Below are 72,089 nucleotides of genomic sequence, written 5' to 3'. Positions count from 1 at the left end.
AAGTATTATGTTACAGTAAGGACCCAAATAAAGGAGTCTACAATTCTATGTGGAGGAGTTAGGAAAGGCTTCATAGAGGAGATGAGCAAGTTGTGAGAGCTGAATAAGATATGTTCTACAGCGTCAAAATGAACAGTGAGTGTGAGTAGGTTAGAAATGGAAAATGATGTATAGAGATTTAATTTTTTATTATGAGGTATAACACATACAGAAAAGCACACAGGAAGTAAATGTACAGCTCAATGTATTTTCACAAAGTCACAAACGTAAAAATACCACACAGGTCAAGAAATAGTACCCGGATGCTCCTCCATGCCCTCTCCCTGTTACTACTTCCTCCTTCTCCAAAGGCTACCATCACCTTCACTTTTTTTTAAATAAAGATTTGATTTACTTATTTGACAGAGAGAGCACAAGCAAGGGGAGTGTCATGCAGAGGGAGAAGGAGAAGCAGGTTCCCCGCTGAGCAGAGAACCCAATGCAGGGCTCCATCCCAGGACCCTGGGATCACGACCTGAGCTGAAGGCAGATGCTTAATCCACTGAGCCACCCAGGCACCCCCATCACCTTCTCTTTTAACAGCAGATTCCTTTTGCCTGTTTTTGAACTTCATGTAAACAGAACCATACAATAGGTGCTCTTTTTGTGTCTAATTCTTTTGTTCCACATTGTAAATGTGAGATTGATCCATGTAGTTATGTGCCTATGACATGCTATAGTATACTATTATCTGAAGATAACACATTTGTAATTTTTCCATTCTGCTGTTAATGAAGATTTAGACTGTGTTCAATTGGGGATGTTACAAATAATGTGGCTCTGAATATTCTTGGTGCACATATGCAAATATATCTGTTGGTATATACCTACAGGTAAAGTTGCTGTATAACAGGGCATGTATATGTTCACCCTAAATAGATAATGCCAAGCTCTTCTCTAAAATAGTGGCACCAAAATACCCTTTCACAAGCAGTGTGTAGGAGTTCCTTTAGCTCCACATCCTTCACCAACACTTGGTTTTGTCAGTCTTTTGGTTTTACCTATTTGGAAGTGTACATAGTAGTATCTCATCATTTTAATTTACACTTTCCTAATTACAGATGAAGTAGAGCACCTTTTCATATGCTCATGGACGATGTGGAGATCTTGTGAAGCCCCTGTTCAAGCCTCTTGATCAATTTCTAAAGTCTTCTTTCTAAATTCTGAGTTTTGCCACTCATCTCCTTTAACATATTAAGGACGGTTATTTTTTAAAAGATTTTATTTTTAAGTAATCTCTATACCCAGAGTGGGGCTTGAACTCACAACCCCTAGATCAAGAGTCTCATGAGCCAGCCAGGTGCCCCAAGGATAGTTATTTTAAAGTCTGTGCTTGGTAATTCCATTTTTGAGTATTTGTGAGGCTGTTTCTATTGTCTGTTGCTTTTCTTGGTTTATGTTCATAATATTTTGTTTTCTCTTATACGTGGTTATTTTTCAACGAATGGTAAACACCATATGAACAATTACAAAAGAAAATTTGAGACCTAGAAGTTGTCCTACCAAGAGAGCCTTCTTGCAAGTGGCTAGAGTCTCTAGCCACCTGGTATTATTTTAATCCAATTTCAGGGACTGAGATTATTGGAACCTGTGCTTCAAATCTGGCAAAGGTCAGTCTATTTCTAGTTTTCTGTTATTCGTAGGATGTAGCCTTTTGAAATGCCTGTTTTGGTAAGAGTTTTGGGTGGAGTTGCCACGCCCTCTTCTGCTTGGTGAGCCCTGGACTGCAACTTTTGTACCCCCTTGTCCCTTGAAGTTATTAAAGCACTGCTTGGCTTCTCAGTCATTCAGCAGTATTTTCTGGAATCAACAGAAGTCTTATAGGAAAAATTGCCCCCAAATGCCAGACTTACCTCTCTGAGTTTCTGCCTTTTCTTGGCCCTTTAGATCTTGACTTCCAAAATTCTTCATTGCTTTGAAGCAAGAATATCACACACACACACACACACACACACACACACACAGACACACACACGTACACATACACACTTTCCATAATTTTCCTCAATGGAAGGATTGTTCTAGTTCCTCATTGCTAGAGTAGAAATCCTGCTTAAAACTTTTTTAAAAAAATATTATCTCAAATAGTCCCCCACAATAATCAGATGATTTTCTCAGCGTCACACAGCTAAAAAGTAGGAGAAACAACAATAGTAACCCAGTCTTTCTGATTCCAGGGTGTAAATAACAAAACAAAGGGCAATGTGGCAGCCTGCATGGTACACAATTAGAACTGACTAGTTAATTTTATTAGTTTCATTCCATCCCTAAACATTTGGTGCTAATTCAAGTATCATAGGAAAAGATGAACATTTCTAAATGAGTTATATATTTGAGAAAGAAATCCATCAAGATAAGGGTGGCTAATATATATATAAATCTCGGAAGAAATAAGTCAAGGTAACAATTCTACACAGTAAAGAATGCATTTGTCCCCCCTTTCTGTTCTCATTACCATTACCTTAGTTGAGACTGTAATTGTCACTTACCTGGATCTCTCCCTGTAAGTTCTATTCTGCAGCAAAAGATAAGGATGATCCGTCTCTTTAAAGCACTAATGGGATCAACACCCTGCTTAAGAACCTTCAAACAGGCTCTAGTATTTCCTTTGACCCCCACATCTCCTCCAACTAACCCCCATTTCTCTGCTCCCTTTCACAGTTAAGTGCCTCAAAACAGTTGTCTCTACACTGGCTATCTTTATTTCCTTACTTCCCATTCTCTCTCTCTTTTTTTAAAATTTTTTTTATTATCTTATGTTAGTCACCATACACTACATCCCTGGTTTCTGATGTAAAGTTCGATGATTCATTAGTTGCGTATAACACCCAGTGCACCATGCAATACGTGCCCTCCTTACTACCCATCACCAGTCTATCCCATTCCCCCACCCCCCTCCCCTCTGAAGCCCTCAGTTTGTTTCTCAGAGTCCATAGTCTCTCATGTTTCATTCCCCCTTCTGTTTACCCCCCCTTTCTTTATACCCATTTCGTTCTAGTTTCTGCTCTTGAACATTAAAAAAAAAATCCTACTTATTTTTTAGGCCACCAGTGATCTCCATGTTGCCAAATTCAATGGTCCATTTTCCTACCTCATCTTGGTCTCAGCAACATTCCACATGGTCGTCCACTGTCTGTATGTAGAAACACTATACTAGAGTCCTCTTCTGACTTCTCTTCCTCTCCCCAACATCTAAACGTTTGTTTCTCAAGCCTTGGTTGTAAGAAACAGCTCTCTATATTCTTTCCCTATATGATTCCATCTAGTCCTAGCTTGAAATACTACTTAAATATTATTTCCCAAATTCCTGTCATCAACCAGACCATTTCTGAACTTTAGCTTCATTTATCTAACATTTTATTTGATATTTCCTCTTAGATACCTCAAATTCAACATGTCAAAAGCAAAACTTTTTTTTAAATAGACATTTGACAATTTTTTAAAGATTTTATTTATTTATTTGACAGAGAGAGCGTACAAGCAGGGGGAGCAACAGAGGGAGAGGAAGAAGTAGACTTCCCGCCAAGCAGGAAGCCCGATGCAGGGCTCGATCCCAGGACCCTGGGATCATGACTTGAGCTGAGCAGACTCTTAACCAACTGAGCCACACAGGCACCCCAAAAGCAAAACTTTTGATTGTTACACTACTCGATTCCTCTCCAGTTTTCATCTCAGAAAATGTCATCTTTCCCTTTCTACCACTATCATTCTAGCCCAAACTACCATCATTTCTCACCTAGACTATACCAGTTGCTTTCTGGCAGGTATCCCTGCTTTTATCTTTACGTTTCTATAATACAGTCTGCACAGAACAACCAGAATAAACCTTTAAAAGCCTAAATAACAACATAGAACTGCCCTTCTTAAATCCCTCCTCCTTCTACACACACAAAGTGTTTACATGTAGTATGAGGAATAGAATTGTAAGACATCCCTAGCAAAAGTATTTGTGCATATTTGTCTTCCTGAAAGATGGCTAACTTATAAAACTTCAAAGACTCCATTGTGCCTTGCATATTACTAAATATATACTAAGTCAGGGGTCTGCAAACATTTTCTGTAAAGGGCTATTTGTTGGGCTTTATAGCCAATATAGTCTTATCAAAACTACTCATCTCTGCCACTAGTATAAAAGCAGCCATGAACAAGAAATAAATGTATGTGATTAAGTTCCAATAAAACTTTATTTACAAAAGCAGGTGACAGACTCAATTTGGCCTGTGGGGCATAGTTTGCTGAGCCTTGTACTGTGTCCTAAATCTCATCCTGACACCATCAAAGAGAAATGGATACTGTGGTAGTCATGAAAGCACACCACTCAAATCTCCCTTTCAGAGAGAATCTGCCTCAAGCACTGCAATTATCTGACAGGCTCCAGTTGCAGGATCCTTTAGAGCCTGCCGTTTTTGAATTGAGGCCATGCGCGTCCCCGGCAGCTTTCAGCCTATGACTGAGCACGTTATGGCCAGCACAGGATAATCTTTGTGGAGCTCCTCATTCAGCTGGCCAAGATTTTTTCAAAGCTGCACTGCAATCTGAGTCTCTTCCTCCCCTCTGTTCTTTCACAGATGTTAGACCTGCATCCTAGTTTAGATAAGTGATGTGACAGCAGTGTGCACCTCAGTAGTAGCAATGGCGGTGGTGAGAAGTGGTCAGATTTGCCTGGACAAATTTTGCAGGTAGAGCCAACAGAGTTCGCAGATAGATTGAGTTGTAAGTTGTGAGCTAAAGAAAGGTCTCAGGGATGATGTCATAGATGATTCTGTCTAGTATATCTTTGTTTTCTAGTTCATCTATTTCTGTTATTTTATTATTACTTGCCTACTATGCTCTTTAGTGTTATTCTGTAGCTCTGTCTCTGAATTCTTTTTTGTCTTTTTCTCTTTTTTACTGAAGTAAAATTAACATACATTAGTTTCAGGTGTACAGTATAATGATTCAACAATTCTATACATTACTCAGTGTTCATCAAGATAAATGTACTCTCTATCCCCTTTATCTATTTCACCCATTCCCCTGCCCACCTCCCTGGAACCTCTTGCACAATGAAGGAAACCATCAACAAAATAAAAAGGCAACTAATGAATGGTAGAAGATATTTGCAAATGATATCTCCAATGAGGGGTTAATCCCCAAAATATATAAAGAATTTATACAACTTAACACCAAAAAATAATCTAATTAAAAATGGGCAGAGAACCTGAATAGATGTTTTTCCAAAGACATAATAGATGACCTAAAGACCCATGAAAGTTGCTCAACATCACTAATCATCAGGGAAATGCAAATCAAAACCACAATGAAATAATCACCCAAACACCTGTCAGAATGGCTAAAATCAAAAACAAGAAATAACAGGTGTTGACAAAGATGTTGAGAAAAAGAAACTCTGATGCACTGTTGGTAGGAATGCAAATGGTGCAGCCACTGTGGAAAATAGTATGGCAGTTCCTCAAAAAATTAAAAATTGAATTACCATATGACCCAGTAATTCCACTACTGGGTATTTACCCAAAGGAAACAAATACACTAATTCCAGAAGACATATGCAGCCCTATGTTTATTGCAGCATTATATAAAATAACCAAGATATTGAAGCAACCCAAGCATCCATTGATAGAGGAATGGATAAATAAGAATTGGTATATATATATAATGGAATATTACTCCACCATAAAAAAGGAATGAGATCTTGCCATTTGCAAGAACACGGATGGACCTAGAGGGTATAATGCTTAAGTCAGAGAAAGAGAAATACCATATGATTTCACTCATGTGGAATTTAAGAAACAAAACAATGAAAAAAGAAATAAAAAGATTCTGTCTGTGAATTTTTGTACACTTAATGAATTAAGTTTTAAGTGTTTCTTCTTTTTTAATATAACCATTTAAAGCTATAAATTTCCCATGAGTAATAATTACCTTCATACCATGAGTCTTGATACATAGCATTAACATGGGGAATGATAGAGGGAGAATTTAAATTTTTTTGAAGATTTTATTTATTTATTTGACAGAATGAGAGAGAGAGCACAAGCAGGGGTAGGGGCAGAGGGAGAGGGAGAAGCAGACTCCCTGCTGAGCAGGGAGCCCGATGTGGGGCTTGATCCCAAGACCCTAGGATCATGACCTGAGCCGAAGGCAGATGCTTAACCAACTGAGCCACCCAGGCACCCCCAAGAATTTGAAACTGTTCACTGAAAAACATATTTCTTTCAAAAATTTAGGAAAAGTTAGGTGTCAAACTCCTTTGTTACAAACAATGATGTTTTAAATTTTATAATAATGTATTTACTCAATCCAAATTATTTTGGTAGGTTTTTAACTGGTCATACTCCCTGTAGAAATAAATCTTTTTCAATAACTGTCTTATTTAGATATACTCATAGTACACTGATGACAAGGCAATTTTCTGAATGTACATGAGATAAATGGAGTTAATACCACTAAGCAAACATGACATTTTTGTTGTACTGTGATCATAGATGAGTCATCAAGAAAAATGATTAATGACAAATCAATGTTACTAGGCTCTCTGAGTGACTATTATTCCCCCACAAGGCAGTTAGAAGCTCTAAATTTATAAGCTAATATTTTTATTCTGGCTATCAGCAGACACAAGCATCTGAGCATTCAGAAAATTTGTGTGAAATTACCTAAAACAATAACTACCTTATATTTTGGCATTTTTTTTTTACCACTCAGGGTATTGTACAAATATATAAAATGAAATCAATTACAGGTGAATTTTGGTTAATATAATACCAAGAGAATTAGTCATGAATCATCTTCATCAGCTTGTACATGGCTTTGCTTAATTTTACAATGACTAGAACTTGTAACCTTAATAAGTAGCATTATCACAATCTAAATCATTTTGAAAGGAACAAGGATTTACAAAGAAACAAACGGTATTTGTGCTTTCGATAAATACTCTCTTAAAACAGGAGAAAATGAAGAATACTGGTGCTTAGATTTTTAAAATAACTCTGTTTGAATGAAATCTCCATTAATCTCAGATTAACAAAGCTATTATTAATATGAGATTAACAAAGTTCTTCACACATGTGCAAGAAAACATGGAGTTGTAAAAATGAAGATGAGAACCAGTGGGGAAAACAAATAAACCTCCCTAATTGTAAGGCAGAATAGCATACAAGCAAAATGAAGGTACAATAAACATTTTAGTAGTGCTTAGAAAAAGCAATACACCCTACTTGGGAGGAATTATGGTTGACTTAAAATGCACTAGAACTAGGACTTCAGAAATCCCTGAATGTGACCTATACTAGTCCATAATGAAGTTTTAACCAGTCTATAGCAAAATGACAAAAATGATAATGTAGAAAAGGTTTTCATAAAGCTTCTTTAGATATTTCCTTCCTACTTTCTTGGCATTAAAAATAGCTTTCCTTTGGGGCACCTGGGTGGTTCAGTCAGTCAGACGGCCGGCTCTTGATCTCAGCTCATGTCTTGATCTCCGGGTCGTGAGTTCAAGCCCTGCGTTAGGCTCCATCCTGGGCCTGGAGCCTACATTAAAAAAAATAATGGCTTTCCATTAAAAATAATAATAGCTTTCCTTTAATGAAATGCATCTTGTTCTCTTTTTTAAAAAAGATTTTATTTATTTGTTTATTTATTTTATTTATTTAGGTGGGAGAGAGAGAAAGCATGAATCGGGGAGGGGCAGAGGGAGAGGGAGAAGCAGGCTCCCTGCTGAGCAGGGAACCCACATGGGGCTCCATCCCAGGACCCTGAGATCATGACCTGAGCCAAAGGCAGATGTTTAACTGACTGAGCCACCCAGGCACCCCTTGGTCTCCTCTTTTGTGAGACTTTGAAAATCAATGCAAAAGAATGCAAGTGATGTAAGGGCAGAGACTGTGCCTGCTTATTTACCACTTATCCTTTAGTGCTTAACACAGAGCATAGCATATAGTAGGCATCCAGCAAATATTGTTGAATAAATGAATGAGGGAGGAGTGTCTGAGGATGAGAAGGATGCAACAGGAAGTCATATCATTGCACATTAAGTAACTAATGTATTGGTTATCTATTGCTGCTTAACAAATTACCCCAAAATTTATCAGCTGAAAACAACACATTTATTATCTCCCCATTTCTGTGGGCAGTAATCTGGGCATGACTTAGCTGGATGCTTGAGCTCAGCCTTGGATCTGTCACAAGGCTGCAGTCATCTCAAGCCTCCACTGGGAAGGAACCCCTTCCCAGCTCACTCACAGTTGTTGACAGAATTCAGTTCCCCATGGGCTGTTATACAAAGGCCTCAATCCCTCTGTTCCTTGCCTGTGGGCCTCTTCACAGAGCATGTCACAGCCTGGCACCTTGCTTCATCAGAGTGAGCAACCGAGAGGACAATAGTTCGAGACAGAAGTCACAGTCTTTTGTAATGTAATCACAGAAGTGACATCCCATCACTTTGCTCTATTCAATCAGAAACAAGTCTCTAGGTCCATCCTGCACCCAAGGGAAAGGAATTAAAGAAGTGAATCACCACAACCTTTGGGGGCCACATCAGAAGATGACTACCACAAATGCTGAGTAGACTGGTTGGTTTGAGTGTAAGGCAAATGGAGAAATGCATGGAAGATTAAGCTGAAAAGTAGACTGGGGTCAGGCAGACTGTGGGGGCTCTTGAAACATCCTAAGTTGTCTGCATTTTGTTCTGACACTCGCTACTCAAAATGTAGTTCATGGATCAGCAGTGTTCATATCACCTGGGGACCTGCTAGAAATACAAAAACTCGAGCCTCCACACCAGACCAGTTGAATCAGAATCTGCATTTTAACAAGATCCTATGTACATTAAAGTTTAAAAAGTGCTGCTCTGGTTGCTGAGGAGACAACAGCTTTGGTGAAAAGATTGGACATGAAAAGAAAAGGAGGAGGAATGAATCAAAGATGAAAAACAAGGAGAGACTGAGAAACTGTCACAGACCAGAGGAGGCTAAGGAGACATGATGATGAAATACAATGAGGAATCTTGGACTGGATTCTGGAATAGAAAAAGGGCATTAGTGGTAAAATTAGTGAAATCTGAATAAAGAATAAGTTAGGAAATCTGAATAAATCTGCAGTTAATAGTAATGTGCTAATATTAATTTCTTAGGTTTGACAAATGTACCATAGTTATGAAAGACATAACATTAGAGGACTAAGTAACAAGTACACAGGAACTCTCTATACTATCTTTACAATTTTTCTATAAACCCAACATTATTCCAAAATTCATTGTTTATTACAAAACAATAGATGCCCTGGCCTCACCTCTGAGATTGATTTGGCTGGGTGAGTAAGGAAGGTAGTAATGGTTAAGGGCCATTATTTTCTAGAAGTTCCCCCAGATAATTCTGATGTTCAGCCAGAGTACAGAATCATTACTCTATACTAGTGATTCTCAAACTTAAGTGTGCATCAGAATCCTCTGGGGGAGCTTGTTAAAACACAGATTGCCAGGCTTCACCCCCAGAGTTTCTGATACCATAGGTCTAGGGTGGGGCCTTGGAATTTGCACCTCTTACAAGTTCTCAGGTGATGCTGATTTTGCTGGTGTGGGGTCCACACTTTAACCCACTGCTCTATACCAAAATCCTAAGGTGTTTTTCCTGAAACACTGTGAAAAAATAGCATGATATGAAACAGTATAGATATAGTGGGGAAAGCACTAGTCTACAGCTCTAGAGATTTGGATTCTAGTCCTTAATGTGTCATCATTCAGCTATAGGACCTGAATGAATCACTTCACTTCTCTTGGCCTCAAGCGTCTCACTTGCAAAATAAAGAGACCGGTTTAATGACCATTCTGTCAAAAAGTCTATACCTCTTTCAAGTTTTCAGATTACCACCTAATTCTGTTATCTAAGATTTGATGAACAAGTCTGTGAAATCTAACCCAATATTTCTAAAACATCAGTGGAAGATTTTTCTCTAGAAAGCAAATTATGATTATGAGAAAATTACTATTTTAATCAACAAGCCAGAGCTAAAACATCCAAATTAATAACATCCCCATTCCATGTTATCACCATACACCTAATCCAATGATGCTGTCATTGCCCAAAATATTTCTAGAACTCTTTTCTTTAATATACATCAAAGCCCTAGTTTTTAGGCCACATGAGAAAAACCAGTCCTTACTTTTAAAATCATACCTCATTGACCAAATGTAGCAATTTCCAGGTCTTTCACACACAATAAAACACCAGATAGTGTCCCAAATGACTCTTGGTTATTTCCAAAAACCAAAATTGCCTTAAAAGGACAGAATCTTAGCCATTAAAGGAAAGAAAACTCATTTGAGAACTTGATAAAAGATATGGAGCCCTCCTCAGAAAAATGCATTGGCATGTAAAAAAGAATTGCCAACAATTTTTTTTAAAGATTTTATTTATTTGCCAGAGAGAGAGACAGCCAGTGAGAAAGGGAACACAAGCAGGGGGAGTGGGAGAGGAAGAAGCAGGCTCCAGTGGATCAGGGAGCCCGATGCGGGGCTCAATCCCAGGACCCCAGGATCATGACCCCAGCCAAAGGCAGACGCTTAATGACAGAGCCACCCAGGCGCCCCAGAATTTCCAACAATTTTAATCCTGACGCCAAATGAGAAACTCCTGATCTAGGGAGATAAAGATTTACCAGTATCAAGGAAACCCAAATGTTCAGAAAAGACTTGGAAGGAAGCATTTGGAGGCAATTACTATGAAGGAAACAAATACACAATAGGAAAAGCACTGGACTTTTCCAGTGTGAATAAGGCACATCAAGATTTGAATTCTGATTTGGCCATGTCACTAACCAGTTTTGGACAAAGAAGTCACTTTCTATTTGGTGTAAATTTCCTCATTTGCAAAAAAAACAAGGGGATAAGAGAAAAAGGGATTGAGCTACATCAATGGTTTTCCATGTGTTCATTGGACCAGCAGCATTAGCATCACCTAGGAACTCATTAAAAATGCAAATTCTCAGGCCCACTTGAGACTTACTGAATCAGAAACTCTGGGAATGGGGCCTGGCAATCTGTGTTTTAACAAGCCTTCCAGGGGATTCAGATGAGCACTCAAGTTTAAGAACCACCAAGCTAAATGATCTCCAAAGTCCCTTCAAGCTCTGAAATTCTACAATTTGGAAAGTCTAAACTTCAGTAAATTAAAATGGAAAACCAAAACCAATAGCCTCAGTCACAGCGATTAAAAAAGATCTCCTGAAATTAATATCTAAGGGGTTAAATAAGAATCTCTATTTTTCCTTATGTCCCCCAGAGCATCCTTGCAAAACTCTTAATAAATAAATACTGGGAGGGGGGGAGATGGAGGAAGAGTAGGGGACCTTGTTTCATCTGGTCCCTTGAATTTGGCTAGATATCTATCAAATCATTCTGAACACCTGTGATTTCAACGAGAGATGTAAGAAAAGAATTGCTGGAATTCTACAAATAGAAAAAAAGAAAAAGAAAGAAAAGAAAATCGATGACTACTTTTTGCAAGGTAGGAGGTGCAGAGAAGTGAATCTAAGGAGATATATCGGAAGATAAACGGGGGGGGGGAGTCTGCCTAAGCTAGCTACTGGAAAATGATATAGCCCCAGAGGGCAAAATCAGAACTTTTACAAGTCTGCTCCAGTGAGAATGTCCCTTCCTGAAAGGTGCTCTGGTGGCAAAGCAGGGCAGAATCTTAGGTGGGACAGTGTGGTCTCAGGATCCCCAGGGTCACAGAAAGAATGGGGGTGCCTGAGATGGCAGAGTTCCCAAGCATTGGAGAGGAGGAACCGACTATAGTCAGTGAGCTGGGAGTGGGCTCTCATCTTGGTTTGCCATAAACCAGGAATCCTGGCACAATGGGTGTCTGTTCTCCATGCTGGGGCCCCACAAAGGGCAGAAACATGGCAACCCTCTTCCCTTCCCCAGGAGGGTCCCCGCAGTTGCACACCACAGAAGTCTTTGGAGTTTGGCTCACACACAAGTGAAGATTGCTTTTCCCTGAGGGTTTACTGAAGAGAGGGGGCCTGTGATCTTTCAGCTCTGGGGCTGGAGATGGGGGTGCCACCATTTTTATTTTCATCCTCTGATGTGGTGCAGAAAGCCTTCAGGGAACAAAAGCCACATAGAGCAATCCCAAGCAGCTTACACTGAGTCCGTCCCCCTGGCAAAGGGCAGTGTAACTCTGCCCAAGCAAAGACCCCTGACAATCAGGGCAACAGGCCCCTCCCCCAGAAGACCAGCAGGAACACAAGGGGAATACCAAGTTTACCAAGCACACAGAACTGCAAAACTCCAGTGCTAGGGGAAAATAGTATATAAAATTCAAACTTCTTTCTCATGATTCTTTTATCTTTTGGTTGAAAATCTTCCTCTTCTTTTTTTTCTTTTTTTCCTTTTCAACTAGTTTCTTATTTTATCAACTCTTTAAGTCTTTTTTTAATTTTCATTTTTACTTTTACATTTTATAGATATATTCTTCATTTTTGTCTTCCTTTCACTGTATTCAATTGTATTTTTGTATATATATAAGTTTTTCTTTCTTTACAATTGTGGGATCAAGTGTCTTCTAACAAACAGACCAAAATACACCCAGGACCAAGTGAATCACCCTGTTCTACCAGTTTGATTATATTCTTTTTTCCATTTTTTTTCTGTAGATGGCAGGTTTTTTTTTTTTTTTAATTTTCTTTTATTATGTTCAACTAGCCAACATATAATACATCATTAGTTTTTGATGTAGTGTTCAACGATTCATTAGTTGTGTATAATACCCACTGCCCATCACCACGTGTGCCCTCCTTCATACCTGGCTACCACATCTTCCCATCCCCTTCCCTTCTGTAACACTCAGTTTGGTTCCTAGAGCCCAGGGTGTCTCATGGTTTGTCTCCCCCTCTGATTTCTTCTCCTTCAGTTTTCCCTCCCTTCCCCTGTGGTCCTCCACTCTATTCCTTATGTTCCACATATAAGTGAAACCATATGATAATTATCTTTCTCTGATTGACTTATTTCACTTAGCATTATCTCCTCTAGTGCCGTCCATGTTGCAGCAAATGTTGGGTAATCGTTCTTTCTGATGGCATGATATATTCAGCGTAGTAAATGAGAAAAACATGCAGCGAAGAATATTTTTTTCCAGCTAGGATGTTATTCAAAATGGAAGGAGAGATAAAGAGATTCCAGGACAAACAGAAACTTAAGGAATTTGTGATCACTAAACCAGCCCTGCAAGAAATATTAAAGGGGACCCTAGAAGCGAAGAGAGACCCCAAAAGTAACATAGTCCAGAAAGGAACAGAGACAATATACAGAAACAGTGACTCTACAGGTAATACAATGGCACTAAATTCATATGTTTCAATAGTTACTCTGAATGTAAATGGGCTTAAATGATCCAATCAAAAGACACAGGGTATCAGACTGGATAAAAAAGCAAGACCCATCCATATGCTGTCTACAAGAGACTCATTTTAGACCCAAAGACACCTCCAAAGTGAAAGTGAGAGATGGAGAACCATGTGTCATGTTAATGGACATCAAAAAAAAAGCTGGGGTAGCAATCCTTATATCATTAGATTTTAAACCAAGGACTGTAGTAAGAGATGAAGAGGGACATTATATAATACTTAAAGGGCTTATCCAACAAGAAGATCTAACAATTGTAAATATTTATGCTCCTAACTTGGGAGCAGCCAGTTATATGAACCAATTAATAACAAAATTTAAGAGACACATTGATAATAATACAATAATAGGAGGGGACTTTAACACCCCACCCACAGCAATGGACAGACCATCTAAGCAGAAGATCAACAAGGGAACAAGGGCTTTGAATGACACACTGGACCAGATGGACTTCATAGATATATACAGAGCATTCCATCCTAAAGCAACAGAATACACATTCTTCTTGAGTGCATATGGAATGCATTCCAGAATAGATCACTTACTGGGTCACAAATCAGGTCTCAACCAGTACCAAAAGACTGGGATTATTTCCTGCATATTTTCAGACCACAATGCTTTGAAACTGGAACTCAATCATAAGAGGAAATTTGGAAGGAATTCAAATACTTGGAGGCTAAACAGCATCCTACTAAAGAATGAATGGGTCAACCATGAAATTAAAGAAGAATTTTAAAAAATTCACGGAAACAAATGAAAATGAAAACACAACTGTTCAAAACGTTTGGGACGCAGCAAAGGTGGTCCTAAGAGGGAAGTACACAGCAATACAAGCTTTTCTCAAGAAACTAGAAAAGTCTCAAATACACAAGCAAACCTTACACTTAAAGGAGCTGGAGAAAGAACAGCAAATAGAGCCTAAACCAAACAGAAGACGAGAACTAATAAAGATTAGAGCAGAAATCAATGAAATGGAAACCAAAGAACACTAGAACACAGATCAATGAAACTAGAAGCTGGTTCTCTGAAAGAATTAATAAGATCGATAAACCCCTAGCCGGGCTTATCAAAAAGAAACGAGAAAGGACCCAAATTAATAAAATCATGAATGAAAAGGGAGAGATTATGACTGACACCAAGGAAATACAATTTTAAGAACATATTATGAGCAACTATATGCCAACAAATTAAGCGACCTGGAAGGAATGGATGCATTCCTTGAAACTTACAAACTACCAAAACTGAAACAGGGAGAAATAGAAAACCTGAACAGACCCATAACCAGCAAGGAAATTGAAGCAGTAGTCAAAAACCTTCCAACAAACAAGAGTCCGGGGCCGGATGGCTTCCCAGGAGAATCCTACCAAACATTTAAAGAAGAACTAATATCTATTCTTCTGAAGCTGTTTCAGAAAATAGAAATGGAAGGAACACTTCCAAACTCATTCCATGAGGCCAGCATTACCTTGATCCCAAAACCAGACAAAGATCCCACCAAAAAGGAGAATTACAGACCAATATCCCTGATGAACATGGATGCCAAAATTCTCACCAAGATACTAGCCAATAGGACACAACAGTACATTGAAAGGATTATTCACCACGACCAGGTGAGATTTATTCCTGGGCTGTAAGGGTGGTTCAACATCCACAAATCAATCAATGTGATACATCACATTAACAAAAGAAAGGACAAGAACCATATGATTCTCTTGATTGATGCAGAGAAAGCATTTGACAAAGTACAGCATCCTTTCTTGATTAAAACTCTTCACAGTGTAGGGATAGAGGGAACATACCTCAATATCATAAAAGCCACATACGAAAAGCCCACAGGGAATATCATTCTTAATGGGGAAAAACTGAGAGCTTTCCCCCTAAGATCAGGAACATGACAGGGATGTCCACTCTCATCACTGTTGTTCAACATAGTACTAGGTCCTAGCCTCAGCAATCAGACAACAAAAAGAAATAAAAGGCATTCAAATTGGCAAAGAAGTCAAACTCTCACTCTTCACAGATGACATGATACTCTGTCATGTCATCTTTGGGAAAACCCAAAAGACTCCACCCTAAAATCACTAGAACTCACACAGGAATTCAGCCACATGGCAGGTTATAATCAATGTACAGAAATCGGCTGCACTTCTATACATTAACAATGAGATAGAAGAAAGAGAAATTAAGGAACTGATCCCATTTACAACTGCACAAAAAAACCCCAGAAATACCTAGATATAAACGTAACCAAAGAGGTAAAGGATCTGTACTCTAAAAACTACAGAACACTCATGAAGGAAATTGAGGAAGACACAAAGAAATGGAAAACATGGAAAAATCCCATGTTCATGGATTGGAAAATTAAATATTGCTAAAGCATCTACACTACCCAGAGCAATCTACACATTCAATGAAATCCCTATCAAAATACCATCGATATTTTTCACAGAGCTGGAACAAATAATCCTAAACTTTGTAGGGAACCAGAAAAGACCCCAAATAGCCAGAGGAATGTTAAAAAAGACAACCAAAGCTGGGAGCATCACAATGCCAAACTTCAAGCTATATTACAAAGCTATAATCATCAAGACAGTATGGTACTGGCACAAAAACAGACACATAAATCAATGGAACAGAATAGAGAACCCAGAAATGGACCCTCAACTCTATGGTCAACTGATCTTCAACAAAGCAGGAAAGACTACCCAATGGAAAAAAGACAGTCTCTTCAACAAATGGTGTTGGGAAAATTGAACAGCCACATGTAGAAGAATGAAACTGGACCATTGTCTTATACCATACACAAAGATAAATTCAATATGGATGAAAGTCCTAAATGTGAGACAGGAATCCATCAAAATTCTAGAGAACAGAGGCAGCAACCTCTTTAATCTTGGCTGCAGCAACTTCTTGCTAGACACATCTCCAAAGGCAAGGGAAACAAAAGCAGAAATGAACTACTGGGACTTCAGCAAGATAAAAGGCTTCTGCACAGCAAAGAACAATCAACAAACTAAAAGACAACCTACAGAATGGGAGAAGATATTTGCAAATGATATATCAGATAAAGGGCTAGTATCCAAGGTCTATAAAGAACTTATCAAACTCAACACCCAAAAAACAAAAAATCTAGTCAAGAAATGGGCAGAAGACATGCATAGACATTTCTCCAAAGATGTACAAATGGCCAACAGACACATGAAAAATGCTCGACACCACTTGTCATCAGGAAAATACAAATCAAAACTACAGTAAGATACCACCTCACACCAGTCAGAGTGACAACAATTAACAACTCAGGAAACAACAGATGTTGGCAAAGATGTGGAGAAAGAGAAACCCTCTTACACTGTTGGTGGGAATGAAAACTGGTACAGCCACTCTGGAAAACAGGATGGAGTTTCCTCAAAAAGTTAAAAATAGAGCTTCCCTACAATCGAACAACTGCACTACCAGGTATTTACCCCAGATACAAATGTAGTGATACAAAGGGGCACATGTACCCCAATGTTTATAGCAACAATGTCCACAATAGCCAAACTATCAAAGAACCAAGACGTCCATCAACAGATGAATGGATAAAGATGTGGTATGGGTTTCTGGGTGTCTCAGTCAGTTAAGCATCTGCCTTCAGATCAGGTCATGATCCCAGGTCCTGGGATCGAGTCCCACATCAGGCTCCCTGCTTCTCCCTCTGCCCCCACTCCCCAGCTTGTGCTCTTTTAAAAATAAAATAAAATAAAAAGATGTGGTGTGTGTGTATATGTGTGTGTGTGTGTGTGTATATATATATATATATATATATATATATATATATGATGGAATATTACTCGGACATTAGAAAGAATGAATATTTACTATTTACATCGACATAGATGTTACTGGAGGGTATTATGCTGAGCGAAGTAAGTCAATCAGATAAAGACAATTATATGGTTTCACTCATAAGTGGAATATAAGAAACAGTGCAGAGGATCATAGGGGAAGGGAAGGAAAACTGAATGGGAAGAAATCAGAGAGGGAGACAAACCACAAGAGACTCTTGGGAAACAAACTGAGGGTTGCTAGATGGGAGGTGGGTGGAGGGATGGAGTAATTGGGTGATGGGCATCAAGAAGGGTACGTGATATGATGAGCACTGGGTTATATATGCAACTAATGAATTACTGAACTCTACATCTGAAACTAATAATGTACTATATGTTGGCTAATTGAATTTAAATAAAAAATAAGATTAAATTAAAAAAATAAAAAAATAGTGGGTATTTAGATCTTTACCATGTGTGCCAATTTTGGCTAACAAAGAGCATTCTTGAACTCAAAGGTAGGTGAGGCAGAAAATCAGTGTTCAACTCATCTTTAACAGTTATTTTCCCTTCCTTCCTCCTACCCAAATAATTCCACGGCTTAACAAAATAGTAAGGAAAACAGCTGGATTTTGTTTTTATCTAAAAGCAATAGATATCTCACTTTCAATAAAAATGTGCTCAAGATATACTATCAGGACTTACCCAAGCAATAATAAAAATTATTCTTATACCTTAGTACTAATAAAATGCAGAATGATTTTGAAATTAAAAAGACTAATGGTTATGGTTTTGATTTCAAGCAAGTAAACCAGGTATTTGATATTAAGGAATTATTTTTATTTGTGGAGGTATATGGCCATATTTACATATAAAATAGGAGTGTTCTTATTTTAAAAATCTGATACTGAAACATTTAAAAATGAAATATCACCTAGGGTTAGCCTGAGTAACATTGGGAGTTCAGGTAAGGTGTCTGGGGGTGGAGGTTAAAGAAACAAGACTGGCCACGAGAGAAGAGTGGAAGTAGATATGGATATGAGGGGATTCATTTTACTGTGTTACTTGACAATCTTTATAAGACAAACCTGAAAATATATAAATTCAGTTATCTGTTGTTTTTAAAAGAAAAAAGCATATAATGAAATCCTGGCAACTGTATGAACTGAAATGTTAAAAATGTTATTTACCCATTACAAAGGGAAATAACATTGCACCAAATCTAGTATCTATCAACCTATTACTAGGAAACACAGATAATGTAATATAAAAAATACCACTTAACCATGAGATTCAAACTTACTGGGAGAGGGCAGAGGATTGTCAGTCCCAGGTAACAGTGCCCCTATTAAGGCTCTCACATCACAAGAATAAAGAAACACTCCAAGCAGTTTTGAAAAGATTTCTTTTAAGAAATCTTATTCACAGTCAAGTGAAATACTCAGTATTTGAGAAATTTCTCCATTAAACCACCAAGTCCCAACTTTGATAGTGGCTTTAATAAAGTAGAAAAATGAAACCCAGCTTGCTCCCCCCTCTCACATCAATCACCTACAACAGTTAACTGTGGGCAGCAGTTTTGAATCACTGATTACTGTTCACTGGTAAGATGACAACAGTGGTCACTACATAAACCATCAAATCTCTAGACTGTACTGTCCAGAACGTCCTGTGATGGTGGAAGTGTTTTGTATCCCGGAGTTTCCAATATAGTAGCCTTTTGCCATATGCAGCTACTGGAAACTTGATGTATTGCTAATGGGACCAAGGAACTAAATTTTAAATTTTATTTAGTTCAATAGCCACATGTGGCTAGTGGCTACCACAGCAGATAGTACAATTTTAAAGTACCTAACAGAGGGGCGCCTGGGTGGCTCAGTCGAGTGTCTGCCTTCAGCTCAGGGCATGATCCCAGGGTCCTGGGATCAAGCCCCACATCGGGCTCCCTGCTCCACTGGGAGCTTGCTTCTTCCTCTCCCACTCCTCCTGCTTGTGTTCCCTCTCTCGCTGGCTGTCTCTCTGTCAAATAAATAAATAAAATCTTAAAAAAAAAAATAAAGTACCTAAGAGAAGAAAAACACATACACACGTTTCACTTAATAGCTAACTCACATTTATTAAAAATTGAAGATCACAGAAAAGCATGAATAAGATTTGCTTTATTAAACAAGCTCAATTAACTTACCTTCCACTATCAATGAAAGTATTTAATATCACAAAAGGAATTTTGAAAATGAGGTTGATTTCAACCTCTGAAATTAAAAGAAAAGCAGCCAAGACATTTTCAGAAGAGCAACCACAGACCTCCCTCTAGTGGCAAGAGATAAAGTTTCTGTTGAAAGTTGAATTGCTTTTGAAACTATATAAAACTGCTCACAGACATTTCTTTTATATAACCTAAAAAGACTCTAGATTAATATATAAGGAAAACAGACATAATTTTTTGTAAACAAAAGTTAGACCTGATTTTCACTTACTATGAATGCTAATCTCTAAGAATCTGATCTCTCCAGAAAAAATGATTTGCCAATGACATTTGGGAAATCGCGGCTTTCAACAAAACAAAAGTTTACAGAGCCTTACCCAAACTGTGAGCAAAACAGAGGAGACCTAATTCTTCTCTGTTGATAAACATTCTGGGATGGAACATGTAAAGGAGTGAATTCTGAAGTATAAAGTAGTAAGCAGCAGTGGGGTTTGTAAAAACTCACCATACATCAAAAGAAACAATTAAAAATATTATAAGAGATTTTAATATGCAAAACAACACTGTTCAGTCTGATAGTCAGCTTCAAAAGACAGCTCTGCCACATTGCCAGTTTTAATTACAACCATACATACACATTTAGATGTAACTACAGAACTACTACTTTCAAGTACAAGAAGGAACTCAAAATAGAAACGACTTGTGTTACAGCTATTGTCTTTTCCTTACAGCTTTCAGGAAAAACAGCTTTTTATACACTGTAGTAAGTACAGAATGTACAGAAGACAGTTATATATACAAAAGTGCATTAATATAGCAATACATTTAGCAGAAATACAGGAAAAAATCCTGTTTAACAATCTGATACGTTACAGTATTTAAGACTACTTGAAGATTCTCCAAACCAGTCAGTCAACTTCCTACTTGCTTTGGTTATGATACTGATGCTACATAACTAACGTTTGAAAAAAAGTGAAATTTTTAACCAACCATGAAATGAAATGTTTTACATATACTTGTGTTTATCTTTAATAGCTTTTGACAAAAGTCCTATCAAACTTCCAACACAAAGATTTAGAGTGGATGAGAATTATACCTAAAGCAGAATACTCAAGGAGGAAATTAAATTGATCCCCTACAGGAACAGATATAGTCTTATCCATTCCTAAAAGCCTCAGCTAGATAACCTAACCCCAAAGTCAAAACTTAAATCCAATTGGTTAGCTACTATCGAAGAGCAAGCAGCTCCAGAAAACAAGCCATGGCTTCAGGCCACTGTTCCTTAGAACAAGTCAGAGTAGGTAATGTTAACTTGTCATTTATACATATTAATTCTACAACTACATTTATATAGTCAAAATGCATATGTATAATTAGAGCAATTCTCCTCTTTTCTACCCCTATCCCTCACCACAAAAAGAACACAGATTTCCACAGATGACCACAAAGATGTAATAAACTTGACAATAAAGAAAAAATACTATATTGAAATCAGAGAAGACTAAACCAGTTTTTCAGAGTTCAGTAGGAATGTCAAATTAAAAATTAACTTACCATCATGTGATCTAGATTAAAACATGAATAACTTTAATTTAAAATAAAATTGTGAGGGGGGCTTAAAATAAATAATTTCAATATTAGAAAAATATGAAAATAAAATTTTAGTGAGTCAACTCAGATCTGCAGCTATAGCATGCAACTTCTGCACTCTATTGATAGCCAGTAAATTAGAAGAATTTTCAGAGTTCCTTCTAAGCCTTTGGAATAAGTAAATTATTTTCCAAAGAAATGAGAATTAAGCTAGAATTCTAAGGAGCTCTGTTCCAGATACAGAGATGGCCTACGTCTAAATATCTCTCAGACGTTTCTCACCCACTTAGCATAATTTCATCGTAAAGATAGAATTTATCTTACTTTGTCAGACTTAAAATGAATCCAAAGTTACCACAATACATGTGTATACAAATACTTATTTTCTAACTAATAGTCCTTTTAAGGATTAGAGTTACCTCTAAGTTTAGACATGTTGAATGTCAGTGTGCTCAACATCAATACCATATTTGAATACAACTGGGAATTTTCCTATCAACTGTCTCAAAATATAAACTGACTTTAAGTAACCCCCTCCCAATTCTAAGCAAGTATTTCTTGAAGACAGAAGAGCTAAAAGGTAATTTGTTAAAGGGGAGGGGAGTGTTCTACCTATTACACAAATGAATGCAAAGAATCCCTAAAATTATAGCAAGAGAATCTCTGTTCTTGAAGTACTTTTGTCTTGAAAATTATCTTTCCAGATACTAAGAATTACCTGGCTTTAAAAAAGCATTCTGGCTTATGACCTTTTTCAGGGGAAAAATGAGAGAATACATTAAGCTCTACATTCAATAATTTTCAGTGTTCTTCAATGACCTAGCTGGGCCAAAAATAAAGTTATGTAATGAAATTTAAGATCTGAAAGGTCATTGTCTTGTTATATACTATTACCACTGATTGGTTCAATTTAATGTTTTTGCTTACTGATATCCAGCAGCATGGGGATTTTATAAAACAAATTACAATATTATTTTTGAGTTTGAAAAAGCCTGATATTGAGAAAAAGTACAGAGTTCACCTTTAAGGCACATGAGGCTATAAAGTAAGCCATGAACAAAAATCTCTGCTAGAGAATCTGGAAACAAAATTTCTATATTTGTTATGTACTAACATTTTTGGCTTAAATATGAAGATATTTGATAAATTTCACAATTTTTAAAGCTCATCAGAATCTGGATACCTTTATACAGTAGTCTCTAGGAATTTTTCCTTTAAGAGGGAATTAGCACTTTTAGGAGCTAAATAAAATCAGATGTCCACCCAATCCATAGTCATTAAATTACAAGTCAGTTTTTGGGATTAATTCAGCAATATCTATCTACAGTTAACCCAAAGGGCTAAGGAAATGGACAAAACTGCCCCAGGCTAAGAAAAAATGAGACAAGTCTCTCTCATGTTAAAAGTGTTATTTTATTCTATGTTCTTGTTAGAGGAGAATGAATTAGCCCTTTATAGTCCACTAAACATTATACTACATTGCCTTACTTTAATTCATTGTAAAACTGTAGAAAAAAACATGCCATTTTGTTTAACTCCAAGTTCATACCTGTGGTGAGGACTGACAGACTTCTACAAGAGCTCTTTTTTCCAGTTTTATTGAGATACAATTAAACATACATACAAGATCTCTAATAAAATGTTTTTCGAAAAATCTGAGGGAACGTAATCATGCCTGAAGTTAATGAAGCTTATGCTTAAAGGGGGGGGAGAAACTTATTTGCTCCAGTGTCAATTCTCTACAGATGACAACTGACACTGGAGCAAATAAGTCTCGCATTTTTATTAATTGGTTAGTTTAGATTTATATTTAAAAAGAAAAAATATTGAGTTGGATTTGTCTTAAACTCAGAGATATACCAGACTGAATAAATTATTACTTATTCCAAGAAAGAAAGAATTTCAACTTGAATTATCTACATGAGATATTAAAGCAGAAAAAACACAGTACAGCACATTAACAAAAACAAGAGAACTTTTTGTCTTTTACTGCTGGGTTTTTTTTTTTATGGGGGGAGAGATGGAGAAAGACTGAAATCTCCCTCTTCCACATCACAAGCAAACCCAAGTTGTTTTAATTTTTTTTCTTTTAATCAGAGGAATTACTTTCCATCTCCTCTAAAACAACTTTATGGGCAATCTCTAATTTATAGTAAAGACAGTGCATCCAGATTTACACAAAATTTCACGGCATACTTTACTATAAACACTCAAATCTTTATAAACTTTTAAAATTGGCTTTGTGGTGCTTTGGTAAACTTGTTTAATAGTGACTTAAGTTAAATCTAAGGTAATAAGACTATGTGACCGTTGGGAGAATGGAAAAATTGGGTCTTGGTATGTCATGACCCTATTAGGATTTCCTTTTACTGGTCATTGTCAATTGTTTCCAAGTATTTAACAGATAAATGCTGCTCTATGGTCTCCAAAAGTGGCCTGTTTCCCTGGAAGAGTAGGTAAAGAGAACAGACAAGTCATTCTCTGAGATTTTGCTTCTGCTAAGAGCAGGCAGAAAATTCGGCTATATTTGCTCTTCTCTCCTTTTACTCCTCCTATACTTGGAAGGGAAAACACAATGAGGTTGACCCTTTCCATCTTCCTCAAAGTATTCTGGGGTCTAACCCCAAGCTCTCTTTGGGTCTTCTAAGGCTGGTTAGGAGCATCAAAGAAAGGGTAAGAGGAAAGTCAGAGGGAGTACTCCAACTGCTAACTATATACACATACTTTCATTTTAGTAAAATTTTTAAGTATGAATTTAGTAGTCTTCAAAATCTACCATACCACAGACCTCAGCAAAGCTGCAATACATCAATTTTTATCTTCAGTTTCAATTCTTTAACCTTCAAGGAACTAAAGTAAAATCAAGTTTTCAAAACACATGATTGTAAGCAAAGGTTAAGCCTTTGTATCAACTGAGAATTAAGAATTTAAGTCCATCTCTTTCTTAATGAGTCACTTGATATGATAAAGTTAAAAAAAGTAAAAATCCTATCAACCTCTGACTCTAGAGTTTAAAAAAATATTGATTACAACTCCTTCTACAGAATCATAATTACCTCCCAAGTTATCCACAATAAAAACAAAATCATGAAAGTCAGAAAGCAGCTTGATTGTCAGTAGTATCAGTTTCCATCTTCTTTAACCCATGTGAATGTTTAAAGATGTGGGGTAGAAGAAGAGGAATCACACTACTTCTAATGTTCATAACAAACTCTCCATGAAAACATTTAAAGAAACTCCATGATTTCACATCTAAAATTAGATTTCTATTAATAGCCAACAAGCTACGTTTTTTTCCTATATCTCACTGCTCTGTGTATTTCTAGTGATTTATAGAGAAGTTTAGGAGAACTGTAAGGGTTTTCTTTAGTTAACTTTGAACATTAACCTGTTCACATGCCAGAAGCTGTTATACCAAACATTTAAAAATTAGAGCTGTGCTGGGAAAAAAATGACCTACAAAAAGAACTTAAGATACAGTTTCTGCCTTTGAGACAGTTTCACAGCCTAAAATTTCAAAAAGCAGTGGAAAAGCAGAATTAGTTGTTTTGCTTAATTGCTTTCTCCATTTGAATATTAATCAATATAGCATCAAGTCTAAAGTTCAGCTACTAGTACCATTATTTCCTCAGTAGTCATCACTTACAAAAGATTCTGAATTTACATAAAGTGAAAAACAAACCTAACAGGAAAGACATTAGGGCCTGTTATCACTCCTTTAAGTTAATAACAAATGAAAACAAAACTAAACTTAATGAAGGCACTATTGTAAACAGCAATCCACAACCCACCCCCACAACCTCAAAAAAAAGATTTTCACTAGGAATTGAGAATGATACTATGGCCCTTTAGAAAAAGCAAACTAAGGAACTGTAACATTAAAAAGGAAACTGAATTATGATCACTATGTATGTACCTATACTGACATAATAAACTACTTGTCAGCAGTACCTTGAAATCCTCTAAACTGTAAAAGTACTAGTTCCTGAAAAAGCCCACTTAAACCACCCTAAAGTCTAAACAGTCAAAACATTTACTAAATCAGTGGTTCTTAAAACGCGAGCTGTGTGCAGCAGAATAACCTGGTGCTTGTTAAAACACAATGCTGGGCCCCTCCCCCAGGGTTTCTGATTCACTGCATCTGGAACGGGGCCTGGTAGTATGCATTTCTAACAACTTCTCAGGTGATGCTGAAGCTGCTGGTCCGGGGACCACCTGCTGAGAACCACTGGGCTAAATTATTAATGATACATCAGCACAGCCCTAACCAAAAGTTTGGTCAAGATGCATGTAAACAAATAAAAGGATAGAATACTTAAAAGCTTAGAAAGAATGCTGATAAATTCACCCTTATTACATCAAAACATCTACATCTGCTTCGTGGTCTTCCTCAGTCACTTTCAAGGATAGCACTTCTTCATTAAGGAAGAGCCCACTGAGCCTCTCCTTCCGAGCCTGCCTTTGCTCTTTCAGCTGCCTCTTGCGTAAAGCCTTTTGTTGTAACTTCCGCTGCTTGGATCGCTTCTGTCAAAATAAAAATTTCTAAATCAGTAAGGTTCAGTTCTGGCATATCCACCCCAGAATATTTAATGGATCAAGTTCTGTATTTTCAGAGTTTTTGGAGATGTTCAAATTCCTCTGCAGTATGATCCTGGTTCCAGTAAGTGAGCCACTGGCTTAGACTTGAAAATGATTCTTCAAGATTCTATTTTTATGGTATTTGACCAGTGACTCTTAGGAAGAACTGAAACCTGATCATTTTGACTAATCAATATCCATTGATTATGGATAATCAATCATTTCAAAGCTTTTTTTTTTTAACCAAATTAAGGTACATTGGTGTCATTGCGGAGTGAACACATAATAAACAATACTGAATACCAATGTAGAGAACATTGCCAAAATCTCTAATGCTTATGCTTTTAAGGTGTCTTTCATCCAAAAGCACTAGCAATTTTACAATGGCTGGGAAAGAATCATGTCTTTTCCATATTAGGCAAATACCATCTTACAAGCCCACTAGAAACCCAGTGGGTACTCCATGAACTGATGCAAAAAAGGAATGACCACATATCCAGAGGAATCCCCTGGCAACCAAGGAAGCTGGCTATGTTTCTGCTACTTTGGTAAGAGCCAGGGAAGGAATCACTGTGTATCTTCTAGTCACCCACTGGGTTCCCAAAGAGTTATAGAGATACCCTTTTCATCCTTAAGTTGGCTCCAGACTGTCACCACCGCAAGGAACCGAACTTACCTAAGCATCACAAAACCATTCTAAAAACACTTCCACCTCCCTATTTTTTTATGTGCCCAAAAGTATTACAAAGAATTCTTCAACTGTGAATAGACAGAAATTAGAGAAGGTGTTATTATATTTTTAAAAGATCTAAGAACAAACATTCAAGATCAAAACATTAAGAAAACATTTAATACACACACAAACACACAGAAAAGACATGCAGAATACTCTCAGGAGCTAATAGACAGCAACATCAGCAACATAGTGAGATCCGCTCAGCTGCAGTCAATACTGCAATCTTGAGACTCACTCACTATTTCCATCAATTTATCTTACTTAAAACAGACACAAAAATCAGATAAAATTGAATGTGATATGGCTGTGGGTCAAAACGGTATTTCAAAGCACTCAGCCTAAATGGCTTTACTCAACAGCAGAATGTCCTGCTTGTTCAATTAAAGCCAAAACCCACAGGCATCTAGAGAGCAAGATAATTTTAACTCTTCAAGAAATTTATATGAAGGAGTACTAATGTTAATATTGAAAGGTAAGTTTTGTATTGATTAGACATTTTACTTTTGAATCCCGAATCCGCTCTGCTGCACTTGCAGACAAGTTGCTGTCACTGTGTGCTCGACTCATGTTGGCACTGGAGTTTGAAGCAGAGTTTCCAACACTGGACCCACTGCTGCTTGCAGAACTGACCATGCTGGCACTGCTGCTGCTGGCACTGGCACTGGCCCCGCTCACTCCACTGGTGCTTGCACAACTAAAGTTGCTTCTCTTCCAGGCCTCTCTTGCGGGCCGTTGGCGAGGGCTATGCTCCTTGATATAGTTTCTGACCTTGGAACACACAGACAAAAACCGCTCAGTGTTGTTCCTTGACATTCTTCCTCAAAACACTGGCAAAAAGAATATTGTACATAATGTAAGACATTATCAAAAGTGCTACAGATATACTTGTCATCAGGGAAATGCAAATCAAAACTACAATGAAGGGTGCCTGGGTGGCTTAGTCGATTAAGTGTCTGCCTTCGGCTCAGGTCATGATCCTGGAGTCTTGGGATTGAGCCCCACGTTGGGCTCTCTGCTCAGTGGGGAGTCTGTTTCTCCCTCTGCTCCTCTCCCATGCTCATGTTCTCTCTCCTTTGCTCACTCTCTCCCTCAAATAAATAAAAATCTTTAAAAAAATACAATGAGGTATCACCTCACACCTGTTAGAATGGCTAAAAGCAACAACACAAGAAACACCAAGTGTTGGCAAGGATGGGAAGGAAGGGGAACCCTCCTGCACTGTTGGTGGGAATGCAAACTGATGCAGCCACTCTGGAAAACAGTATGGAGGCTCCGCAAAAAGCTGAATATAGAGCTACCCCACAATCCAGCAACGGCACTACTAGATATTTACCCAAAGATACAAAAATACTAATTCTAAGAGATACATGCTCCCCTCATGTTTATAGCAGCATTATCAACAACAGCCACATTATGGAAAGAGCCCAAATGTCCATCAACTGATGAACGGATAAAGAAGATGGGGTATGTATATATATATAACAGAATATTATTCAGTCATAAAAAAGAATGAAATCTTGCCATTTGCAATGATGTGGATGGAGCTAGAGAGTATTATGCTATGCTAAATAAGTCACCCAGTCAGAGGAAGACAAACACCATATGATTTCACTCACGTGGACTTTAAGAAACAAAACAAATGAGCACAGGGAATAAAAGAGTGAGAGAGACAAACCAAGAAACAGACCCTTATCTATGGAGAATACACTGATGGTTACCAGAGGGGAGGAGGGTGAGGGGATGGGTTAAACAGGTGACAGAGATTAAGGAGGGCACTTGTGAGGAACACCAGGCATTGTACCTAAGTGCTGTATCACTAAATCGTATACCTGAAACTAATATTACACTATATGTTAACTAACTAGAATTTAAATAAAAACTTAAAAAAAAGGTTGTACTGGATCCCAGGATAAAACAAGACATTAGTTGAAAAACTGGTGTAGCCTGAATACAGTCTGTAGATTATTTAATAGTACTGTATCTATGTTAATTTCTTGCTTTTGATGAATGTACCAAAAAAAGAACTTGGGACTGTAATAGATGCTTAACAAATAGTGAGAATAAAAGACAGTAATTATTAAGAAATAAAAATAACATTTACTGAATACATATTTGTGAACTTGGATTATAATCTAGGTTCATTTGTTTGGCTCTTTCTTGAGTTGTAGGCTTTGTGAAAACAAGGATCATTTTTAAACTGTTTTGTATCTTAATATTTAATAAACACTTAATATTGTTAAATAAATAAATCAAATACGAAAGTGCTACAGATGTATGTAAGTAGACTACAAGGATGAAAGAAAACTCTAAATGTAGAAACAAGTACCAGAAAAATTGACAATGTTCAAAACTCTAGAATATATATTATGGAGCTATATTTTAAAAACATATAAAATATAATCAGCAAATGGAAAGCTACAGGCCTCCAGAATTTAGGATTATAAGAAAATAACACTCAGGGGCGCCTGGGTGGCATAGTCAGTGAAATGTCCAACTCTTGGTTTCAGCTCAGTTCCTATCAATCTCAGGGTCATGAGATCGAGCCCCGAGTTGGGCTCTGCACTGAGTGTGCAGTCTGCTGGTTTCTCTTTCTCCTTCTTCCACTGCCCCTCCCACTGACTGCTCTCACTCAAATAAATAAATAAATCTTAAATAAAAAAGAAAACACTCAGAGAAATTAACAATAAAATAAATCAGATTAGGCATTTTTTAAAGGTCTCCATAGGATTTAGGTAAATTGCTGATTCTATCTAAGATTAGGGTGTTTCCTAAATCTTAGCTAGGGACCCATGGTACCTGTTTTCAAATGCAAGGCACAATTTCTTTTTTTTTTAATGATTTTTTATTATATTATGTTAGTCACCATACATACAATTTCATTACTAATGAAAAATGAGCTGGAATGTAGAAAATTATAGTATGTCTGTTGAGAGAAATACTGAAATTTAAAAAATTTTATAAGTGATAAATGCAAAAAAAACTTAAAAAATGAAAAGAGAACATAAGTATTCATTCAAATATGTACCCCAAAAAAAGAGCAGTACGGACTCTGTAAAAGGTACTAGAAATGTGTATTTCAGAATAGCAGAAGGAAAATTAGATTTTACCCTAGCCAGGCTCAATTACTCCACAAGACTACTCAAATCCCCCAATTCAGATGTTCACTCAAGAATAGATAGCCCTCAATAATCATTATTTTGATTCTGTTGATCATTCTTTTTTAAGGTGGGTTAGAATAAATAAACAGCATAACCACCCCTTAAGTGGTAAAATTAAGTTGCAAAGCCTACACAACTAAGCAGGAGGTTCTAGATCCACATGATCCCAGAAAGGCAGTGCCAGGTGAGACGCACCTAAAACCTTACAACCATGTACTCTCAAATACTGCCATCATTTTTTCTAATATTACATTTCACAGCACTGATTTGGACCTTAATTACCTGTGTATTTTAAAACATGATTATTCAAGTCTACATATTATAAAATAATGGTTTTCTTAATAGCTGTACAATCTGTATTTTCTTTACATACCTGCTTCAGTTTTTCATCTGTGAGACAGTTAAGTTCAATAATAAACTCACTGTCTGTCGGGGAAATTTGAGCAGAAGGATCAATTATTTTTATAATATCAAGTTGCTCCCGAAGACCCATCTCCGTACTGACTTTACGACTCAGATACTCAATATATTCTACCTATGTGATGAAAAATTATAATAAACAAGATCAGTGCCAAAACCGCTGATATTTTAGTGTCATTTATAATGTCTCAAATATCAAAAACACTTAACATATTTGTTCCCTGCAAAAGTTAAAGCCCCCACTCAGATTTTACTAAGCAATCCACATTTACCCAGTAGCCTTAAATAGGTAATACACTGAGCTTTACATAGTCTCTACATATGCTTTCAATTAAGAACGTCAAGATCCCTACCTGTTCATCGTTTGTCATTGCACTCCAAGGAAGTTCATCTAAATTCTGGTGCTTATTTTTCTTTTTAGGAAGCAGGCAAGGTGAACTTGGAATACTGGGTATGACATCAGAAAGTACATCACTCCCACTGGCAATGTCACTGCCTGGTAACTTTATAAAAATAAGAAGGGGGTAGGAAAAGCAAATTTTTTCAAAATACATTTTAAATACCACAACATATTTCATATTGAAAATTACTTTTTAATGACAAATACAAAATGAGAAGACATGAATTGATTCACTCCTGTTTTAGACAAAGCAGCAACATCAACATATTCCTTGTATACAGTTACTTATTGAATGAGATATTTTTCAAAAGCTGAAAATCATAATCAAGGCTTGTTAATAAAATGCTAACTTAAGAGTCAATCATCATTAGGGTTTTTAATTCACAGTGTGAATGTAGGCTAGGGCTCACACAGCATGATGAATAAGGAAAACTGGTCTCCTTCTCAGGAGACGGGAGTGATCTACCATGACCTGGCGCTTTGCCCAACACTGCTGGACATATGTCAATATAAAGACAAATAAGCCACAGTCCTTGTGCTCAAGTCAGTATTAACCTCAAGGAATTAAAATAATTTAAAATACGGTGTTACTACAGAGCAAAACACTTTAGACATCAGAAGTATTATAAAAGAAAAATTAGAAAAACGCCGAGACAATGTACAAAGGAGAAAAGCAAGCCTAATACACAGAAAATCAATTTAAAGTGAGACGCACACCAAAAAATGTGCTATAATTTTATATTGTCTAATAAAAATCAGTTAGAATGGATTTCATTTTTTAACAGCTATCTTGAGTCATAAGTGATACAAAAAATAGTACATACCTAATGTATATAATTTGAGGACTTTGGACATATGCATGTACCATGAAATCATCACCACAATCAGGGTAATAAACGTATCTATCACCTCCAAAAGTCAGAATGGATTTAATTTTAAATAAATGTGTTTAGGGACACCTGGATGGCTCAGTTGGAGGAACATGCAATACTTGATCTAGGGGTCTGAGTCTGAGCCCCACACTGGGTGTAGAGTAAATAAAAAAAAAGTCATTCATGAGAAAGATAATTTCTTCTACAAGGAATACATAATTTTCAAAGATAATGCTTTCATTTTTACATGGTACAAAATACCACCTTTTTGTTGTTGTCCTTTGCAATTGCATATGAACTCTGGATGATTACTAGGCTTGTCAAGTTACCAAAAGAGAAAAGCTACTTTAGCCATGAAGATTACTGTAATCACACACATCTGGCCTCCTACTATACCTGCAGCACTCTAATAGGTACAGAGGATTCAAAGGATTTTAAGTCCTGGTCCTTATACAAAAACTTTATACTCTACTGGGGAAGATAATACTATAATACAAACATACAATTATACAAAATAGCAAATGACAAATGCTAGGTGTGAAACAACAGGTCATCAATAGAAATATCTAGCAGTGAGTTAAAGCTTCAGGATTAAAGCTTAGGAGAGCTACAAGTGGACAGGCAATGGGGAGTCAATTGCATAGAAGAGACTAATAAAGATACAAAAATGGGGTTAATCACCATGCAAGGTGACCATGATGCTTAGAATGAAATTGTCTAAGTTAGCTTAACTTTAACTAGTTAAAAACCACATTTTCGTTTTAACAGTCACTGATGAATCCAAGTACATGAATGACTACCAACAATTTGTATGATTTCCATTAAAACCTCATTAACTAACGCCACTTGAATTGTTCATTCACCCTTAGCCTTGATGTTATCTAGTCAGCATCATGAAAGAATGATCGCTGAATGCACAGATGAAGGCCATCTTTCTGTTTTTAACGTCAAAAAATAAAATGTTTTGCTATTTTCCCTTTGAAAGACTTCAAATCACAACACTACTACATTAAAGATCTCCCTGGGGTTCCTAAAACAAAATGAAACAGCCCTTACCAGATGAAAGGCCTTACCTACTTCAAGCTCCTTTGATATATATTAGGTAAAGGAACTATCAAAATACATATACTCTCAAAATTTAAGAACAATTTCCATCTAAATCTTTAGTGAACATCTGCTAGGTAACAGACTATATGTTAAGTGCTTAAATTTGTACCTCTGGATCTGTTTATGTGTTTGCTGAGGGTGGGGGTGGAGTAAAGAAGGCAACTAGTGGTTCTCTGGCTATTTTTTTTCAGGGAGAAGTAAAAAGATGTCAGAGTTCAAATCCCAGTTCTGCTGATCACTAGCCATGTGATCTTGTGGAGGTTAGTTTGCTTCTTTGAGCCCCAGAGTTATGGTTAATGCCACCCATATCAAAGGACTGTTGAGAAATTTAAATGAGATGATAGGCCTGGCACAAGGCAACACTCAATAAACATATGTGTCTTCCTTTTTCCATCTCTTTCCATGGTTTTGTACCCTTAAAAAGGTAGCATAAGTCATCAGAGAATGCCACATGTTGCTAAAGTGGGTAAAGTTTCACAAGGTACTCTCAGAATCACAGAATGGGGAAAAGGGGAAGGCATCCAAGTAAGGAGGGGAACTTGGTAAAACTAAAGATTTAAAAAAAAAACAGGATGAGGATAAGGAGACCAAATATAATTAAAACAGAAAATCAGTGCTAGGGATTTGAAAGCTCAATGGATGAACAAGCTGTTATAAGATATGCAGAAGTAGGCGAGTAACATTTTCTAAGTAGAACTTGATGAAACTAGTCTTGAGGGAAGATGAGTTAAAAAGGACAAAACGGGTGCCTGGGTGGCGCAGTCATTAAGCGTCTGCCTTCAGCTCAGGGCGTGATCCTGGCGTTCTGGGATCGAGCCCCACATCAGGGTCCTCCGCTGGAAGCCTGCTTCTTCCTCTCCCACTCCCCCTGCTTGTGTCCCCTCTCTCGCTGGCTGTCTCTCTTTCCGTCAAATAAATAAATAAAATCTTTAAAAATAAAAAAAGGACAAAATAGAGTGAGGAAAGACTGGAATCAGACAGGAAGTTCTTACTTGATCTAGGCTTGGACTAAGATAAAAATGCAAAGAAAAATAGGAATAAATAGGGAGAATTTCAAGTAAAAACAATTTACAAGGCTTTTTTTTAAAGATTTTATTTTTAAGTTATCTCTACACACAACATGGTGCTCAAACTCACAACCCTGAGATCAAGAGTCTCATGCTCTTCTGACTGAGACAGCCAGATGCCCCTACAAGGCGGTTTGATAACTGCATGGATGATAGTCAGATGACCATTTGCTGAAACCAGAAGAAAACTGGCCGCATTTCACAGTCATACAAACCATCCAGGGTAATGCACTTAAAAGACCTCAATTTTTAGAGCAAGAGACCTGAGGCAATGTTATAGATCTTCTAGTCTAACACCCTCATTTTACAAATAAGGAAAAATGATATCTAGGGAGGGTCATATGGCTAGTGCCAGTATCCAAAGTGGGACATAAGTCCAGTGCTTTCAACTATGCTGGGATGTCTTGCCTTGCAGGTAGTTAGGAATGAGAGAAGAATGCAATGTGGAAAATGTAAAGTTTGTAGTGATAATGAAAGAAGTACAAATGTCCTTTGAATGACAAATGTCATTTTTCACTACACTGTAAGACATGTCACAAAGTGGAGTCTATTTTTTTTCCCATGGAAACACTGTAATTGGAAGTTACATTACTGATCAAGGACTCGGCATCAGATAATAGGTACATTAAATAATAAGGTCATCCAAGTGGAAATGTCAAGTAGTCAATTGGAGATATGTGATTAGAGCTACAGATGTACATCAGGATTAACTGTATGAGCTCCTGTATATTTATTAGATGAGCAGTTTTCCATTTTATATCTCAAGCTAAAAATGCTTAATAATTCTTAGTCCATGTTTTTCATAGACAACGATATTTAGTAAATTTATATTATAATCAGTAATTGTGACAAGAAGGGAGAATTAAATCAAACCTCTGCCATATTTTCTGCAGTATGCAGCAAAATTTTATGAGTAAGCACATTTCTGTAACAACTGATGTGTAATTTCAAATTGCACCTTTAGGTTTCAAGTGTGACAGCTGAATTACTCACTCTTTAAATTTTCCATGGTTCCCTGCTCAACAGTAAAATAATTTCTCAAGCCCTAACACTAACGAAATATAGCTTTAATAATAAAAGGGCTGCAAGCAAAGATGACTATCAGAAAAGCAAAATGCTTTGATGCTACTTCATTATAAGGTTAAAACCCTGCCTTATCAAGTAGTTAGTATTTCTCTTCCCAGAGAATCTATGAATCCTTTACATTTACTTCAGTAGTAACTGAAACATCTGTTAAAAAGATTTAAACAGGGGCGCCTGGGTGGCACAGCGGTTAAGCGTCTGCCTTCGGCTCAGGGCGTGATCCTGGCGTTATGGGATCGAAGCCCCACATCAGGCTTCTCCACTATGAGCCTGCTTCTTCCTCTCCCTCCCCCTGCTTGTGTTCCCTCTCTCGCTGGCTGTCTCTATCTCTGTCAAGTAAATAAATAAAATCTTTAAAAAAAAAAGATTTAAACAGATATAGTTTAGATATAGCTTTTAATAACAGAGGTAATAGGAATTTTTAAATTATAGTTAACGATTTTAATCTATATTAATCCTAACACATAATTTGTAATTATCTTCTTGGATAGCTTACTGCTCATTATAAGGTCCCACAAAGAAAAGAGAGCATTTTAAACCTTTCAGAATATTGAAACAGCAAATATCCACGGTAACAGAGTACTCACACTCCAATTTCAGAAGTGGGGAAACACATTACTAAGGCAGGCCTTATTTTTCTTCCAGGGTTCTAGTCAGCCATATACATTAATAGTGAGTGGCTGCGGATAGTTCTCCACTCTAACTACTCATGAAATGAGTAAATAAGTCAGCAATTAAAATTAAAAAATGCCGGGGTGCCTGGGTGGCACAGCGGTTAAGCGTCTGCCTTCGGCTCAGGGCATGATCCCGGCGTTGTGGGATCGAGCCCCACATCAGGCTCCTCCACTATGAGCCTGCTTCTTCCTCTCCCACTCCCCCTGCTTGTGTTCCCCCTCTCTCTGGCTGTCTCTATCTCTGTCGAATAAATAAATAAAATCTTTAAAAAAATTAAATCAAATTAAATTAAAAAATGCCTGCCACTTTGCAACATTATAAGAACTCTAAATCAAATAATCAGAAAAAATAATTCTCAGAACTATCAGAACTCCACCCAATTATACCTTATTAAGAATCCTTGTAATAGTCTGATTTTAAATACAAAGTGTGCATTTAAAAAATGAGGCACAGAATAAAAAGGTACCCGCACAAAGATGTTTACTGCTGTGTTACCAATAGTAGACAAAATTTTGAAACAGATGTAAAAGGGGAATGCTCTCACAAGTACTGGCACCAGGAATATTATAGTACCAGGAATAGTACCAGAAATATTACAGGGGCACCTGGGTGGCTCAGTCGTCAAGCATCTGCCTTCAGCTCAGGGCGTGATCCCAGGGTCCTGGGATCAAGCCCCGCATCAGGCTACCTGCTCTGCTGGGAGCCTGCTTCTTCCTCTCCCACTCCCCCTGCTTGTGTTCCCTCTCTCACTGGCTGTGTCTCTCTCTGCCAAATTAAAAAAAAGGAATATTATATAGTATTAAAGATCATCAAAAAGTTTGTATGCTAAATGAGAAAATTGCATTACAGTACATATTCCAGAAGAGAAGGGAATACTTCCTAACCCATTCTATGAGGCCAAAGCAATACAAAGATATCACAAGAAAACTACAGACCAATATCCCTTATGAATGCAGATGCAAAAATTCTCAACAAAATACTAACAAATTAAATCCAGCAGCATATTAAAAGGAATATATACCATGACCAATTCAGATTTATTCCAGGAATGCAAGGATGGGTCAACACACAAAAATGAATGTAGTACATCATACTCACAGAATGAATGCGAAAAAAACTGCATGATCATCTCAATAAATGCAGAAAAAGCATTTTGACAAAATCTAAATCGTTCTTTCAGAAAAAAACACCAAACAAACTAGGAATAGGAGAGAAATTCCTCAATATGATAAAGGGCATTTATGAAAAACCTACAGCTACCATTATGCTCAATGGTGAAAGACTGAATCCTTCTCTTTTAAGATCAGAAAAGACAAGGATGGGGGCGCCTGGGTGGCACAGCGGTTAAGCGTCTGCCTTCAGCTCAGGGCGTGATCCCAGCGTTATGGGTTCGAGCCCCACATCAGGCTCCTCCACTGTGAGCCTGCTTCTTCCTCTCCCACTCCCCCTGCTTGTGTTCCCTCTCTCGCTGGCTGTCTCTATCTCTGTCGAATAAATAAATAAAATCTTTAAAAAAAAAAAAAAGAAAAGACAAGGGTGCCCATTTTTGCAACTTCTATTCAACATTGCACTGACGATCTAGCCAGGGCAATTAAGAAGAATAAAAAGAGCTACCCAGACTAGAAAGGAAGAAGAAAACATATCTCCATTCACAGATGACAAGATTTCAAACATAAAAACTCTAAAGAATCCACACAGAGAAAAAAAAATCATTTAACCTAACAAATGAGTTCAGCAAAGTGGTAGGATACAAAATCAATATAAAAAATCAGTTTTATTTCTATACACTAGCAAAGAACAATGCACAAATGAAATTAAGAAAACAATTCCATTTACAACAGGATCAAAGGAATAAAATATGTAGGAATAAATTGAACCAAGGAAGTACAAGGTTTGGCCACTAAAAATAACAGATTCAATGCAATCCCTACCAAAATTCCAACTGCCCTTTTTGCAGAAATGGACAACCTGATCCTAAAATTCATGTCAAATTGCAGAAGGGATCCCCAATAGCCAAAACAACCTTAAAAAGAAGAACAAAGAACCTCAAGCTTCCTGATTTCAAACTTTACTACAAAGCTAGAGCAATTAAAACAGTGTGGTACTGGCATAAGGATAGACATACATATTAATGGAATAGAACTGACAGTCCAGAAATAAACCTACACACCTACGACCAATTCATTTCCCCGAGGGTACCAAGGCTTTACTAAGGGCCAAAGGCAATCTTAGCCTGATTCCCCAGGATCCTGTAAGTCTACTTTAACATATAAAAATTCCTTTGGAAACTTCTTTATCTCCTACCCCCCTAAATACATGTTGACAATTATTCCCCAAGTATATGGTCCACTGATAGATATCTGACGGGTCTCATGACTAAGGTTTTACTAGACAGTAATAAATGATCTTTTCCTAACAATAGCCAGCCCCCTCAAGGTCCTAGAAACCTTGCTTTCAAAATTCCTTAGAGACTTGTGCTATCCCTAACCCCCTCCCAGCTTGAAAGTATATAATCAGCCAATCCTCATGACCCCGTGCAGCTCTTTCTGCCTACAGGTCCTGTCCCTGTGCTTTCATAAAACCACCTTTTTGCATCAAAGATGTCTCAAGAATTCTTTCTTGGCCATTGGCTCCAAACCCCAACATTTTCTACATCAAGTACCTCAAGATACAGTATTCAGCTAGGGTGAAGGTGTTTGGAGCTGTGAATCTGGAAGTTTGCAGAAGTCTGTGTCCATCTTAAGACTAAATTCTGCCATGAGTCTTTGCCAGAAAGTGCCTGCATTTGCTGGAAATGGATAAACATGTAGAACTGAGTGATAATGAAAAATCTGCTTTTCCACCAGGCTTGTAGAATGCACCTCAAATAGTACTCAAAAGCACATTTAAAGCCAAGGTGCATATATTTAAAGTGAAGAAAGACTGAAAATATATGTGGCAAATGTCCAGTATAATAATCCAGGTAGGGTAGAAGGGAGGATTAATAAAGATAAGAGTAGAACTCAATGAAGTAGAAAACAGAAGAAACAATAGACGAGTCAGCTGAACCAAATGTGAATTTGTCCAAAGGACTAGTAAATACACCTCTGGAAAAACTGACCCAGAATAAAGAGAAATGCACAAAAAAAATGAATATGTCCTAAGTGCCACTGCATTATACATTTCAATATGGTTAAAATGGTGAATTTCATGTTATATAATTTCACCCCGATAAAAAAATATATGGAATGAAAAAGGGGAGATATATTGGGGCGCCTGGGTGGCTCAGTCGTTAAGCCTCTGCCTTTGGCTCAGGGCATGATCCTGGCGTTCTGGGATCGAGCCCCACATCAGCAGTATATTCATAATAGCCCCAAGCTGGAAACCACCCACCAGCAGATGAATAGATAAACAAAATGTGATGTGTTCATATCTATTCAGCAACGAAAAGGAATTGGTGTGGACTGAATGTGTGCACCCTCCCTTCACCACCACCACCAAATCCCTATCTTGAAGCCCTAATCCCCAGTGTGATATTCGGAGGTAGGGCTTTGGGTGATAATTACATTTACATGAGGGTAGAGCCCCCACGATGGGACTGGTGACCATAATCCTAAGGGGATGAAGAGACCACAGCTCGCTCTCTCTCCCCTCCCCATGTGAAGATAAAGCAAAAGGCAACAATATGCAAACCACGAAGAGGATCCTCACCAGAACCCGACCATGATGGCATTCTGACCTTGGGACTTTCAGCCTCCAGAACTGTGAGAAATAAATGTTTGTTGTTTAAGCCACCCCGTCTATGGTATTTGTTACAGCAATTTGAGCTAAGATAGGAATAAAGTACTGTCACACACTACAACATGGATGAACCTTGAAAACATTCCAAGTGAAAGAAGCCAGATACAAAGGCCACATATTACAGGAGTACACATATATGAAATGTCCAGGAAGGCACATCCATACAGAAAGTAGATTAGTGGATGCCAGATGATGGGGGCAGGGAGGAATTGGGAGTATCTGCTAACAGACAGGTATGGGTTTCTTTTTAGTGATGGGAATGTCCCTGAATTAGATAGTTGTGATGGCTGTACAACACTGTGAATATATTAAAAATCACTGAATTATACACTTAAAAATTATTAAAATGGTGAATTTAATCTCAATTTTTAAAAGCTAAAAATATTTTATAATTTTTATGCAATCATATTTATAACTGCACATAAAATAGAAACATCTGAAATAATATAAAATATAAAAATAGAGGGGTTTTAGATTATTTTTTCCTCTTTAAAAACTCTTAATTTTCAGTGTCGCATTTTTATAACAAGAAAAAACTGAAACCAATCTAAATATCCAGTATTAGGGAATAGATTAAATAAATTATGATACAGCTATCAAAAAGAATGAGATATTAGTTGAAAAAAAGCAAAGGACCAAATAGTGGCTGAAGTATGATCCCATTTGTGTGTTTTTAACACTGTGCAAACATACTTGTATCTGCACAAGCTCATAACAGTGGTAATAACAGCAGAGTGGGACTTGGAGAATTATTTTTAACTTCATGCCAGTCTGTTTTCTTATTTTAATAAGAAAATGTTTGAAATAAAATAATATTTGATTCCTCTTTTGGAATATAACTTCAAAGCTTTGGATGGCTTTCAAACATAGCAGGCATTCAAGTATCTGTTGAATATTAACATTTGCTATATGCAAGGAAAGCTTCCTCAAATGTTACTATCTTTTACAATCAGAAAATGGATGTTGCAATAACATGATTTACATTTTCTGATAGACTGCACTCATTATAAGGCAGAATTTCCAAACAATTTGCCACAAAACCATTTTACATAGTATATATGCCACACACACACACACACACACACACACACACAAAACCACTGTAGGGCAAACAACATCTCTACATATAAAGAGATTACAAAATGAGACAACAGAACCAACAATTATGTTTTTATAACAGTGGTTTGTGATCTTAGATATATAGAACATAACCCTGATGTAAGGATATTAGGCCAATAAGGACACAAAGGCTATTTACTATAATGTAGGAAGAATACATTTGCTTGGATTCATGCATAGAAAAGTACCGATGATATAATGGGAACATTACACAAGTATTAAATTACATGAAAATCCACAAAAGGGTATCTGTAGCATCAGAAGCCTAAATGCTACATTAGCAAAAATAAAGATACATATTCTATCTAATTCTTAATATTGTCAGAGATGAAAATATCAAAATAGAAATTCATTATTCTATTTATGGAGTAATGATGGTAATACAAGGGAAAAAAAACCAAACCTACCTGCCATTCAAACTCACTATCTGACCAATCCCAGTATGTGCTAATAGAAGAAGAGACATCACTGCAGACACTCCCCTCAGGGAATAAATCAAAAGAAGTGAAGTCTTGATCATCTAACAGTGAATAGCAATCATCTTGATCTCCAACAGAAACTGATGAAAATAGCTCCTCACTGCATTCTGAGCTGGCAACACTTGTTCCACAAGAAGTTAAATTCCACCTTAAAAATACAACACAAAAGAAATCACAACAGGAACTCCAGAATCCACACAATTTTAAGATATTAATAGGAGATACATTCAAGACACTTATGAAGAATGTAAATATATTTTTAGGTATGACAATTGATATTGTGATTATTTTCATAAAGATGTATACTAAAACATTTATGAATGAAATACATTTGGGGTTTTTCACAAAATAATAAGGGTTTGAGGAATCATTAGTGCTATAAAACACACTGCCATATGTGGATAATTGTTGAAGCTGGGTGATGGATATATGAGGTTCATTACACCATTCCCTTTACTCTTGTATTTGTCTGAAAATTTTTATAATAAAATATTTTAAAAGAAAATTGTATCTAGGGATGCCTGGGTGGCTCAGTCGGTTAGGCATCTGCTTTCGGCTCAGGTCATGATCACAGGATCCTAGGATTGAGTCCCGCATCAGGCTCCCTGCTCAGTGGGGAATCTGCTTCTCCCTCTGCCTGCCTCTCCCCCTGCTTATGCTCTCTCTCTCTATCTGACAAATAAATAAAATCTTAAAAAAAGAAAATTGTATCTAAATTAAGAATAAATTAAAACCTTCATCTATAAACAAATCATATAGCATAGTGATTATGAATACACTGAAGTCAGACTGATTTCATATTCTTGCTCTGTCATTTGACTGCTGCTTGATCTTAAGCAAAACACACCCTCTTCAAGCCTGTGTTCTCATATTCAAGGAGTTATTATGAAGATTACACAAGAATGCATACAGAACTCTTAGACATAAAAAGTGCTCAATACATGGTAGCTATTATTATTATTATTATTATTATTATTAAAGGAAGAGGGTAGCCATTGCAGGTCAGAGAAAAGCAAAAAGTATACAGAAGTTCAAAAAGTGTTAAATAGGGGCGCCTGGGTGGCACAGCGGTTAAGCGTCTGCCTTCGGCTCAGGGCGTGATCCTGGCGTTATGGGATCGAGCCCCACGTCAGGCTCCTCCGCTGTGAGCCTGCTTCTTCCTCTCCCACTCCCCCTGCTTGTGTTCCCTCTCTCACTGGCTGTCTCTATCTCTGTCAAATAAATAAATAAAATCTTTTTAAAAAAGTGTTAAATAACTTCTTTATCAATGCTATACAAGATCATTGCAAAGATATTGGAATAAGAAAGGTGTGATAACATTAAAATGACCAATAATTCCATTACCCAACAATAAGTAATCCATAATATTTTGGTACATGCATATATATATTTTTTTACAGAATCGGCATTCTGCACATGCACACACACACACACATATGTATACATGTTAGTAACCTGCCTTCTTCACTTAACATTATATATTAAACATTTCCCTATGAATATTACTTGAAAACATTTTGATGCCTATATAATAATATACTAATTAAAAGGTCTCATGATCTATTTAACTTTAGTCCTTCAATAATACTTAGGCTGTTTCCAATTTTTTTTGGGTATTACAAATAATACTGAGATGAACCTTTTTGTTTATAATTATTCATCAAAATATATAATCTTTCAGGATAGATTACTTGAAAGGAAAGTACTGAGTCAAAGAATATGAACACTTCTAAAGGTCATATACTTGGTCAAATGCCTTTCTGAAAGGCTGTACCAATTTACACTCCCCAAAGCAGTCTATAAAACATGCTCATTTCACCACAACCTTAACAGCACTGGAATTTTCATTTTTAAAGTTTTACCCATCTGATGGGGGGAAAAAACCACATTTTTAAAAAAGATTTTATTTATTTTTTTGTCAGAGAGAGCGTGAGCACAAGCAGGGGGAGTGGCAGACAGAGGGAGAAGCAGGCTCTCTGCTGAGCAAGGAGCCCAAGGCAGGACTTGATCCCAGGACCCTGGATCATGACCTGAGCTGAAAGCAGATGCTTAACCGACTGAGCCACCCAGGCGTCTGGAAAAAAAAAAAAAGTTATATCAATTTTTATTTCTTCAATTACTGGCAAGATCAAATTTTAAAATATGTATTAGCTATTTTGCTCTAGTGTTTTTCTATGTGTTAATGTTTTCGTTACTGATTTTATGAGTTCTTGATGCATTAAGACTATCAACATGTTGCCTGTGGTATTCGTTGCAGGGTTACTTTTATCTACAAATCTATTTTCTTCTGTAAATTTCCACTTGCTTCATAATATTAACAACATAATCTTCATTGCTTAGGCAGTAGCTTAGGGAATTAATCCTTAAAATAATGATTTAGTATATCCGATACTAATAAGATACTGAAATAATGAATTCCTGAAGAAGAGCCTGTTACTTACCTATTAATTAGGTTGTTTCTCATCCTTCAGTAAATTCATTTGTTACTTGAACTGTGTTTTTCATTTTTTAACTCCCCCCTTATTTTGTATTATTAATCTTAATATCCAAGTTCTTCATTTACAAAATTTGGGCAATCTGACAATTTTATGGCACTTTTTCTTTAAGCCAAATGTAGAATATTTTAAAGGGTCAAAACATACACAGACACACACCCTCTAAACTATTAACATTCAGTAACTATCAATATGGACGTCAACAAGCTTTTATAAATAGGAAAAAATGTAAAATTCATCTAACATCTTAGAATACCTTGTAATACTACCTAGTTTCATCACATGCTTCCTAGGCAGGCAGTATCCTCATTTTTTAAAAAATCAACAAATCTAGTAGAATTAACCAAATCGTTCAGAATGTACAATAAGACAATACAAAAGCTAAAAAATGGCAATCACTCTCCTAGACCTAGTAAACCATTATCTATGCATATTCTGGGCAAATTTTCTTTTCTTTTATGTCTTCAAATTGCATGTGAGCTTTTTCAATCTTTATTTATTCACCCACTCAACAAACATTTAGTTAGTATCTTCTATGGGTCAAGTACTGTGTTAAGTGGTAGGAAAAGCTGTTAGGTAATTTTTTTTTAAATGAGAGTTTTTTTTCCAAGCTTGCAAAAATTCAGTAGAAATGTGTTTCCCTCAGTGAATAATAATGACTTTCCTTTTCAAAAAACTATGCTAGATGTAATAACGTAATGGTTAGATCACTGACAAGACAGGAATTTGCTTGGTTTTGTGCTCTTAATGTATGGCAAAATCAGTATGTTTCTCAGTTTTCTAGGACCATGACTTTATAACAGATTTAACAGGATTCTGGGTATTCTTAGAAGCTTTTGCTCTTTTTTCCTTTTTTTTTTTTTTTAAACTTAACAGTGGTAAAAATACTGGGTTCATACTTGAAACCAATCATTTACAAAATAGAAAAATAATATTTTTACTACTAGAGATTTTTTTAAAAATTCTATTATCTTCTAATTTCCAAAGATTATTATTATTACTTTCAGGCAGCATGAACAAAAACAAAGTAGGCAGTACTTTTATCCACTGCTGGTGAGAGTGTTAAATTGGCATAATCTTCCTGAAAAGTAATTTGGTACTGTAAGAGTTCCAAAAGAGTTCATTCCTTTGGACTCAATAATTGCCCTTTCAGGAATCCATCACTTCCCCAAATAGAAATTGGGAAAAAGATGCACGTCCAAACAACATCATTTATAATAGCCAACAACGGGAAAAGAAATGCCCCCCAAATATGGGGAATAATTAAATAACATATCTAAATAATGGTGTTTTTTAATCATTAAAAATTATATTTTCAGGGGGCACCTGGGTAGCTCAGTGGGTTGGGCGCTTGACTCTTGATTTCGGCTCAGGCCATGATCTCAGGGTTGTGAGACGGAGGATGCCCCCCCATCCCATGGGGCTCTGTGCAGTCACTCCCTGTGGTGTCTGCTTGAGATTCTCTCTCTCTCCCTCTGCCCCTCCCTCCACTCACGCACCTCTCACACACTCTCTCTCTCTCATAAATAAAATCTTTTTTTTTTTTTTAAATTGTATTTTCAGGGGCGCCTGGGTGGCTCAGTTGATTAAGTGTCTGCCTTCAGCTCAGGTCATGATCCCAGGGTCCTGGGATCAAGCCCCACATCGGGATCCCTGTTCGTTGAGGAGCCTGCTTCTCCCTCTCTCCCACCCCCCACTCATTCTCTCTCTTTCTCTTACAAATAAATAAATAAAATCTTTAAAATTTTTTAAAAAATAAAAAAAAATAAAAAATAATTATTTTCAGACTATTTTTTGAAAAGAAAAACACTCATAATGTAAGTGTAAAAACCTGGTCACAAATTATATATAACCTGATCCTGAATTTTAAAATTATATATATGAACATAAAAAGAACATTAACAGTAACAACATCAAAATGCTGACAGTTATCATCTTTACTAAAAGGGATCACGAGTGATCTTTACAGTTTTGTATATGCCAATTTTCTAAAGTGAGCTTTTGTAATAAAAATTTGAGTGTGATTCTTTTAGACTGTTCTGTTGGTTTCAAATATGTCATGAATGACCACTGTGTACATGTGCTCAGCACTGAACTATTAAAATCAGCGAAGTCCTTACATCTTATTCCAGTAGGAGAAAGCTACCTAATGCCAAGTAAGATCCTAGCTACAACCATAAAATTATTCACAAAAGAGACTTTCTACCTTAAAAGAAAAATGTTGAAAAGAATCCTAATGAAATGGAGTTTAATGCAATATCTAGGCTTGCTGCCCAAATTTTAATTAAAAAAAAAGTAAAGCCAAGAACATTTATCTGCAAGGCTTATCTGCCAGAACACCCATATAGCCACCCCTGACCTCTGCTACAACTTTGGAGCACAGCAGGCCATCAAGGTCCCAAGTTAGAGCAGAGGACACAAACCCCCACCCAACTCTACTCCAATTCCCAAACCTCTTCCTAGCGATCTCAATTCTCTTGGTATCATCCATCCTTCTTACCCTCTCTATAGTCTTGGAAGTAAAAAACATTCCATCTCATTTCTAAGAATAAATATTCCATTCGTGCTCTGAGTTCATCCCAACTATCTCCTGTCATCCCACACTCTCTCATATTTTCAATTTCTCCCTTTCCTGTGGGCTGCTTCTAAGGAGCTAAAAATATTCTTGGAAAAGAAAAACTAAACAAGGCAAACAAACAAACAACAACAATGAAACCTTCACCTTTTTTTTCAAATTATTACCACACTATTACCTCCTTCCTTTCCCTGCTAAATTTATTGAAAAGTTTCTTCTCTCAACTCTTGTAACCCACAGTTCTACTCCTAACACATTATTGTTCTACTGTTCTTTCTATTCTGAATGCTCCCAAATCCACATTCCTAGCCTGGATACCTCTCCCAAGCCTGATCCCCATTCTCAATTTGTCTCAATAAGTCCCCAAACCAAATTCCTCCTGCCTCTATAATCTGTTACTTCCTGGAGCATGGTTCTCCCACCTGCAACTCACAGCTCTGCTGCAACTGTTAATTCTATACTGAGACAGGAAAACTGTGGGTAGTACAAAAGGTACACAGTAGTCTTGAGGTTCTTCACAATAGTCTTAGGGTTCTTCTAGTTAACAACGATTGAAATAGGGTTCTAAAATCACATAACCAAGTAACTGCTTTATACAAGAGTTCATTTTCTATCCTGCCAATAGGGTGTACAAAAGTGAGGCACTCTCCTCTCACATACTTTTCATAATTGTTCAGTGTCAAATTACTAATGTACTACTAAAAGATGAAGAGAATAACACATCGAGTAGTTCATATTAACCTCCTTCATTTCACAATTACAGAACTTACCAATATCATTATAATTTTTTCAATTTGGTAAATGACTTCCCTTTTTGATAATGGTGGAGGGTGCCATGGACAAATACTAAAAGAAAACCCACAATTACATCAGAAACATCCTGTCCCAAAATCAAAGAAAAATGTCTTAAATACCACATATATTCCATATTAACATTTAAATTAAAAAATAATTGGGGCACCTGGGTGGCTCAGTCGGTTTAGTGTCCGACTCTTGGTTTTGGCTCAGGTCACGATCTCAGGTTGAGATCAAGGCCCGCATCGGGTTCAGAGCACAGTCTGCTTGAGATTCTCTCTCTTCTCTCTCCTTCTGCCCCTTCCCCCTCTCGCACATGCACGCGCTTTCTCAAATAAATACATCTTTAAAAAAATAATTAAGTTTCTTGGTTTATCGAAATTTATTTTATTCTACCAAACTTCCAGACAAACCGAACTCGGTCATAAAATCCTAAAAGATACTCCTAGGAACATGTGAATTCTTAGGAAAGTGGCTATGTTCATGTAATTTTCCACGGAACCTAGAGTAGTAACATGCCAACCTAAGTCACAGGTGACTTTAATATGAACACTATAAACATTCAAACTTAGGGGTCATAAATTAATACTGCCCTGAAGACCTTAGTTAATGCAGATTACAAATATAGCCCAGAGTCCAGTAATTGAGCAGGCACAAAACTGCCATCATCATAAGGCTCTTATCAATGGCATTAAATAATCTCCATAGTTTTCATATTATCAGGTAACAAGGAAGAAGCAAAATAAAGGTAAACCAAGTCTACCAACTACAAGCTTTTTTTTTTTAAATGACTTTTTATTATATTATGTAAGTCACCATACAGTACATCCCCGGATTCCGATGTAAAGTTCGATGCTCCATTAGTTACCAACTACAAGCTTTTTATTTCCAATAAAATGTGCTTTTTAATGACTAAACCCAAAGCAGAACATCAAAACTCAACTATGGAGATCTGATTTTTGAATTGCGGCTTGAACTGGTGATGTGAAGAAAAGATGTGACACATGCAAATCCAAAGTAAGAGAATTCTGTAAACTAAACTTTGACCACATACATGACTTTGCTGTTTGCTTCTCCCTGAAAAGAACTGACTGGAAGTATATGGTCCTCTCAAATGCCATCTTGAGGAGGGGTAGGAAGAACATTCCAGAATGAGAAAAAATTTAAAAAGCAAGGTAGCCTAGGACAGAAACATCATCTGATGTAAATATTGCTACCTCTGCTTGCCCTAACCTCTGCTGAAAAGGGTACAAAGCAAAATACATTAGACCTCCTAGTGCCATTCCAAGCCTTCAGAAAACTAGAGTAGGAGATGGAGGTTTTTAAAAAGCAGGCAAAATGTTTGACTTGGGAAAACTGGGGCTGAACAGGAACTTCCTCCTCTATCTTAACTACCCCATTTGGAAAACAACCTTGGCCTTACCTCAGTCTCTAAGAAAAGGAATAGAAAAACACAAGAAAAAAAATGGGAAGAAGAAAAAAGAACAGAACAAGCTGTAAGAAATGTATTCTTGGGGCGCCTGGGTGGCACAGCGGTTGAGTGTCTGCCTTCGGCTCAGGGCGTGATCCCGGCGTTATGGGATCGAGCCCCACATCAGGCTCTTCTGCTATGAGCCTGCTTCTTCCTCTCCCACTCCCCCTGCTTGTGTTCCCTCTCTCGCTGGCTGTCTCTATCTCTGTTGAATAAATAAATAAAATCTTTAAAAAAAAAAAAAAGAAAGAAATGTATTCTTCTCCTTTTGCTTCACTCATCATCACCTCACCAGTTCTGGCAGTGCTTACCCTTAGCCTCTTTCCCGACTCCCTTGCCCTCATCATCACAGCAGGCTAATTCTGAAATCATTTCACTTTCCTGTGTATAGGACTTGCTCCAGTGCTGCAAAACTTAAATACCAAATATGTGCAAAAGTATTTTTTATATTCTTTTCCAATGCAAACAATCCTAAGCACACTTGATTTCATAAATATATTACACTCATGTTATAATCACATCATGGGTTAAGTAAGCTTCTGTGAGTCAGTCTAAGAAACTATAACAACATTTGAGCCATTAGTTCTGTTCCAAGTTTCATCACTGGTTCTAAAGAAGTAATCTTGGCTTTGCCTAACTCAGTTTTATGACCTTGAACTTAGTCTTTCCTCTCTAGGCCTCAGTTTCCTCATTTTTGCAATGAAGATTTGGAAAAGTCGTAACAGATTTACTACTGCTTCCTTTCCAAATGTGTTATAATGACGTTCTGTCTGTTTAACTATAACACCTCCTTTCCAGACTCTTTCTTTTAGGTAAAAATCCTGGTTTATACACTCCTTGTAACTGGTAGAAGCTCAGTAAATCTGTAGACTGATTTAAGAGGTGGGGGAGGGCATGCAAAAGACATTAAAATATGGAAGGATTTGTTCATGCTCATATTGTGGACCAGAAATCAGAACTAGACTCCTTAATTCAATGCCAATATTTTCCATTGCTGAACCCATCTCCTCCCTTGTTCTCCACACACCTTCCCAGGCCCTAATATATTTCTCTCAAATATCCACCTATATTATAGGTTGGGGCTATGTCTACAACATCTTCACATCCCCCACACTTGGTATAACACTCAAATACTTGCATGAGAGAATTCTCCAGAACACTCCAGCTTCCAATAAAATCAGTTAGGAGATGCAGCACCCTTTGAGTAAATTTGTACAAGCAAGCCCATCCTAAGCTTAGCTCCATCCCTCCACTGGGGGAGCAAACCAAGGGATAAGCTACATGAAGGAACCTTCCAGATCTGAGCTTATACATTTTGGCAGGGCCTAAAGCGGTAAAGCAAAGGAGTTCGGGGGGGGGGGGGGGGGGGGGGGAGGAAGGACTGTATGGTTTCCTAGAGCTTCACCAAAAAAAAAATTGCGATGGGAGTGGAAACTGGATTGTGAGGCAGATTAAAAAAACGGGAAAAGGAGATTCTAGCTTTAAAAGTGCCATCTTTCAAAAGAACCATACATTGGTTTTGAGTCATCCGAAATCTACTTTAGAGCGTATGGAAAATGGGGAAAGGCAGATTCTAGCTTTATAAATGCCATCTTTCAAAAGAACCATAGGTTGGTTTTGAGTCATACGAAATCTACTCTAGAGCGTATGGAAAATGGAAGGGGTTAAACTTTTTCGGGTGGATGGAAACAGGGATGCATCTTAAAATTGAGGGTGCGGATCTGGGATTCTCCGTGCACAGATGAGGCAGGAGGGGAAAGGGAGGCGTCGCTATGGTCAGAAGATGAATGGGGAAAAGGGAGCAAGTAAAATGCCGGCGGAAAAGAAAATCCGAAGGCAGGGGTGAAAACAGGGAGGGGGACAGGGAAGGAGCCAGGGAAGGAGGGCTGGTCGGAGGAAGGTGGGGGAGGGGACGAATGGAAGCGCAGACCCGAGGAGGAGCGCCAGGTTCGAGTGCGACCCAGCGTTCTCCCGTTTGAGGCAGGGGTGTGGGCAGCTCGCCCCTGCCCTCAGCTGCGGTTCATACCTGTTGGTGTGGAAGCGGTGGAGTGGATCCGTGCGATGACAAGAGGACAGCTGGCAGCCGAAGTCGCTGATGTCCAGGCAGCCTGGCTCCTCGCTGGGGCAGGTGCCCACCCCGCGAGGGGGTCCCAGAAGCGGGAAGGGCTCCTCGGGGGTTAGAAACTTCTCGTACGAAGTGGTGGCCGATGTCTCGTCGGACATGACTAGAGACGGCCTGGCTTTGGGCTCCCTCTCTGGCCCCGGGCTGCTTCCGCGCCTGCCCCTTCCCCCACTCTAACCTGTCCGCCGCCGCTGAGCCGGGGTGTGCCCACAGCAGCTCACGAGCAGGCTGTGCGCCGCGGCCAGATTCCGCCCAGAGATGCCGGCCGCGCTAAGAGGCTGCTAGAGGCCACAGCAGCGGACTGACCACCCGGTCAGCGCCTCGCTGGCCTCCGCAGCCGTCTCCGTCGCCGCCGCTGCCCGGCCCAACCCAGTCAGCTCAGCTCAGCGCAGCGCAGCGCAGCGCAGCGCCGCCACCAGCGCCGCCGCCGCCGCCGCCGCCCGGCCCGCCCACCGCGCTCGCCACTCGCGACTGCTGCAATCCGCCGGCGCCCGCCGGGAGGAGAAAGGCAGTGGGAAGCCGCTTCCTGTGCCCCCTGCTGGAGCGGAGGAGGAACTGAACCTCCGCCCGCCCGCCCTCCACGCGTCGGATTTGGGATTCCTGGCGCTGCAAAGGCCCTGCGCTTCAGGCCAACCACCTCTGTTTTTTTACCCACCGCTGATTAATAAGCAGCATGCGGCAGCCCTGAGAAAAGGGACTTGGCCAAGGTCACACTGCGAGTGCGTGAGAAAGAATCCAAATGCCCTGGTTCCCAGCGTACTCGACCACCCCGTCCCAGTTCACTGAGTACTTACATTGAGCCCCTGCAGTGTGTGTGCCCAGCACTGTGCAATGGGCTGTGGGGGAAATGGGCCAAGTAAGAAAAAAAATAGTCCCTGCCTCACCCTTGATCTTCTAACCCTGAGAACTCGACATAACAGCCACCAGGCTACTCAGAGCTGCTGGACACGTAGTCCAGCCCTTTTGTGCTCTGTGCTCTTGCTCACATTATGCGTTCTGCTTGGAATGCCCTGCCGGTTCCTCCCTGCTAATCCTTAAAGCCCCAGCTCAAATGTTACCTCCTCTGTGAAGCCTTCCCTGACTCCCAAACGAGTCTTACGTATTCCTGCCAGTGCTCCAGTAGAAAGTACATCATGGCGCTTAACTTGTTCACCTTAAGTCAACTTACTAGGTGTCACATACCATTCTATCCTCCTGTTTCTCTCTTTTCTCTGCTTTTTCAGACAAGTGGTTGCAGATCTTGGATGTGTAAAAATTTTAATATTTGGAGGAAAACACAAGATTTCCAATTTCTTATTTTGCCAAATGAAGACAATTTTTAAACTGCTACTACTTTATAAAAGGAAGCACATTTTCATATAAAATAATAAGGGCATAATCTCTTAATAAAACATTAAATATATTTAGCTGTATGGAAAAACTCATTACTTTGAACTTTGAAAGAAACATAAAACTAAAGTAGGTGCAAAAAAGAGGAAAGGTAAAAGAACCTAGGAGGAAGGGAAGGAGAAAGGAGGCTGGGAAAAATGGGTAGTTGTCACACACAAGCCCCAGTCTTAATCTCTGTGCCATGTCCTACCAATGCAACTTATAATGAAAACAACACAACCACTTCTTTAAAATGTATATATGATCTTGCTTCAGTTATTTGGTTACCTGACTGTTGAGTGTGCCTGTCTTCTTTCATTTAATTTAAAAATCATGGATTGTGAGAGTGATGGTGGTTTGACTTGTGGTCCCCAATGCACCATTCCCAGTGAGCCTGAATGGGCAATGCCTTAGTCCCCACTAACGAAAGTCAAGTGCTGCATAATAATGTAGGTACTCAGAGTCTGCGAGTTTTTTACAAGTATGTTTTACTTTAACATTTAATTTTAAGCATATCCTGGAGTATCTGGATGGCAGTGGTAACTAACAGCTGCCACGTAATTAGGACATGTATTTGACAAGTTGGCAGCAATACTACTTTAATTATCATGAGCTAGTAAGAAAATAAATTAGACGTACCTCCTACTTCATGGCTTACTATACAGATGAAGATTGTCTTGTAGTTTGGAAAAGGAAAGTGATGGGAAAGCAGGGCACAAGACTCACATACAAGCATGTTGAAAGCCAAGAACACACGCTGGCCAGTCAGTAGTTTGTTCAGGTTTCTACTTTTTTTTTTTTTTTAAAGATTTTATTTATTCATTCGACAGAGAAGAGACAGCCAGCGAGAGAGGGAACACAAGCAGGGGAGTGGGAGAGGAAGAAGCAGGCTCCCAGTGGAGGAGCCTGACGTGGGGCTCGATCCCAGAACACCAGGATCACGCCCTGAGCTGAAGGCAGATGCTTATCGACCGAGCCACCCAGGTGCCCTGAGCAGTTTGTTCAGGTTTCTAAGAGCAGTTTTGTCTCAGCAAACACCATGTATCACATTAAATTAACATTTTTTTATTTGTGCACAATTGGTAAATTTACTTTGATGTTAAATTTGTATAAGAGCTTTATGAACGGGGCGCCTGGGTGGCACAGCGGTTAAGCGTCTGCCTTCGGCTCAGGGCGTGATCCCGGCGTTGTGGGATCGAGCCCCACATCAGGCTCTTCTGCTATGAGCCTGCTTCTTCCTCTCCCACTCCCCCTGCTTGTGTTCCCTCTCTCGCTGGCTGTCTCTCTCTGTCGAATAAATAAATAAAATCTTTAAAAAAAAAAGAACTTTATGAACAGCAGGGTTTCTATTTAGTTTTACGTTTATTTACATTTAAGAACTATTATAAAAAGAATTTACATGCTTGAGTCTAATAGAATGTTTTTCCTTTAAAAGAGGTCCCTCCTTCTGGGAAACAAACTGAGGGCTTCAGAGGGGAGGGGGGTGGGGGATTGGGATAGGCCAGTGATGGGTATTAAGGAGGGCACGTATTGCATGGTATACTGGGTGTTATACGCAAGTACGGAATCATGGAACATTACATCAAAAACTAGGGATGTACTGTATGGTGACTAACATAGCATAATAAAAAATTATTATATAAAAGAGGTCCCTCCAATATATACCTCAATTGAGAAACACTAATTAGATACTGAGAGCAGTAAACAAGATATGTGCACCGTGTGTAGAACATTTACTTAAATATAAGGTAATAACATACTAATACATCTTTACCAAGCTCTTAGCCACTAGGAGTTGATAACTGTTGTGCATCCTACCTCCTTGCCCCACTTTAATTTGTTTGATTTGTCCCTTGGGTGTACCTAGTCTGAATGCATTAGCCAGTTCATCCCTCCCTTCCATTCTCCACCAAGATCTTTCCTAATTTCTATTTCTCTGAAAACACGGATATAGTAGCTCCTTGCCTTCTCTGAGAGTCTGGGCCTGGAAAGAACCCCTGGGGTGATCTGCCTTCTTCAGATATATAATTTACCTCCCAGGGAGCTGACGGGCTGCAAGGGGGTTGTGGAGAGACCGAACAAGATTGAGAATTGTCAACCAGTCTTTATCATGTGGGTTACTATTGGATAGAAATAGATTAGACTTGACGCAATGATCTAACTCCTGTTAATTTTTTATGTGATTGATGTGTATATACGTATGTGTATGTGTGTGTATGTATCTATATCTGTATCTGTCTATATCTACATCTAGATATATGAAATTTTATATATAAAATACATACATACATATACATATATATATATATATGTATATATATATATATTTAGCTCACCAAAGATCACCAACACAACCTACTGATAAAACAAAGCTTGAGTGTATTACTTATCACAGTTTGTGGTCCACTTCCCAGCCAGGATCCAAGTGCCCATATTAAGGGACTAGATCTCAGCCCTAATCCAAAGAGTCTGTCAGACCAGGTATGAGGTTGTTCTCCAAATTACCCAGTCTCTGATTTATAAGGCTACTTGTCTTTGTACTTAGGGCCCACCCAGATAATCCAGGATAAGGTCCTTCTCTCAAAATCCTTAATTTATTCACATTTTTTTTGTTTGCCATATATAGTAACACTTACTCTTTTGCCATATTAAGCAATAGTCACATGTTCCAGGGATGAGGAAGTGGAAATATCAATAGGGGACTACCATTCAGCCTGTTGCTGTGGCATTGTCTAAACTGCTTGCTACGCTCTGAACCACAGCATGTAAGATTTGCTCTACTTTCTGCACCTCTTATAAAACATGAAATCAAGAGGGCTGAGGAGAGAAAAAAGAAATCCAGAATTCCTCTAGTTAGGGTTTCAGTTCTCAAATCAGAGACCCCTAACTTCTTTCTTTCTTGAATTAAATTATCTGCTGATCCTTTTTGCTAGAGGACAAACCAATGGGCCCAAATGTATGATATCAGAGACAATCCCAATAATAAAGCCAATTCCCAAAGTTTTAGACAGAATATCTGTAAGGATAACTACTGAGTCTATTTTCAGCAAAGATAGTGAATATTACTTCTTACGAAAAACTAATGAAAATAACTTTTGGGGCGCCTGGGTGGCACAGCGGTTAAGCGTCTGCCTTCGGCTCAGGGCATGATCCCGGCGTTATGGGATCGAGCCCCACATCAGGCTCCTCCGCAATAAGCCTGCTTCTTCCTCTCCCACTCCCCCTGCTTGTGTTCCCTCTCTCGCTGGCTGTCTCTGTCTCTGTCAAATAAATAAATAAAATCTTAAAAAAAAGAAAATAACTTTTATAAAGGAAAAAACTTGAGGCTCCTGGGTGGCACAGTTGGTTAAGGATCTGACTCTTGGTTTCGGCTCAGGTTGTAATCTCAGGGCTGTGGGATTGAGCCCCTGCATTGGGCTCCACACTCAGCATGGAGTTTGCTTCAGATTCTCTCTCCCTCTCCCTCTGTCTCTCCCACTCATGCTCTCTCTCATTAAAATAAATAAATAAATCTTTAAAAAAAAAAGAAAAAACTTAAGATACAACATATAATAATACAGAGATATAATGTACATTCTATACTATGATTATACCAAACATACAGGAGAATACATATTGGTAGAATACGAACAATATCAAATAAAGAGCTTCAGTAAGTCTGGAGCAGGTACAAAAATCTATATTTTAATGGAACTCCATAATTAAGTCCAATGTGCATGCCCAGTTAAAAACCACTGGCCTTGAAACGTGCCTAAGTGGCTCAGTCGGTGAAGCATCTGCCTTCAGCTCAGGTCATGATTCCGGGGTCCTGGGATGGTACCTCACGTTGTTGGGTACCCTGCTCAGTGGGGAGCCTGCTTCTCTCTCTCCCTGTGCCCTTCCCCCCCACTCATGCTCTGTCTCACACTCTCCCACTCTCAAATAAATAAATAAAATCTTTAAAAAAACACTCGTCTTGAGATGCTAGATTCAAATTCATAAGATGTAGGGGGGGATATTACTGAAGTGTATATTACTGAAAGTGTATATTACTGAAATTATAACTGATAACACTATATTGCTGTTACCTAATATTCTCAGGCAAAGCACTACCAGGACTCTGATAAATAGAAACATCATGGAGACTGAGGGCATTGAGAAATCTCTAGGTACTTCCCATATAGCATATAATTTCTGAAATTTTTATATTAATAACATTTTCTCCATACAAATTTAACTTGGGGAAGTCTGAGCATCTCTTCTGATTGGAAAACTCTTCCCATGCAACTCATCAATAGTACCATTGAATAATCATAACAGTTTCTAGAATCTCTCTTTTTATAAGGTGAAAGAACAAGTTTTTGATTGTCCAGAGACCCTCTTGAAAATGTTGAAGATAACTGTAGGTGCAAAAGATATCCTGAAAGTTAAATTTTATTTCATTTTACATTTAGGATTCAATTTTAGGAAGGAAAAAATCAAAAGTTATCAGGAGATTTGAACACTTAAAATAGGATAGTTGATACTAAGAAACAATATTTGGCTATTCATATGAAGGGAACAATAAGATATTTAAAGGTAAGTATAGAAGGTAACATGATTGTCAAGAATCTTGGCCCTTACATAAATAAGAAAGCTTTGTTTTCTTAAAGAATTGAGGACATAATAAAGTCAATATAAAGAACAAAAAATTATTCTGGTAAAACATGGAATCTTCTCTATCTTGGCAGATTACACAGAAAACCCTTCATATTGTAGGTGAAGGAAATAAACAGTAAACCACTGAGTGTCTTGTACTGTGCTAGGCTCTAGAAATACAAAATGAATGTGACATATTCTAAACATTCCAAGATTTTACAATCTAGGTAAAGAAACAGATATGGTTAAAAAAAAAAAAGTGGGAAAATGTAGCAGAGATTGCTAGTTGTCTATCACATAACCTATCTCTTCATTCCAAGTGACAAGATTTGATTTTGTTGGGGCTGGCTATGTACTCAAATGGGGAAAAATATAATTTCTCAGCCTTCCTTTCAGACAGGGATGGCCAGGTGACTATATATAGGCCAATGGTATGGAGGTTGAAGATGTCTATTGGGGCATTCTAGAAAGATTCATAATTTTGTCCTTGTGTATGTGTATGTGTGCATGCATGGACTGGGGTGGGGGAGGAAGAGAGATAGTGCTTACGAGGCTGCTAAGGTGTGAGGCCATTTCGTATCACTTTCTTACTCATCCTTCCCTAGGACATGGATGTGATGGCTGGAGATACAGCAATTATTTTGTTACATTGAGGAAACCTCAAGCTATGAAAGCAAATTTTGAGCTTGGAAAATAGAGCAGAAAGATGAAAGCAGCCACCATAACAATATTGAACTGCCTACCTTTGGATTTCTTTTATGGGATAGAAAAATAATGTGTTTCTTAATGACAGCCAAACACAATTCCTAACTGATGCAACATATAATACCTTGGGATGCAAGTCTGTATCTGTAAAGACCTATGAGTGCACATTAAAGGAAAGGATGAATTCTGTCTGGGAGAAAGGAGATTGGGAACGGCTTCGCAGAGGGAGTAACATTTGGCTTGGGCTTTTTGAATATGAGTAGTAGTTTGGATGGAACTGGAGGGGATTATGCTAAGTGAAATAAGTCAAGCAGAGAAAGACAATTATCATACGGTTTCACTCACATGTGGAACATAAGGAATTGCACGGAGGACAAAGGGGGAAGGAAGGGAAAACTGAAGGGGAGGAAATCAGAGTGGGAGACAAACCATGAGAGGCTATGGACTCAGTAAAAAAAACCTGAGGGTTTCAGAGGGGAGGGGAGTGGGGAAATGGGGTAGCCGGGTGATGGGCATTAAGGAGGGTGTGTGTTGTGATGAGCACTGGGTGTTATGCGCAACTAATGAATCTTTGAACACTACATCAAAAACTAATGATGTACTGTATGGTGGCTAACATAACATAATAATAAAAAAAGAATATGAATAGCTGTCCACTAGGCTACAAAAGATGGACATTTTACTTTTTTTAAAAAAGGATTTTATTTATTTATTTATTCATTCATTCATTCAGAGAGAGAGAAAGAGTCTGCAAGCAGGGAGAGGAGCAGAGGGAGAGGGAGAGAGAGAGAATCTCAGGTAGAATCTGTGATGAGAGCAGAGCCCGACATGGGGCTCGATCCCACGACCCTGAGATCATGACCTGAGCCGAAACCAAGAGTCAGATGCTCAACCGAGCCACCAAGACACTCCAAGGTGGGCATTTTAAATAAAACAGTGGGACAATGAAATTCACTATCATTTCTGTGGTGAAACTGGTGAATTTGAAAGATAGATCATAGACTTAGAAAACATTTTTGATTAAAAATGGATCATGTAAGGGGCACTTGGGTGGCTCAGTTGGTTGAGCATCTGACTCTTGGTTTCCGCTCAGGTCATGATCTCAGGGTCGTGAGATTAAGCCCCCACACTGGGCTCTGTGCTCAGCGAGGAGTCTGCTTGAGATTCTCTGGCTCTTCCCACCCCCCACGCACTCTCTCAAATAAATAATTCTTAAAAAAATGGATGATGTAATATTAATCATATACAATCATGGAAACCCTTAAGGGTTGCTGGCTAGAAATACTTTGAGAAATACCAACAAAGGGGAATATTATAATAAAATTTACATAGTTGCCTTCATATAATTTTCTCTTTACTTTTGAAAAGGAAATAAGATATAATCTTCTATATAATTCTGTCCATCCTAATGTTCAAGTACTTTAAAAGTTTTAATGAGTGGATAATTCTCCATTCCTCAGTTGCTCTTACCAAGGCTTCATTTAACCACTGTTACAGATAAGTTAGGAAAGTCATATCTCTTCAGTATATGTCTGTGTTAAGCAAGTATAGCACTCTTTCCTATGCTATATTGCAAATCTTGCACAAAACTAAAATACTATACAAGACCTATAAATACCAAGATTTATTTGACTAAGCAGAAAGTGCTTTTCAGAAACAACAAACATTTCTCAGATCAGCAGAAATTTTTAATTAATGATATTTTATTCTTATGAAATAGAGAATGTTTATTTCAGTTACTAAATCAAAAGAAACCATTTAAAAGAACCTCCATAATTTAAATTTTTTAGAGAGGAGGGGCGCCTGGGTGGCACAGCGGTTAAGCGTCTGCCTTCGGCTCAGGGCGTGATCCCGGCGTTATGGGATCGAGCCCCACATCAGGCTCTTCCTCTGTGAGCCTGCTTCTTCCTCTCCCACTCCCCCTGCTTGTGTTCCCTCTCTCGCTGGCTGTCTCTATCTCTGTTGAATAAAGAAATTAAAAAAAAAAAAATCTTTAAAAAAAAAAATAAATAAATTTTTTAGAGAGGAGAGATGATCAATATATTTTGCTAATAACAAATAAAAAATAATTAAAATAATAAATTATATATAGATATATGTAAATAAAAATAATAAATAAAAAGGAAAACTAATTATGAGAAGTCATACCAAAAGGAATGCATTCAAATACACACAGAAATAGGTTTTCAGACACATTTGGGTCCTAATTTTAGGTGGAAGTTAATTAAGATAATCCCAGTGAAAATTATTGTCTTGGCACTTTTGTTGTAAGCCAGTAGAGTGGATTTAGTCAACTGAGATGGGTATTGGCAGCTAGACAAGGGATATATAATAGGATATATATACTGGAGGAAAAAACTGAACAAGATGCCAGATGCTATAGAATTTGCATCTTTGCAAATGCAAATTTTAAAAATCTGGTCATTTTCAATCTGAACAGTTTTTCAACCTGAACATTACTCTTAAGTAATACCTGTACACTTCTACAATATTGAGGTTTATAATGATGACCCGGTATGTCTTCTGAATCATAGCAGAATTATTAAATTAAGACATATCTTTATTATTTGCAAACTGGTAATCTGGTTTGTCTTTTAACACTTCTACATTAATCGGCACATCTTCATCTGGTATCCAACCTTGGGCTCATTCTTTGACCATCTTCAATAATGGTTTATAGTTAACAGAAATAAAACAGCCAACAGCTGATAAATATATTTAAGATTCACGCTATTACAGCAAGAATATCTATCACAAGAGAATTATAATCTAACTAAATTTTTAAGCAATGCTATATAGCTCTAATAATTATAAGAAATTTTCATATTCTGTAGTGAGAAATAATTACAATGAAGCATGAATGAATGTACCTTTATTTCTGATTTGATAGAATGTGGTCTGTTCATGTCACCAAGACAAAAGATGTTAGGGGGTGGCGCCTGGGTGGCTCAGTGGGTTAAGCATCCAACTCTTGATTTCCGCTCAGGTCACGATCTCCAGGTCCTTGAATCCAGCCCCGCCTGGTGCTCACTGCTCAGCGTGGAGTCCGCTTGTCCCTCTCCTTCTGCCCCTCCCCCCTCTCCTTCTCTCCTGTTCTCTCTCTCTCTCAAATAAATAAAATCTTAAAAAAAGATATTAGGGGGGCACCTGAGTGGCACAGCGGTTAAGCGTCTGCCTTCGGCTCAGGGCGTGATTCCGGCGTTATGGGATCGAGCCCCACATCAGGCTCCTCCGCTATGAGCCTGCTTCTTCCTCTCCCACTCCCCCTGCTTGTGTTCCCTCCCTCGCTGGCTGTCTCTGTCTCTGTCGAATAAATAAATAAAATCTTTAAAAAAAAAAAGATATTAGGAATAGGCTGGACCTCGTTTTCATCTGAATTAGGTCATAGGTCCAAGTTTGATTTGAGAGGCCCTGCATCTTAACTCACCACTGGCTTCCCCAGAGGCGGATGCCAATGGGGGAAGGAAGGGAAGACTATAGAGGGCCTTCTTTACTTAGTCCTCTGATAAACCTAAGATAAGAATGAATCTTAGGGAGTGTTGTTTGAAGCACAGCCTGAGAGGAGGTGGTTCTTATGCAAGTCATTTATTGAGGAAGTGCTCTCAGGTAAAAAGGAAGCAGGACAGGGCAAGGGGGAAAACAACTAAGCCAACTGGAGACTAGCTTTAGCCTGACCCCACACAGGGAACACTGGAGTAGGATTTGCCCCACAGAATTGGTTTACCTTGAGGCAACGTGGCTGGCATTATGTACCCTCATCGTCATTCAGTCATTGACTGCAGGCTGCAGGGGTGTGTAAGGAGAGGAGGTGTTGTGGAGTACTGAAGATCTTATTTTGCAGACTGCAATTTTCCAGAGAAGGAAGCAGCTGGAGTTAGGAGCTAAAACGCAGAGCTGCAGGGGATGGGTCCACCTGCCCTATAAAGGGGGCCTGAACTGGTCACCAGCAGTGTACATGCACTACAATACAGAAACACTGTCATTTGTGTGTTAGGACCCCAGATTGGCCCTTAAGAAACATGTAACCGAAACATACTACGTAAAGCATTACAGAACTTGCACACTTAAACTATGTATGATGGTGTTTCTAAAAATATGTTATGAGAACAACTAGGGATGCTGGGAACACATCTCCCTTTCTAGCACTGGGTTTAGGAATATCCTCCCCCCTCACCTATTCTCTTGGCTAAGCAGTCGCAGCTGGTGGTGGCTTCAGTGATCAGAGCAAGATGCCCAGCAGTGAAAGCACCAGGGTGGTTAGGATTTAATGCAGATGAAGTCTCTGGAATGGTGATATGGAGTCTAGGGTGAAAGGAGCTGTAAAGTCTCTTGTCTGTATCTGATATCTGTACCCCAATATCTCCCCTTTCTTTATTGCTACTGGCCCTAGAGACGCCTTTGTGTGCTTGTCTGTCTTCTGTCAACACTTTTGCCTTGCACAAAGATGTCTACCTTTCCTAGCCTCTGGAACTGAACTTCTTGCAGCTTTACCCATATGCTGACATTTTCTAATAGTTTGATAGCTAGAAATAATGAAGATTAAGTAAAATGCCTTCCCCTGTTAGCTCTCTTCTTTTTCTTTTTAAATTTAGCCTCTTTAAGTAGAAGACCAAGCCTGATCATGTATGCTATTATGGGCATTGGGGGGGGAAAAAAACAAGAAGTTGATTCTTCTACAATTCAAGCCCAGAGGTTTTCTGGGTGTGCAGAATAACGGATTCCAAAGCGCCAAGAGGGAGTGAAGAAGGTCGGGGATCTGCAGAGGTGGTAGAGGGTGGGGACAAGGCAATGCTTGGTTTACCTTCAGCAAAATCGGGGATTTACCTTCTCCTTCCCCAGTCTCTTTACCATCACCAGTCCTTCTGCTGGAAAAACCATTATAAACTGTCTGAAGATACATTGGGAAGTGGTAGTAGATGGGTGAGAAGCAAGAAAAACAAGACCCTGAGTACTGTAGGCTCTGAAAGAAAGGGGGAATTCCTTTTTTGTTTTAATCTGGGGGGTAAAGGAAATTTCCCTGTGCTCTTGGGCTGAGGTAGAAATACCTGATTCTATGAACTGCAAATGTGAAAATTACTACCACTTTGGCTGGAGTCAGAATAGTATATTACGCCTCTTGGTGCTGCCCTAAAACAAGCATGATCTTTGATAATACCCAAGCTTTACAGGATGGTCAGGTGAGGTGGGGATCCTGCATCTTTATCTCTGGTGGCCTTAGGCAGCAATGGGGCCTGTGTAGCACAGTGGGGCACAATAAATGAGCTGGTTATGACCATTGCTATTTTGCTCATCTCCTTTGCTGCCAGCCTTCAAGAGCGAGACCCTTGCTTTATTGCCTGCTGCCCTTCTATCTCTGAAGAGAACATAGCCTTCCTCACCTGCACAGATATTGAGGCAACTCTTAGGGGGAAAAAGGGCACTCAAAAATAATTTATTGCCATTTTCTCAGTGATATTTGAGAGGGACAAAGATATATTTGAGCTTATCTGAGTTTAAGTCTTGGCTCTATTTGTTACCGACTCTGTGACCATGGCTCTATTTGTTACCGACTCTGTGACCATCGAAAAGTTATAGAGTTATCAAAAGTTCACTGACCTGAATTTTCTTAGCTGCTTTAGAAAAACAAAGAGGAGGAAAGGGAAGGATAATACTAGTAACTACCATCAATAATTTTTAGGATTAAACAACAACAACACAAAACCCCAACAAAATGGGTTTAAAGCAATTAATATAGTACTTGGTCCATAGATACCCACATGTTAACCATTATTATCATTTTTTATTTATTAGCTATAAGGCCTTAGCTGAGAAGACATCACCCTCAAAGTCAATCATTAACATTTCTATTTCAATACACGCTTAATTCTGTGCCAGGCAATGTTCTAGATGCTACTCACATGTGAATTTATAAAATTGTCACTACAGGGGCGCCTGGATGGCTCAGTTGTTAAGTGTCTGCCTTCCGCTCAGGGCGTGATCCCGGCGTTATGGGATCGAGCCCCACGTCAGGCTCCTCCGCTAGGAGCCTGCTTCTTCCTCTCCCACTCCCCCTGCTTGTGTTCCCTCTCTCGCTGGCTGTCTCTCTCTCTCAAATAAATAGATAAAATCTTTAAAAAATATAAAAAATAAAATAAAATTGTCACTACAACTCTAGAGGTAGGTACTACTCTTATACCAATTCTACAGATTCGGAAGCCAAGGAATAGCGTGCTTAAATCGCTTGCCCAAGATTCTGCAGTTGTATAGTGGTAGAGTGCAGAGATTCAAACCAAGAAAGCCAGGTTTAGAAAGTACCTGCTCTTAACCATTGAGATAAGCAGTTAAATAGTCAAACCAAAAGGAGATGGAGAATGTAGGATTAGAAAGGGCACAGGTTCAAGGTGAACAATCATAAACTACAAGGTTACAGTTTGGGTTGGTCCGGAAGCTTAAAGGAGTCATTATGAACTAACTATTCAGGCTGTGAACAAGTAAGTTGCAAGCTCCTATTTAAAAATGATTGGTAAACTTACAGGTCAATTTACAAGCAAATTGAGAAAACGTTCAATAGATGACTATGACTAAGAGGACAGGCCTGGTCTTTTATTTCTTTTACCTGATAAGTTACCTGTATTTCCCAATAAAGCAATCCGCGCACAAGGCGTCCACGGGACAATGCGCTCAGACACGAAAGGGTTAATGTCTCTTTTTGCGCGGCGCGGGGGGGGGGCGAATGAAGGGGGAGGAGCGGATGATGGGGGAGGAAGGCGAAGAGGATTGTGGGAACCCCGTTTTACGTCGCCCCGTGGGCACTTGGGAAATATCCTGTGTGTGTCTCTCTATTATGACCGTCTCTTAGTGAAGGCCACGGCAAGCTGGGGTCAGGTCAGTGTCGCCGCAGTTGCTCTCCAGAACCGCAAGGCAGGGGCCGTCGGCCGCTGTCTGGAGAGTGGATGAGGCGGAGGTTTGTAAGCATTTCTTTTGGGCTGAAGGCATAGGCACATACTGCCTCCAGCCGCGCAGGGAGATGGGAACGGAAGTGAGGGGATGAGGAGTAAGGGGAACTGACAGACTGACGGACCAGCGGCGAGAATTGATTGCGTTGGTGTCGCAGAGGGGAGTGTAATGTGTCGCGTAGGTGCTGTTGTTGAGACGCGTGATTATTCTGGTTACTTGGAGAAGGGGGGAGGCGGCGAACAGAGGAATGGAGCGTAAAAGCTGGGCACCAGTATCTATGAATCGTACCTATACGGGATGATTTTATGGAGTGATTTTAATGGATCCCTGATTTCAGATTCTACTTTTGATGGGTTGATTCCCTTTAACAAATTACCAAGTACCCAATCTGTGCTGGGTCCTGTACTAAAGGTTCTGGATGAGGAAAGGAGTTAGCCATTATTTTCGACATTTAAAGTCTGCTAGTTACGATATGCATTTGGAGATAGTCAATTAAAATATGAGAAGACAGAGATAGATGCATCAAATGTTTTGAAAACCTAGTGGGGGCCACCACACTTACCTGAGGGTGCAATCTGGGACAGTCTTGGATGTGATGATTTGACATATACTTCGAAGATAATATAGGTAGGGCAAAAATATAAAATTTTCCAGGCCTGTTTAGTTCAGGAGCAGTAGCTACCTGGAGAACTGAGGAGCACTTAAGGCCCAAACTAGTTCCTTCCTGGTGAAAGCAGTTGTCCACCACAATGGCATTTCCAGGGCCCCTGCTGGAGAATCAGTCTTACCTGAGAGCAAGGCTTCCCTTTGCACATGTAGCCTGCAAGCTCTGGGTAGAACTACAGTGCAGGACACAAGGCCTCTCTGCCCTAAGTGTTTGAAACATCTCTGTGCCAGTTCTTTGGTTTTCTAGCAAATTCAGTTCACAGAATTGTGCATCCGCCTGGAATCCTAAGTAATGTTTTAAGACTTCCAAATCATTAAACCTGCTGCTTTTTTACTAGAGAAACAAAAAGTGTAGCGGACAGTCTAAGTCAATGGTTCCCAAACTTTCCCTGTGCATCCGAATCAGCTGGAGGGCTTGTTAAAACACAGATTGCTGGGTCCTACCCACAGAGTTGCTGATTCAGTGGGTCTTGGGTTGGGCCCCCAAATTTACATTTCTAACAAATTCCCAGGAGATGCTGATGCTACTAGTTCTGGGACCACACTTGAAGAACTACTGGTCTAAACGGAATAGCCATTAAACTGTAAAGGACATCTCTAGGGAAAACCAGACACCTAACGGTTAGACGTGTCTGAGTTAACTCACAGTAGATACGAAATGGATTTGTTCTTGTTCATTTGTGTACTTTGAATGGAAGAACAAAGATGAATCTTTCTGAACTAAACAAAGCAAGGTTTTGTTTTTTCTTCCCAAATAAATTTTCTTCCCAGTTTTTTCTTCCCAAATAAGTATCAGATTTCCTTGTACCACAAATTGTTCAAAAAACAAAGTAGCTATTTCCTTTTCAGATGCCTTGCTCAGTCATATTCAAGTAGCTAGGTATTGACACACCCCAACTTGTATCATCCCCCAAAAAAACTGGTGTTCCTAATTTCTCATAATAAATTATGTTTGAGTTTAAAGGTGAAAAAAAGTGGCAATCTAATCAACAGCGATTAGTATAAGGAGCTAGAATTGAGGTATGATGAATAGTTTTTTGTTTTCATCCTCAATGAAACCCCACCATTCTCAGAAGAAACAATCACTTTATTCACTGTAGAGCACCGATGGAACCAGAAATCATACTGTGCCAAAGCTTAATCTGAAACTTTCCTTTAGGGTGTGGCCTAGACAGTCTCTTGGAGGGAGACAGTCCACATTTCTACCTAAACTCCAAACCTCTCCCACGAGCCTAAAAAAAGGCTAAGACACATTTTTAGGAATGACAGTAATCATTCTAGACCCCTATCAATGTTGGATCCCAGATCTCTCCCCAGGCCAGTTATGAAACCTGCAAAACCAAACACGCACATATAAAACACAAAAAACGTCCAAACACAGTGGCCTGAGTCTATTATGAATCTTTGTAGGGACCAGCAAGATGCTAGGATGATCAGTACTCTGGGTGTTTCCGAGATTTAAGGATCTGTCCTAGCCGTATCCTAAGGGAGTCAGCCGGACATTGTATGGGAGGAAAAAACTTTCCTCAACCCTCTTAGGGTTCCTGATTGGGTCTTAAAATTAAGCTGACAAAGATAGATTAACAGGAGAGAAGCATACAAATGTATTTAATATAAGTTTTACATGACACAGGAGCCTTTATTTGGAAATGAAGACCCTAAGAAACAGATCTAAGTATTTTATGCTAGGTTTGATGAAGAAGTCTGACTACCCCGAGGCTGCCATGCTGTGAGAAAGTCCAGGCCCATGTTGAGGCCACCTATAGGTCCTCCAGTCAGCAGTCCCAGCTGAGGTTCCACCTCATAGCCAACATTCACCAGGAGACCTGTGAATAAAGATACCCCTAGATGATTAAAGGTCCCAGCAATTGAGTCTCCCAGCTGAGGCCCCAGGCATCATGGAGCAGAATCAAGCTATGCCTGCTGCACTCTGAGTTCCTGAACCACAGAATCATGGAGCAGATTGTTTTAATGCCACTGTTTTGAATTGGTTTATCGCAAAGCAATAGTAATCCAATCAGAGGTAGAAAATTTGGTTAAAACAAAAGGGATGGAGTAAAAGGAGCAAAGAAGGTAGTTGGTAGAGGGAACCCAGGCTAGTAAAAAAGCATGTAGCTTTGCTGCTGCTACTGGGCTCTTTGGTCCCAGAGACCAGGAGTGGACAGAGGTAGACAGAAGGAAGCATGGAATGAGAAGTTATCCAGTATGCCAAAAGAAACTTCTGCAGACAATTTGCACCTTCTTTTAAAATAAGATCTTTTTTAAAAAGATTTACTTATTTATTTATTTATTTATTTATTTATTTATTTATTTATTTATTTGTCAGAGAGAGAGAGACAGACAGAGAGCACGCAAGCAGGGGGAGCAGTAGGCAGAGGGAGAGGGAGAAGCAGGCTCCCCGCTGAGCAACAAGCCCGATGCGGGACTTGATCCCAGGACCCTGGGATCATGACCTGAGCTGAAGGCAGATAATTAACTGACTGAGCCACCCAGGCGTCCCTTAAAGATCTTGAACTATTTATTTAACTGAAAATTTTGACTAAAATTAACAAAGTGTGTGTGGGTTTTTTCCCTAAGGAATTAAAAGCAGTAATATTAACACTAGCAATGTTATTCGATGAATAACAAGATTTAGTATTGTAGTTTCCTGTGGTAACAATCCTTTGAGAAAACCCTACTAATCATTTTCAGTCATTCATGAGTTATTTATAAAAATAATTTCGACTTTACTGCGGTTGTATGAAGGTTTGCCTCAGTATACTTTATTTGAGGTATTTATGTAAGACAATTTGATGGCATTAATGTTGAAACTGTCTGTGAAGACTGTTAGCTCTTTAATCTTCCTTGGTAACACAATGTAGTAACCAAGGGGTAAGGGACATTTGCTGAGAATCTCATTGTGTGAGGTCAGATGAAAACACGATATTGTTTCCAGTGATATGTATAGGAGTTTTATTCTTTTAATCTGGTAGAATCTGGTTCACTTTTAAAGCCTCCATATGTGTCTATATGCTACACACACGAATAGCTCTTGCTGGGTAAGTCAGTCTATCTGTAAGTTAGAAGAGAAGTCCTAGTACTATACTGGAATTATGTAATCAGTGAGCACTCAAAGATACCGGTTATAAATGTTGAATACAGTCATCAACTGACCTCATGGTTATAGGCCAAATACAAAACATCGCAGCCTCTTGTTTCATTGTAAAAATGCTTGTGAATTTGGTGTTTGGCTCTTTCAGTGTGTCCTAGACACGCTGGACTACTCTCCGCTCCCCCATGGGAGCCTTGATTGTCCATTTCCTGCTACTGGATCTGCTTATGCCCTCTGTGCATTCTACCTTGAAAAGTACTTCTGTCCATTCACACGTACCTGAATCTTATCTAACCCTCAAAACCCAAAGTCAGCAGCACTTCTTTGGAAACCTAAATCTCTTGTTCCTCTCTTCATTCTGTTCCTCTGTTTCTCTTTTCTGTCACCTTCAATCTTCAGTTTTGCATAACAGTTATCTGGGTCCATGTCTGGCCTTTCTGCTGGTCTGTGAACTCTTGGAAAACAGAGTCTGTATTTGATTGATCTGTGGGTTCACCATATCTCCATGATAGGTGCTTTTATCTTCAGGATCTGTAGAGAGGGCACCTAAGCCTGGAGATGCTTGTGAAGATACATGATCTTCACATTAGTGGCAGAGCTAGGTAACAGAACTCAGATCTCTGAATTCACAGCCCGATGTTCTCCACTAGATGAAGGAGAAAAAGGAGCAAAAAGGGGAAGAAGAAAAGCAGGAGGAAGTAGTATGCTTCATGAGGGCAAAACTTTGTGTCCATTTTGTTCACTGCTGCGTCCCCAGTGCCTGGAACAGTGCCTGGCACATAATAGGCACTCAGTACATATTTACTGAAATAATAAGTGATGGATGTAAGCAGGCATTCATGTACCCGGATGATAACAACAGTCTTTAGGGGCGTGGGTATTGTTTACTTATCACAAGTTTTTTTCTCCTGCATTGCCTTGATGCGAAAGAAAGGAGAAACTCATACCCAGAAAACCCAAGCTTTTCCTGCGCTTGGATTTTTTCACTGCTCTCTCGTACCCCTTGGTCTTTCCCTGGATTGCAATTGTGAGGACCATGAGGCAGCTTCCACTGAACTCTTGCATTAGTGTTCTGATAACAAAAAGTATTATTGCCTTTGCTTACTGGGCTGAGACGAAGATATTCTGTCCTTAGCTCTACTCTAATCTTTCCTCTTTCTGACTCCCATCGGTGCCCCAGGGCCGAAGTGATTTGAACAAATTTATATAGGAAAATGATCCCCTCTGTTGTCTGTGGTGCCTGAAGATACAGTTTCTAATATTTAAAACCTAGGGCTGGGGTGACCAGCTGGCTCAGCTAGTAGACTACATGACTCTTGATCTCAGAGTCATTAATTTGAGCCCCATGTTGGGCAGAGAGATTACTTAAAAAAATAATAAAATACTGTTTAAAAAATAAAACATGTGGCAGAGGGAGTGGGAGTAAGAATCCTACTTTGGCCTCAGTCTAGTCCTAAGCCATATGGTTTATAAGAACCACTCCATCTGAGGAGTTAAGGGGGCTTGCCCAGATTAAGAGCATAGACTCTGGAACAAGACTTCCTGTGTTGGAATCTGAGCTCCATACTCTATAGGCTTTGATGGCCCAGGGCAAGTTGTTTAATCTATCTATGCTGCAGCTTCCTCACCTGTAAAATAGAGGAGAGGGTTCTTAGGAGGATTTGCAGAGTTAATATGGGTAAAGCACTTAGGATGATGCTTGGTAAATAGTAAATGCTGTTTAAATGTTAGGTATTGGGGCCCGTGGGTGGCTCAATTGGTTCAGCATCTGCCTTTGGCTCAGGCCCAGCCCCACGTCAGGCTCCCTGCTCAGTGGGGAGCCTGCTTCTCCCTCTCGCTCTCCCTCTGCCGCTTCCCTTTCTTGTGCTCTCTCTCTCTCTGTCAAATAAATAAAATCTTTTAAAAAAATAAATGTTAGGTATTATTACATCTGTCATTATTATCATTAAAATTATTAAACCAGATCCTTGTGTGTATGTACCATCAGAAGGCTAGAAGGGAGATGTGAGTGGTACCCCACATATGTAACAAATAAGTGTTAGAGAAGCAAAACACGAGCAATTAAGGAATTACAACCACGAGTGTCTTCAGGGATTTTATTTTGGTTGCTTTAATCGTTTACTAAAAACAAATCTCAGTTACACGTTGTTGCTTGTGCTTTTGGAGTCATATCTAAGACCCCATTGCCTAATCTAGGATTACGAAGATTTACACCTGTATTCTCTTCTAGTTTTATGTTTTTATCTCTTACATTTAGGTCTTCAATCCATTTTGAGTTAACTTTTGCATATGGTGTGAAGTAGGAGTCCAACTTCATTCTTTTGCATGTGGATATCTAGGTATCCCAGCACCATTTGTTGAAAAGACTATTTTTTTTCCCTATTGAATGGTCTTGGCACCCTTGTTGAAAATCAACGGCCATAACAGTTTGAGTTTATTTCTGGGTTCTCAGTTCTGTTCCACCGATCAGTATATTTATCCTCTGGCAGTACCAGTCTTAATTACCATAGCTTTGGAGTAATTTTGGAAATCATGAGCTGTGAGTCCTCCCACTTTATTATTTTTTTCCAAGATTGTTTTGACCATTCTGGCTTCTTTACATTTCCATGTGAAGTGTAGGATCATCTCATCAAGTTCTGTAATAAAAGACTGCTGGGGGGGCGCCTGGGTGGCACAGCGGTTAAGCGTCTGCCTTCGGCTCAGGGCGTGATCCCGGCGTTGTGGGATCGAGCCCCACATCAGGCTCCTCCACTCTGAGCCTGCTTCTTCCTCTCCCACTCCCCCTGCTTGTGTTCCCTCTCTCGCTGGCTGTCTCTATCTCTGTCGAATAAATAAAATCTTTAAAAAAAAAAAAAAGACTGCTGGGAATTTTGATACAGATTGCATTGAATATGTAGATCCATTTGTGGAATATTATATTAATAATAAATCTTCTGACCCATGGGCATGGAATATCTGCACACTCATTTCAACTTTATTTTGCTTCAGTATACAACTTTTGCACTTCTTTTGTTAAACTAATTCCTAAGTATTTTATGCTATTGTAAATGGAATTGTTTTATTAATTTAATTATCTGTTTGGAGTGTTATTGTTAGTGTATAGAAATGCAGTTGATTTTTGTATGTTGACCTTGTATCCTGCAACCTTGCTGAATTTATTAGTTATAATAGTAATATTAGTATTTTTGTGGATTTCTTAAGATTTCCTATATACAAGATCATGCCACCTATAAATAGAGGTAGTTTTACTTCTTCCTTTCCAATATGGATCCTTTTTTTTAATGTTTTTTTATTATATTATGTTAGTCACCATACAGTACATCCCTGGTTTCTTTTTTTTTTTTAAGATTTTATTTATTTATTCGACAGAGATAGAGACAGCCAGCGAGAGAGGGAACACAAGCAGGGGGAGTAGGAGAGGAAGAAGCAGGCTTATAGCGGAGGAGCCTGATGTGGGGCTCGATCCCATAATGCTGGGATCACGCCCTGAGCCAAAGGCAGATGCTTAACCGCTGTGCCACCCAGGCGCCCCACATCCCTGGTTTCTGATGTAAAGTTCGATGATTCATTAGTTGCGTATAACACCCAGTGCACCATGCAATACATGCCCTCCTTAATACCCATCACCAGTCTATCCCATTCCCCCACCCCTCCTCCCCTCTGAAGCCCTCAGTTTGTTTCTCAGAGTCCCAATGTGGATGCTTTTTATTTCTTTTTCTCTCTTCATTGCCCTGCCTTGCGTAGAGTAAGTGCTCACCAAAAGGCAGCCATATTTTTACCTCTGAGTCCAGCCACAAATCCAGATACTGAAATGCATGAAGCCTGGAAACCATGTAGGTGTGGTCAGAATCTAAACTGTTTTTGAATGCTCTCTACAATTGCTCTGTTTATTTCTGTTCCTTTTTTTGAGAGAGAGAGAACATACACCAGAATATGAGCAGGAGGAGGGGCAGGGGGAGAGGGAGAGCGAGAGAATCTTAAGCAGGCTCCACACTCAGCATTGAGCCTGATGCTGGTCTTGAACTCAGGATCCTGAGATCATGACCTGAGCCGAAATCAAGAGTCAGATGCTTAACTGAACTGAGCGACCCAGGTGCCCCTATTTCTGTTCTGTTTACCTTTAGAATTTGGTAGCATCTTTTGAAAATGCCAGCATGTTTTGTTCATGTTAGAAAGAATCATATGGAGGGGGTTTTGTTTATATTTAAGACAGTACATTAAAGGGAGAACACTCATTTTGGGGGCAAAAGGTGTGAAAGAGGTAATGATCCAGCGGAGAGAATTCCAGGGACTAGGTGAGATTCAGAGGGATGGGGTCTTGATCAGTTTAGCCTACTAGGAGATTCTACTACCTGAGCTTTTGTTTCCTTGGGTTTCAGAGGGCCAAGGTTTTTGTTATTCAGTCATCAAACAGGCATTAGGAAATGGTGTGGGTTTAGTCGTATTTTTTTTTTCTAACTAGAGCATGGGCTCTGGACCCAGGTCAGGATTGAATCTGAATTCTATCTAGCATTTCCACTCTCTGTGACCTTCGCCAACTTACCTAACTTGTCTGTGCCTCTGTTGCTTCATCTGTAACATGAGGATAATAATATTACCTAATACAACCTTCATGGATTTGTTGTTAAGAGTTAAATGAGTTAGGGATGCCTGGGTGGCTCAGTTGGTTGAATGTCTGCCTTCTGCTCAGGTCATGATCCCGGGATCCTGGGACCAAGTCCAATGTCTGGCTCC

At 38.7% G+C, this 72,089-nt stretch overlaps 1 protein-coding gene across 2 annotated transcripts; it reads right to left on the bottom strand.

Annotated features, from left to right (window-relative positions):
* Positions 1-22,398: 22,398 nt before the first annotated feature.
* FAM199X (family with sequence similarity 199, X-linked) lies at positions 22,399-50,438 on the bottom strand. Of its 2 annotated transcripts, none has more exons than XM_002930062.4 (6): positions 49,877-50,438; positions 40,443-40,662; positions 30,286-30,435; positions 29,886-30,047; positions 26,856-27,122; positions 22,399-25,564 (listed from the first exon to the last, which is right to left on the bottom strand). In XM_002930062.4, the coding sequence occupies exons 1-6, from the start codon at positions 50,071-50,073 to the stop codon at positions 25,394-25,396; spliced, it is 1,167 nt and encodes a 388-aa protein (XP_002930108.1). In that variant the 5' UTR covers positions 50,074-50,438; the 3' UTR covers positions 22,399-25,393. The 2 variants fall into 2 exon arrangements, with proteins under 2 accessions (XP_002930108.1, XP_019648419.1); XM_019792860.2 differs by having other exon boundaries at positions 26,985-27,122.
* Positions 50,439-72,089: the final 21,651 nt, after the last annotated feature.

This window comes from Ailuropoda melanoleuca, chromosome X, assembly GCF_002007445.2.
Source record: "Ailuropoda melanoleuca isolate Jingjing chromosome X, ASM200744v2, whole genome shotgun sequence".
Lineage (NCBI taxonomy): Eukaryota > Metazoa > Chordata > Mammalia > Carnivora > Ursidae > Ailuropoda > Ailuropoda melanoleuca.
The sequence above is the reverse complement of the archived record's forward strand: the minus strand, read 5'-3'. Positions and strand labels throughout refer to the sequence as shown.

Bases quoted from the DNA above. Each gene is read 5' to 3' on its own strand.
- FAM199X (XM_002930062.4), bottom strand. From the start codon at position 50,073: ATGTCCGACGAGACATCGGCCACCACTTCGTACGAGAAGTTTCTAACC. The intron at 30,048-30,285 runs GTAGGGATCTTG...TTCATCACATAG, and splicing joins CAATGACAAACGATGAACAG to GTAGAATATATTGAGTATCT. The intron at 27,123-29,885 runs GTATGTAAAGAA...GTGTGTTCCAAG, and splicing joins CAGATGAAAAACTGAAGCAG to GTCAGAAACTATATCAAGGA.